Genomic DNA, 60,948 nt, shown 5'->3' with positions numbered 1-60,948 from the left:
AAAAAAAAAATTAAGCTAAATAGAAAACGTTTTCATCACAAACTAACGTTCCTGTTTGACGGTGCTTCCTACAACTTTGAAAAACACTAGGTATCAATATTAAAGTCGTAAACAAGTGTATGTGTGCTGATATATTGCTGGAGTAATTACTCCGTAGTGTGTGGGTGAAAGCGTCAATTTCATCTACAAACAGAAGTGCCCGCGTCCGATAAACTTTGTTGTAATGGAACAATATTGGATCTCTGACGTATTGACTTTTGTACCGTCCAATGCCGGCAGGAATTATGTACATCACACGATGACGTGCAAACAAAACGAGTTTTTTGTCAATAAACTTCGCAATTTTTTCAACTGACATTTTAGACAATTCATATTCGATACTGTCAACTTTTACAGCTTCTACGATTTTTCGAATATTGTCTTAATGGAACAAAATATATTAAAATTGTACGCGACTTTAAAGTGCATTTATTAACTTTTGGGGTGTGGTATAGTTATGTTTTTTTTTGTTATAGTACTTCTACTCGACATTTGAAGGCAGTTGAAGGCAGTTAGTTTAAACTTCTGTGCGCGTCACTCTTGGAGAAATAATATAAACTTCTTACTGTGTACAATTCGTTTTTATTACTTGTTTATGTTTTACAGTTTTCTATGTTAGACTTTGTTGCATCACCATCTGTTCTTTCTTCTTCCTTTCGGTTGTCATACCCTGTTCCTGACAACTAAAAGTTGCCGCTATAAATATTAAAAAATATTTACCTGAGTATGTGGCTATTCGCCACACCTCCATTACATAACTTAGCTCGAGAATTCTCTCGGAAACTTTGACAAACGTCACTACATCACATGCAATATTATCGAATAAGAAGGCAGCTTAGGTCTAAGGTCGCTTAGACGGGCGTTTGGTGCAAGAGCCCCAGTCCCTCAATACACGTTTAACATTCCAACCTAACAGCATTCGAGAGGGTCGTGCCTCGAGGTAGTCGTTTTGCTACTGCCTGACTAGCATTACTACCGCTTCGGAAAGCGCTAGAACTAGAATCTAATGAAAAATTATAAAAAATGAAAAAGTATATTAATAAAACAGATAAGATAGATAAAAAGAACAAAAAAAAATACAATGATAAAACTGTACTGTGATAAAAAGGAGTAATTTACTGTAGTATTTTAGGAGCGAAAAAAAAAGGAAGAAAGGTGGAGTGTATAAGAAAACAAGGAAGCCAAGAGAGTGTAAGATATTATGAAGAAGAATAGACGAAGAGTGAAAGAAATTATGAAGAGTGTATGGAGAGAAAGAAAATGATAGCAGAAACGTAAAAAAAATTATTTAACAAAATGTAAAGACCCTCTTTCGTCTTTCCCTAGATAGGGTCAAGCGAATAAATGTAATAAAGCATTAGCACTGACAGAAATTGTTGAAAAACACCTACCATATTTCTTTATAGGACGATCGAGGGATGTCTTCCATATACGTTCTTCGACGCCCTCACTAGCTAGGATAGTTTGTTTTATAATGTAGCCTGAACTTTTAAAAGATTCACATTGCTGCTTGCTAACCGTGAGATTCTCAACTAGGGCTAAATAACGTCTTATTGAGATACAATGAACTTTAAGCAACGGATAAAGTGCAATAGAATTATAACTTATAGGCCGCGTGACTGGAAATTTTCCACGATATTATTCCTGCAGATGTGTAAAAAGCCATTTATCTTTGATAAATACAAGAATTCCATAATAGAGTTACGTAAAGAACATTCATGCCGTTAACTTGACATATTAGTATTTCATTTTATTTATTTATATAGATAAAAAATATCTTTCCGTACCTAATGCTCTTTATATATAAATAGACTAGCCTTATTGTTATCGCGTCGTCGAAATAGGAGAGTGTCTCTCGGAAGGCGTTACGGCGTGAGGTTGAATGTAACTAACCTACACTTGTAATAGATACTCAGCTGTGAGCAATGAGAATCGCTCGGAACATGAATGTATCTATAGTATTCTTGTAAAAAATTATTACATTGAACATGAATTAATAAGTAAAGTAACGTCATATTACACGTCGAATAAAAATAAATATAAAATCACCCCCGAGTGATAAGGAAAACAGAAGCAATAAACATAAGTGTAAACGCATCTTTAACTCTTATAGCACGTAAATCATATATTTTTACGTCATCGACAAAAGATGTTTCACAATAAGCATTAATAGCTTCGTCGCATTTGAAGTGGCACACAGAATGTGCCTATTCTAATTCTCTTTACAATAATGAAACTAGATGGCTATCTTGGGAACCTACCTGTAAACCCCTAAATCAGTAAAGCAATAAATTGTTAGAGGAAGTATACATTCTCTCTGATGTCGACTATAGTGTTACTGAAACCGCTGTACCGCGCCGTAGGTATGCGCGGCGAGACGGAGGGGAACATCGGCCCATTCGTAACGTCCGTTCACCTTCAAGGATTGCGGCAAAGCACATATTTTTTTTGTTTTCACACTTTTCTGAGGCGCGAAACAGCGATATTTTACTGGTTCCAGTGAACCTTATGCAGCTACATTTCTACCATATTCCCAAAAAATACAAGGAGTGGCTGAGCTTCTGAAAACATCTGCAATTTAGTCTTCCATACCGACAGCAGATTATTTTTGCATACCAACGGAGACCTTTCTCGACACTCCGTGGTCCTAGTGGACCACTTTGAGAGCTAGGGCACTATAATACATTGTGTCTTATATACAATTTTCGTAACACATTCTCAAGTAAAGGTAGGTTGGTTGTTTTAAAAAGAAAAAAATATATAAATCGCCGTTTATTCGTCTTATAAATTGAACAATAGTATACAATAATTTGACTACTAAGCGACATAATTATCAATACATTCCTGTACGCAATATGAAAAGATCTACAAAAATATTTTATCGTTCTTGTATACATTTATGGTACCACTTCCATCTCTGTACAGACTTCCAAACAACACTGTGAACCTGGAAAACAAAATTTCTTTAATTATTAAACTAAACAGAAATGCCTTGCATTCCTTCTTATAGAATTAACAAATCCTTAATGGGTCTTTTTGTAAGTATATATAATAAAGTCCAAAAAAATATCCTAGACCTTTCTTTTCTTAGATTAAATCTTAAAATAAAAGTATATTGTTAAATAAATTTTATTACAGCATCCGAGAGTTTTTAGTTGTGTCGAACTTGGTTTGTTGACTTATTCACATGATTGATATTATAATGTATACATCGAGTGTTGTCAAATTGTTAAAAAAGCAACTGTTTAGTTTCTGTCAGCCAATCAGCATTCTAAGCCAGTGCTAGATTAACAATGATGCTAAAATAATTGACGGTTCAAAAGAGCGTGCAAATGCCTATTTGAATAACGATATTTTTTATTTTGAATTTCAGCCGTAGAATGTCCACAGCTGGACATAAGCAAGGTGGATTTTCTACGCTACACTTATAGGTCCACAGTCTCTACTCCACAACCTTAAAACCCAGCTGCCCTATGTGGTTTTACCACTGCCACTTCAACATTCCAGTCCACATGGTCATATCGATTATTTTCGCTCGTTTACGGATCTCCTAGTCCCTGATTCAATCTCGTAGAGAAATCCCAAACATAGTTTTCTCTAAGGCTTATTGATCGACAGTGTCACTTAAAAGCTTTCCAATGAGGTTCACCGGTGATAGAGACAACATTTCAGTGTTATAAGACATCACTTGTAACACAGAGGTAGACATCTTGGGACACAGCAATATTTTCGAGTTGAGATTCGTAGTTTCCCGGACGCTGCCCAATTAAGCAACTCATCACGAATTGGATTTGATGATTGACGTCTTTCTCAAAATTGATGTTACCTAGTTACAACTATTTTTTTTCTGAGATATACGTATGAATAACTTCAGTATCGAACATACAACTAATATCGGTGCTGCTGGATATCATCTAATGATATAATAATACTGTGATAAAAAAGTAATGTAATTTAATTTTAAAAAACATAAATTCTATACTTATTCTACCAAATCAATTGCATCCCTTTCAAAGTAATACCAGTCAGATAGAACGGACTTTTGTCAATGCTTTTCCAGTCTTCGAAACAGTTGGAATAATCTTTTTTCGGTATAAACCCTTTTTCGATTCGGTTTTTATCTTCTCAATCGTATCGAAACGGCGTCCCCGCATTGGCCTTTTATAATAGCTAAAGTATAAGTCGCTCGGTGTCAAATCAGGCGAATATGGTGATTACGGAAACGCAAAAAAAGAAAAATATAAAATACCCTATAAAATGGTTTGGGCTGTGCCAAATGATATCCCAACACTATTATAGAGGTCTCTATTTGTCAATCGACGATTCTCAAGCACCAATTATTTGATTTGTTGGACGTGGCCCTCGTTTGTTTCAAATGACAACAAATTTCAAATGACAATTGTACCTTACTTTTTAATTACAGTAGCATGTTGTGTAACTTTAAATGTACCTCTACATATTCAACAGGTTATATCTATGAATTAAAATCTTTAATAAAAATTAGTCATATATGTGTAACATGTAAGTGATGGTATACCAATATTAGCTGGCTGCCGTAGAAGCGCTCTTGCTCATAAGCTTGGCCACCATCTCCTGGACTCTCTTCATTTCCTCTAATTGCGTGGTCAGCTGGTACAGACGGTTTTCGCGCTCCACCACCGTCTTTTCTAGCTGCTTTATCATCTAAAATAAATAAGATAAAATATACTTTTAACTTCATATATTTGAAAATAGAAGATAGATATTGTTAAATCACACAGTATAAAACTAATATTAAGATAAATGGATGAATATGAATGGAATATAACGTATTGTGGTGATCAAATAAATAAGCAGAGAAAAACAATCCGTCATCGTCGTTTTAGCCCATAGGTGCCCACTGCAAGGCATAGGCCTCCGCTAAAGATATCTATGTGAGTACATAACATAATCGTCATGCCCAACAGGCGGGTTGGTGTTCACAGTGTGGTCTAATTGTACGCAGAGGACACTGCTACCCGTCCTCATCAGTCTTGATTGTTAGCAGAGGCTATCCTATATAATTAATGCACAACAACCTACAATCACAAGTCTCGGTTCTCTACCACTGGACTACCGCTACTCAAGACATATTCTCTGTACAAATATATATAATTGAATTACTTGTACAAGCTACATGTATGCAATAAAGTGATAAAAAGCGAAAGGAAAATACGAGTACTTTAAAAATATGTATTAACTTGTAATCATATCATTATTAATAATTAATATTTCCAATAAATAACATCTGATTTATGAACGTGAAAAAGATATAGTCACAAATCAGCCAGCCTGTCTTCGATGTTACTATTTTATTCTTATAAAATTGTTATTTAAATTTATTATAAATATATATATCCGTTTAACATGTTATGTGGTCATATACACATAGCTTATGGTGTAAGGTGATAAAATTGAAAAACTTGACAGTGATGAAGGCAATAAAATTTAAGGTAACTATTGGAAATTACAACTGTGGGTGCAACATCGTAAAAGAAAATGTAATGAAGGTAAAGGTTGATATTAGCTTATGGCGCTAACGATGAAAGTAACAAAAGAAGAAAAGACGATGGTGACAACTATAAAAGCGATGAAGAAAAAGTTAATGAAGATGTTGATGAGAGGTAAGAGAGTGTCGATACTCACATTGTCTTTCTGATCGATTTCCTTTCGCAGCGCGCCCTCCGCCGCGGCTGCCTCCTCCAGTCTCTTGTCGCGCTGCTTCACACGCTCTTCGAACTTTATCAGGACACCCGCCAGCTCGCTGTTCTTATTAGCCTGGAGACAAATAATCATCATCACCATGTTAGTTGATAGACGCACGCTGCAAGACATTGGCCTCCCCTAAGATCATCACGGCAACGATCTTATGCTGTCCGCATCCAGTGACTTTCCATGATCTTAACTATGTTCGAGGTAACCTGGTGGGGAGCCTGCCCACGCCGCGTCTACTGGCTCGTGATCATTACAGAATTGCCATAACTGAGTTTAACTGCAGGGCTGTCCTATTATTTTTTAATATATAGCAAGTACAGGTGATTGTATTGAATATATAGGTTTTTCGACAAAAAGCTTTAAAGCTTATACACCTAATTCCAATGAATAAACACTTTAAAATATAATACATTAATCAATTTATTTCTTTTAGAAAGCGACAAGCCAATATCTTCTAGTAATGCAAAATCTGTATAGACAAATATACACAATAATTAATTTTAGTAGTGATACAAATAATGATGACTTTTACATCCGTAACCAATCACCCTGTATATTAATACCAGTCTCTTGTATTAGAGACTGAAGTTAAGAAATTACGATTATTTATTTTAAGATTTTTTAAAGCTTAATAATCTTATCTTATATCCTAAATTCATTTTGCCAATATTTAAACATTTTGATTTTTTGGAGCAAGTATAAGAACTCAATACAAACATAAATTTAATTTATTTAATTTTATTACGTTCGACATTTTGTTTAAATCTATATTTACCTGCTGTTCGAGTTTTTTCTGCAAAGCTTTGTACTCGCCTTCCGCTTGCTTTATCCTTTCTTCTGCTTCGCGCTCCCGCCGTCTCATTTCCGCTTCCATGTTCTAAAAACAAAGTACAAAAAATGTTAATCTATTTGTAATATAAAATTAAAAAATATTTTGCATTGCTACTGCTATTAAATAGTTCAGTAATCGTAAAGAAACCTGCAAAGGTGACATACAAGAAGTCACTGGACTAGCGTGGTAGAGTATAGCGTGTATACTTCACATACGAATTTTTTCTCGAAAGCTGTTCCAAAACCAACAGTCCACACAGAAGTCGGATTATATATCACAGAGGATGGACAACCCCCGATCATACTAGAGAGAAGCGGAGTTTTTCCGTCACTTTTTCTCCCAGTACTAACGCTTTCCGAAGTGGTATTAGCCAGGCAATAGCGACCGACCAAGCCGAAGTTCGGTACTCCCAGGCGACCTTGACTCATAGAGCGATCTAAGAACAATGCGGTGTTCCAGTCTCGTATAATAATATTATGCTCGTGCCGAGGCTCCCTCGGCACCCCGAGAACTTCACTTCTATAAAAAAGGTCTTATATTAGGCGCCCTCTGCGCCCTGCCACTTCAAACTCGCAAAAACTACTAATGCCATTCGAGCAGTAGTCACAGTTTGATTCTTCCATCGTTAACTTTCATCGCTAAGCTTTCCAAATTAGCAATAATATTAGCAAGGTGATAGCAACCGACCAACTCGAGGTTCAGCGCTGTTGGGTGCCATAGAGTCTGAATGCTAAACTGGTATTATCGACAAGTGACACCTCAAGCCAAAGTCCCTTCATGGGGACCTTTGAGCATAGTCGCTTCATGGAATGCAATGTGCCATATGGAACGCTTATTTTAGTTGCATTCTATGCTTTATGAATTTGCTATACTGAAACAACAGTTTCATGATATATTTTCTGTTGTATCTCTATGCATGGGCACAATTTATATGATAATTAATTTATATACACTTTTATTTTCTAAGACATTGTAACCAGAAATCACATCTAAAGTTACGAAATAAGTATAAACTACAAGAATAAAAATAAACATTAAGTTCACAGTTTTAGTTCTTATCTTTAATACAATGTTTATTTTTATTCGAGTTCTACCACTAGCTAGTAATCCTGGTGATAATGGTGTACCGCTCGCTTGGCAGTCGGGTGGGCGATCGCAATGTCTCATATGGTACGCAAAGGGCACTGCTGTATATATATATATATGTGTGTGTGTATATATATATATGTATATACATATATATGTATATATATAAAAAAGATTTTATATCGAGAATCGAACCAACAACCTACAATCCCTGGTTACAGACCTCTACCGCTGAGTTACCACTAATCATTAATACTGGTTAATAATTTTGCATAAAACATTGGTAGAGGTGTGTGATTAAATAAATAAAAAATATTTAATAAATAAATATAGCTTACATTCATCTCTGTTCTACATTCCTTCCTCAAGATCTCTTTCTGATTCTCTTTGTCAAGCCGCTCTGCAGCCAACTTGGCACGGAAGCCCCTGAGTGTGGTCTCCGCATCTTCCAACTGCTTGTGAAGTTCTTCTATTGTCTTTTTAAGTCTAGAAAGTTATAACGGCTGCGTGACAATTTCAGAGAAAAATAAAACGTGAAAAACTGTCAATTATTAACAAAATATTTGTCGCATCATATCAGTTTTACATTCAAATAAATGTTATTTATTATTCAGTGTGACATGCATTTCTCTTAATTTAAAAAAAAAACTAATTTGTAGTATTCTTAGATAATTTACTTAAAAATGTAGCAAAAATGCTATTTTTTGTATACCACGTGTTAACACACTTGTTTATTCAAACATACAGACTTGTTTTAATATTTTGAGGACAATTTTTAATTTAGATTAGGCAATCAGTTATAATATATTATAGGTATAAAAGTTTTAAAGAGGTGAAAGTATAGCGCATTTTCCACCAATTAATATATGGTACACTCTATCAAAAAGCAATACTTTTAGAAATAAAATATTACGTAATAATAATAACGCATGAAAAAGCATTTTAAAAGTTCAGGTAATACAAATTACAAATTAAAATTAATAATTTTTTACGACATACTTCTGCACTTTGTACCGTCAAAAGTAATTGGCCTGTAGCAGTCCGATAAAAAAATAAACTAACACCCAGAGGACAGAGACTCGCGATCGTAAGTAGCTGGTTCGATTTCCAGGACTTAATCTTATATAATTCACACAATATTACTTATATAGGGTTGCCACTGCCCACAAACAAGTTCGTAGGGGTTGGGCATCAGCGTCTTCTGCGTATCATAATACCACATTGCGATCTGCAACCAGCCTGCCAAGTATGGCGATTATGATATATCCCTTCATAGATATTTCGGGGGAAGGAAATACGTGTAAAATTTTTTTGCTGACTAATGAGTTATTCACCCCTTTAAAGCTTTTACACTTATAACTAATCACCATTTATATTTATGCAACTACTGTCTAAATATATATATATATATATATATATATATATATATACACACACAAAAATAATACTAGATATGACAAGAAATTGCACATAAATATATACAAAAAGAAATATGCATCGGCCGGGAATCGAACCCGGGCCGCCCGCGTGGCAGGCGAGCATTCTACCACTGAACCACCGATGCTTGATAGATAGCTATCAATATTGTAATCTATTCAGAGAATTCTTAGTATAAGCATTATATATATTTTTTACTTACTTTTCATTTTGCATCTGTGTCGTATACAAAACATCTTGTTGCGATGAGTTTGTCGCTTGTAACAACGCAAGCGCGTGCTGAAGTGAGGCCATGTGATCTGTAGCGCCCTTAAACATAAAAATAATTCTTATAAAAAAGATAATTGATTATATAAAATAATTAACTTATATAACTCATTTTAGTAAAACTAGCGCCATCTGTTAGCCTTAATTTGAAAAATGTTTTGAAGATGTAATACCATTATTATCCTATAGATGGCTCTGATTCTTATTAGGCAAATATTTAGACATTTGAATTCAATTTATATAAAAATGTTTATATATCGACTTACCTGCAAAGCAACAGAATGGGAGTGCAACCTCTGTTCTAGACAGGACATTTTATACCCGTACAACTCCATAACGCTAGAGGTCGCTATATCCGTTATCTAAAGTAAAAGAAATATAGATATTTTAATAACAATTTATTAATTTTTATTTTATAATATTTATATTAACAATAGTTTCATTAAATAATGTAATTTATTATTATAAGAATATATAACCTAACCAAAACATGAAAAAATACTATAGAACCTATTGGACTACAAATTACACTTTGTATGTCTGAGGACCAAGGTACTGTAAGGTTAGAAATATAATATTTTCAATATTATGTGCGGACTTCAGCCATATTTTAAAAAAATAGTAAGTTTATCGAAAACACATTCAAATATAAGTAAAGTAAGGTAAATATAAGTTAAAACATTCATTTTCTACCTTAGAGCAAGTAAATGTATAATATAAAATGGGCCTGTGTTTCACTTCGGGCTTCATTGGCAAACCCAATCAATACGCCACAGAGATTGCTGGGACGATTTCACTACCAGAGCAGTTTAGGAGTGAGGATTCATAGACATACTAAAGTATTAAGGCAGCCAAAAGGATTGGCAAGTTGAAGTGGCAGTGGTCAGACCACATAGCCCGCTGGGGCTTCAAGATTTTGGAACGTCCACTTCTGTACCGTAACAGCATTACGATCGTCGAAAGATGTAATCTGTGAGAAAAGCCTATTGCTGAAAAAAATATTATATTACGCTACCTTATCGCTGTGTAGTGCTTCATTCAATTTCGCTATTAACATATCTATAGCATGCTCTTGCACGGGCGTGAGTCTTTGCGCAGCCCAAGATACCTCGGCCTCCGCCTCGGCCCGTGGCGACGGGCTTTCTGTGCTGACTTCCGATACATTGTGCAAACTCTCACCAAAGACCTGAAAAAATAACACGATGATTATATTTTAATTCAAGTAAAAGGATTCACCTTCATCATCAACATTTCAAACTTGGGTTGTCCACGGCTGGACATCGGCCTCTGTGATATATTTCCAACAAGACCTTTACCTCAACATGGTAATCTGTCCTGTGAGTGGACCGGCGATGCGCTTGTTGGTCCGTGGTCTCCACTTCAGAACTTTAGGACCTGGGTGGCCATTCGTTATTCGCACCGTGTGTAATGAGTGTAATGAGATTTTAGTTAAGAAATGAAAAAAAAACACTCATCATTATCAGCCAGTCCACTCCTGGACATATGCCTCCCTCATATTAGGTAGAATGCTGCCTGCATCCAGCGTTTCCCAACTACCTTGACGAGGTCATCTGTCCACCTTGAGGTACATGTGTTGGACATTGCGCTACGTTTGCTGGTCCGTTATGCACTCTAAAACCTTGAGATCCCAACAACCATCAGTCCTCCGTGCTGGGCTATGTCATTCTGTTTCGTTCGTCTACAGATCTCATTCTTGATTCGATCCTGGAGAGCTACTATGGAACTTGCCAATGAAGTCCAAAGTGAGAAACCACTCGTCACTGCCGTAATTCATCACAGATAACACACATTGGTTAGACCTTCGTCTTTGTGTACCGCGGTATATTGGACAACCCATTTTACTTCTCTATAAGGTATGTACCTGGTTCATCTGATCAGAGGGAAAGTAGTGATGCTTAATCAATTGTAGTACTTGCTTTCTTCTCAGTCCATTATTGCTCGTAAGGCCGGCACACAGCAATTTACGGACCTGGAAATTAAAAACCAATTTTTTTTTTCATATTTCCTTTTAAACTGTTTATTAATCTATTACTTATATTAATAAAAAATAGATAGATAGAAAGATAGAGAGGTAGATATAGGTATATAAATTTGATTCACTTATATATATATCTCTTTGACAAAGTTTTCATTTTTCAATGAGTAAATATTGAATTAAATTTGAATTAAACATGAAAACTTTTATTACTTCCTTTTTCCATCCTAATTCGTTTTAAATATTTATTAATATATAGAAGCTTTTATATTTTGTTCTAATGTTACTGGAATACCATTTATAAAATTCAAAACACATATTAAAAGTAATTCGTCGGTAAAAGGTATATTATTAAACGAATATTTGAATGATTAAAGTCCTTTGGAATGATATCGTTAATTTTATATACATTCAGGCTTTATCTAACAGTTAGTGTATATGTACATGTATGTGTCAATATTTTTTTTAAATTTTAGTTGTAGAGTTTCTTCCTTCTTCTTTCTTACATCTATAACAGCTTGCGAAGCAGAGTAGAGCCAAAAAAAAAGAGATTTTAAACGGTTGACGATTAATATGAGTCCTGTTAAATGAATTTATTTTATGTTTATCTTTTATAATCAATACCTAACACATCTAATACTTAATGCCTAGAATGCGAATGGTGGATTTTAGATTCATTTTTGTAGTTCGTTAGATGATTTTATAATAGTACACAAATAAGAAAATACCTCATGCCAAACTAAGAGTATACAGAATCTTTCATGATAAACTTCGAAAGTTTAAATTTATTTTACTGAAATAAATTTTGAGCAATTGTAATCTTGCTAATAGTAATGTAAAGAAACTAGTTTATTAAATAATTCTATTTTGTTTTGCCGCGCTTATTTAATATCTGTAAATCAGTAGCTGTTCAACCTTGACTCTTCATAGATGGCGCTGATAATAATGGTATTATAATGGAGTCCACTGGGGTCGTCAGTCGGTAAAGCAGTTAGTATTAGAAATGTTAGAGTGATAATTAAAATATTGCAGAATAAATTTTTGAAAGGAATTAACAATTAAAATAATAAACTTTTAATGTCGTTTCTCTGTTTTGAGGTACGTTAATGGTATAAAACATTAAATATGTGATTATTGTTACCGTTACCTACCGTTTTTAAAAATAAATCTGTTTTCAGAACAACACATTGTTATTTATTTGAAACATATACTTACATGGTCGAGAGAATTTACCGTATATTAATATTTAATGGAAGTAATGTTAAGTTTGATGGATTTTAAATTTTAAGTTTTATGTTATTTATTGATTTATTCCCCTAAAACGGTTTTTCGAGATATTTATATATATGATGATTCCACTGGAATCACTTATTTACACTGCACTTACAATATATTTGCGATAACCACATTATATATTAACATAAAAATCTTTGTATATTTAAGACCAATTAAAGTTTATCTTTTTCAATATAATCTAAGGCATTAAAACAAAATTACTGTACCTGTTATTAGGGTCCATAGAGTGTTCTAAATATTCACAGATATATAACAAACTACCAGAAAGCGATAATTAATCTCTTAGTAAATTCATTAAGCAAAATCACTTTCACAAGGCATATTACTTTTATATTATTTCTAAGTATGTTCAAAATAAAGATAATTAAAATTAAATAAAATCAAAAAAACAAAACATTTTTCGTTAATTCAATTAACAAAAAAGCTAAAAACCTTTCTAAGTGTCTCAATTGTAATTAAACCACAATTTAATTTTAAGCTTACTATTACAGTAATGATCTTATATAATAAAGCCATTTTGACTTTGAATAATAGAAGAAAAAATTAAACCAGAAAGGTTATGCAATGAGCTGAAGTCATGCCTCTTCTTACCTGATGGTGAACTAATAGCCTATTTAACGCCGCTTCCCAATCCCTGGACAGTGGGGCCAGAACCAGCGCGGTGCGACAACCCACGATCACCGCCTGCTGAGAGGCCTCAATACCAATGGGCCCATTCTGAAAACATATTGTTCTATGTGTTTGTGCTGTCACTATAATTCACAGATTGGGTACTGAATTAATAGCAAACAAGATTCAAATATCAAATTTTAAATATTTAGAGGTACTAAACATTTTATAGTCCTAAAAAACTAAGGGAAAACAGTTAAAACAGACAGGTACGTCTGACCATATGCATGACCTGTGTGTATTTAACCGGCTTTTGCACAATTGTTTTGTGTCTGTCTCTTAGGTTCTCAAATTAAAATTAATAGCATTTATATGTCAAACTTGATAAATTAAGTGGTACTAAACTTTTAATTATATTATTAGGATATTAATGGTTTGTGACCAGAGGTAGCACAGCGGTAGATGTCTGAGACTTGCGATCGTAGGTCGCGGGTTCGAATCTCAGGATACAGTCTTATATTATGAAATGGGACTATTTTTTAACGGATTATGTCACCAGCCAGGTGGTAGAATTAAGGTGGATGTTCATATGTCATAGGTATTCAGATATACGATGATCTAGATATCGAAGTGTGTTGAGGACCTAAAAAAATGTACGCTTAAATATAAAAAGTCATATAGTTTATAATAACTTTTTATTTGGACCGTAACAGGCCATTCACAGAAATATTCGATTTAATAATTATATATTACTATAAATAATATAGTAATGCTTCGTCCAGGTTTGAATAATTTATACATTGTGCATTAATCACATAGGATTGCCACTGCTCACAAACAAGTATACAGAGCATTGGCAGCAGCGTCCTGTGCGTACCATAATACTACATTGTGATCACCAAACCGCCTACCAAACGAGGTGTTTATAGTATATCCCAAATAGATATCTTTGGGGGAAGCTTATGCCTCGCAGTGGGCGTCTATAGGTTGCAGACTAAACATTTTAATTTGTGAACACTGCATAATATTTGTAGACATTTGGAAGTTACATAGCACATATTTCGCCTGTTTTTTCCACTTTGTTTTTGTACGTATGTTTCTCTTTAAGCCACATTTCATGTACATATATAAATAGGCTTATCAATATTTGTTGCTATTGACAAATTAATAACACATTTTTAGCCTGTTTTTTCCACCATGTTTTTCTTCAAGCCATATTCATCTAAATACGTAAATAGGCTTATGAATATTTATCTATTGATATATTAAAGGATTTATTAAAATAATGATACCTGTGACGTGTATTGCAAGACACTGTATAACGTATCTTCGAAAGAGTCAGGCGTCACCTCTTGCATTACACATTCCTGAGTTTCAGTGGACTCGCAGAGCGCTCCAACAACTTGTAACTGTAAATAAGAGACAATTTAAATAATTATCATCACCGCCTCCTTATAGACTTCCAGCAAGACCAGTAGTAAGCGACCCGTGTCCAGCCTATTCCCGAGACTTTAACAAGGTCTGAGCCACTCTGTGCTCGTTTCAATGTTCATATTTATTTAAAAAATTAAAAACTTATGAAAGTTTACTTTTTAGATTTTTTTATTTTAAACCAACGCCATCTGCTAACCTTCATTAGAAACATTTTCAAAAATGTAATGCCACTGTTCTTCGATAGATACCTTTTATTCCTTTAATATGTTATTTATGTAAATGTATAGACATTTGGATTCAATTTATGTAACAATACCATTGATTTATCGACTTACTGGCAGAGAAACTGAATGAGTAAACCTCTGTTCTAGATAGAACAATTTGTGTTCATGCAACAAGTTTGATATGTCAAATTTGGAATATTTAGAGGTAGTAAAAATTTTATCTTTTTGTATTTGAAAGTTCTACTTCAATGATTATCTTACATATGTCATTACAGTGATTTCAGAGCGTTCCTTGGTTCATTTTATCAATCATTGTTATGACCATTTTGTTTTGGTAGATTGATTGATGATGACATTTTAAATCTAATGGCTATCTCTTAACACACACAAATAATCTTATTTGCCAATTGGCATTAACACTTTTGGGTGGTGGCAGAGACCTATAGAGGCTTTGCTTAACCCTTTTTATAATAACCTAGAGAAGGGGTTCCCTCAAAAACCTCCTTCCTATATGCTTTATTAGTTGTTTCTCTTTAGACGGACGCTTTGTAGAGTAACTAGGCGTATAGGTCCTCCCCTATAGCGCCGTACCCCAGCGCTAATAGTTGGTACAGACTCCATTTACACTAATAAAAACTTACCCATTGCAGACCAGCTCTTCCCGGCTCCAAGGCTGGTGGAACAAGCAAAGCTGGCAAGCCGTCACTTATCACAGCAATCAGTTCTTGTGGTAACCGACCTTCATCTAGTCCCAAAACACTTCAAGTCAATTAAACAGGATAAACAGGAACAATCAACATCAAATTTAAAGTTTAAACTATAGATGGATTGTAAACACATCCTTACTATGTTGTCAGTAACCGTTTATTAATTTCATTCTCACCATTTTAGTCGCAGGACGTCATAGACAAAACTTCGCCCATAGATTTCCAAAAGCCTTTTTCCTAGGACTTTAACGAGGTCCACCTTGTAAATGAACGTCTTAAACGTTTTTCATATATTTTTCATTGTCATTCACTTTGGATAGTTTATAGTAACCACTTGTGTATGTCATAAGAATAATAAGCTAAATTTGATAAAAACTACAATCGAACTGAGCTTCCTTATAAGAAAATCCTTCAACTTAAAGCTATGAGAATTTTAAATGGTCTGAAACAAACCCTACCTTAAACTACAAACTTATGAAGACTATAATACAATACTAGAAAAATCTATTCCCAAGCTCTATTTATTACTTTAGAAATCCATTGCAATGTAATTAGATATTTGTACATATTTTTTAAATAAACTTTTTCCAATGTTTTACATAACATAATTTAGAGCCATTATTCTGAAGTGGTATGTAATTTTGTAAACATTTGCCAGCACAAGCTATTAATTTTATAAAGCATAGAAAACGGTGTAGCATGCCGATCTTTATTTCACTTGTAAAACTTTTTTCACATCACTATTTATCTTATACTTGTGAATGTTTTTATGCATATAGGTGTATTTTATTGTAATATTCCAGCAGGTGAATACATCATTAAGAAGTCTTTATAAAGAATAATCTTCTTAATAAATACCTAATCTCTATTAAATTTTTTAAGAACGCACATCAAAACAGATATATGAATATTCCAGTAGTTTTTATGTAAAAGTAAAGTTTTCCCAAAATGTTTTTCATAATACGAAAAACATTTTGGGAATGAACGAGTAAGACAGATAATTATTATAGCATGTGCGAGTGAGACAACAAACTGCAGAAACTATTTGGTGCCTATAAGTAGGCACCAAATAGTTCCTTTTATTAGTTTATTAATTAGTAATTTATTAAATCCACCTCCATAATTTATTAACCAGAAATCTTTAGGTCACAATATCTGCTAATAGAAGTCCACTAACTACTAAGCTACATGAACTTACTTGTTCTAATAAAAAATCTCTTTTAAAATTAAAGAATGTACCTTTGTATTGTGTTACAATCGCAGCAAACAATTCCAGCGACTCGGACAAACATATTCTACTCGCTTTCATACACAGACATATCAGCTGAGGATGGTGACATCTTAATGAATATAAATCTGAAATAAACATTACTGTTTTAATAACCAGCTAGAGTACTTCGTATTTCATCACAGATTTCAAATATCGAACAACGCTTTATTCACCAGAATAATATGGTTGCCCGTTAATATAGCGCTCTTTAACTGCGCTTTTGTATACGAGTGAAAAAGACAGATAGATGAGAGATAGTTGGTGGCCGCCAAAAGTTACAAGGAAATTAAAGGATGCGTTCACATGCAGCTAATTTTTAAAACGTTCACACAACTGTCAGCTTGTTTCTTTCTTAGTTATAGTTCATTGATTTTATTCTTTAATTCCATGGTATTCAGTTTTAACAAAAAATTTTAACTTGCCACTAATGATTTTTTAAACATGTTCATTCAGTGATTGTTTTTTATAATATTTAATATAGGGTTCCACTTATATTTGGACATGTCAACCTTATTAACACCGTCATAAATATTAGACATTACAACATTTAATAATCATTATAAAGTCAAGACGCCCATCTGCAAAATCGTCTAGGCGCTTCCAAAATTATTTTTTGACGATATAGACTTTGACAGAAATTGATGTGTGCCATCATCATACGGAGTAAATTCCAGTTGCCTCAGTGATTGTTTACTTCAGTTATTTTATTTTAGACTAGTTTTGTCTCATGTAACCGCATCCTTACAATTTACTACTGAGTAAAAAGGTAGATATCGCTTTTTTTAATATTTACTCTGTTGGGCGAATCACATTATCATCATGTCAGCAAATAGACACTACAAAGCAATAGCGATATCAGCTACCTGCCAGTATAAGTTACTTCAAAACTTTTCCAGCCATTTAAGAGAATCGCCATTTTGTCAGTCTGTCTGTACAACAGAAAGACAGACAAAATTTTTAAAAAATGTGATTTTCTTATATGTACCATATATAGATATTCATATGCATGTAGTAAAAAGCAGTAATTTTAATATAACAAACAGACACTCTTATGTTATTTAAGTGTCTAGATTTACTCTTTTAACCTAATTGTAATGGCAGACTGCCCTATATTTTTTAGCAGTCAACCTAGGTATTTTCTTCTTTTTTACCTATACGAGATGATAGAACTAAATAAATGATTTACCTAAATTAACCAAAACAGTGAGGAACTTCAATGTATTCTGCAAGCAACTTGCCGAGTTCTCCGGTTCGCCTGTGTCATCTGCAGCTGAGAGGCACAATTCATCTGTGTCCTGGAAGACAATATGAATAACAAATATAGAACCATCACCTTGTACTACTGAATCATTCACAAAAATATAAAAGATAATATTTTAAAATAATACTAACTTCAAAAATTTATTGACGAACATATTACTAAAATAATTTGAAATATAAAATAATGTAAGGAATTAGAGAGGAAGTTAAAACCTTAGGAATATCAAGGTTTATAACAAAAACAGCAAAAATTTTTATACAAAAGCTGTTTGCTCATTGGCACTTACACCTTCACAAAGCTTAAGGTGGCAGAGCTGAGCTAGAGCAGTGGTAGTCCATCGGTAGACAGAGACTTGCATACACAGGTCGCAGGTTCGTATCTCTTGATACAGTCTGATATAATTCACACATTGTCCATTAATTATATAAGATTGCCACTGCTTACAAACAAGTTTCCCGAGAATGAGCAGCAGCATCCAGTGCATTCCATACTATCACACTAAGACGGCTAAGCCACATGTCAACTGTGGTGATTATGGTATATCACCCCATAGATATTTTTGGGGGAGGTGTATGCCTTGTAGTGGCCGTCTATAGACTAAAATTGCAGCGGACTGTCTCTTTTAAATTTAGCTTTGGCATCAAAAATAACATCATATTATAGTGCTACCGAAACTGCTAGCAAAATCGAGGCGAGGAACAAAATGTTAAGACTGACGGAACGAAGCGGTCGCTACTCCCCCCGTCTCGCTGCCCGCATACCTAAGGCGAAGTCCAGCAGTTTCGGTAACATCATAAGACCATTTTGTAAACCAATTTATCATTGTTTTTAAATTTTCTGATCTTTACTTGTACTTTAAAATAAAATAAAGGTAATTCATGTTACTAATTGAGAGTAAAAACCTAAGTAATTTTAAAGCAAAATAACTTATACAAGTATATTCACATAGAGAATCATTATTATTTAGTTTAATTAGGATAAATTAACAATTTTAATGTAGTCTTATGGATTACGCTTTATGTTCATGTCTTTTTTTTAATTGTTTTGAATGTATAAATGTGTGTGTCATTGTGGTCTGAAACATATGTTTATCTATATATCAATTAGATGTAAAAGTCTCACCTTCAAAGAATCATTGAGAGCAGCATCAAAATTAGGATAAGTCAATACATAGCTCTGCAGATTGTTATCTGAACATAAATCATTAATAAAGGTGTATGCATGAAGTAATTGCGTTGCATCCCTGTCACTGTAAACAATAACATGAAATTATTAATTTATATATATAATAATAGAAATATTCTTACACTAGTTAATAGTCAATCTCACAAAATAGATAACATGTACAACATTATATATACCAGAGGTGACAAAACTGTGGCTCTTTGAATGATTATTTTTGGCTTCAATTGATTGTCAATTATTTCAATATTTAAATCTATATTATCTATGTCTGCTCCTGGGAAATCGAAACAAATTACTGGGGTGAATAATAATAATTATTATTATTATTCCAACATAAAATTAAAGAAATCTGAACACGGATGATAATTAACTAACCAGCATCTTAAAAGTATTATTGGAGTGCTGTCATACATGTGTGCCATAATATCTAAATTCAATACGCATATTTTGTACTTTTGTCATATAATTTCAATAGATATAATTTTTGGAAAAAAACATTCGCTTGAGTATTTTAATGCGTATTAAATTGCGGCTCGCGAAAATTTTCAAATTTCGAATAATGGCTCAAACTATCAGGAAGCTTGGCAACCCCTGACATACATTCAAGTAGTAGTAGCCCAGTGGTTGAGGACTTAGACTTGCAATCATAGGCATATCCAAATCCCTGAATTCAATACATAATTCACACTTTGTGCATTAATTATATAGAATTGCTCATAAACAAGTTTCCAGAGGGTGAACAGCAGTATCCTCTGCATACTATAAGACATATACTATTAAGTGAAATGATGATATATACATATAAAAAACATTCAACAAAGTTTATTTATTTAAAGTACTTTATATGCTATTATGTCCAGCAGTAGGGATTGAATTAATAGATAAACATGCACCTAACATTTCAGTATTACCTATGGTATGTGCCAAGCTGGGGTTCAGCCCTCTTGGGTGTCCTTGTGTCAGCCTAAATAAATAAACAAACAATGCCTACCGCCAATTCCAACTGGAACTGGAAATCTGTGAAGGAGTAGCAGAGCCAAATGCAATATAGCTAACATAACAATTATTAATACTTACACAATTGCTTTCTTAAATGTCTTCATAGTACAGCATAAATAACTGTGAACATCTGTCTGACGTGTAGCCGCGGCGCCTCGAGTTGCTCCAGACAAACAGAGTAAAAGCCTACACACTTCCACTCCTCCATAGCCTCCATCCTGGAAAAAAGATAACGTTATATATAGATTTTCAAAAGATACATTTAACAATTTTCACTAATTTTTAACAAAATCCATATGCATGAATTTTTATTATGCAACATAAATGACACCGCAGGTAGATCTGGCCAGATAAGTTTGTTTTAAAAAAAAATTAAGTATTTAGATTTTAAACACATTGTTTTGAGGATTCTAAAGTCATCCTCAACTATCCCATCTCAGGGTTTTCCAAACCTAGGATCACACAACACATGCAGCAAACACTCATCAACCGCCAATCCCGCTGCATTAGCATCAAATCCACCTGCTACACATTGCACACCAAACACGTGTGATCCAACAAAATCAGGCACCACACAACAGATAGACTAATATGTTTTTGGAGGTGGCTGTCCCGGCGCTCCAAGGTAGGACCAGTATCCTACCTTAGATTGCCAAGTGGTCTTCACTGCCCTCCAAACCACACACTCAAATACAAAACACTAAACAATAACACACATAGGACTGGGATTTGCATGCAAATGTCATTGTGCATAATGGAATATGTCTGTCTAGTTTTTATTTTTAAAAGTTCAAGGATTCTTCCATTCCGTGGATTCATATCTAATGAGGCTATAAAAGCACACAGGACTAACAGCACTCAAATCTTCAAAAATAATAGTAATGTTTTCAAAAATTTAAAGTACTAGTGGCACTTGTTAATACACCAAATAAATAAATTCCAGTGTAGTTTTAAAAAAGCTATATTTTGAAAACATCCATTTTTAACGTATATTCCATCAACACCCATGCAGTTAAAATTTTGTTTATTATGATACTATGATGAGTTAGTACATTTGTGGAAATATTATGTACATTTATATAGATAATGTATAGTAACCAACTGTACCTTTAGGCTTATTAAGTGTACAACAAATTCCTTGGCATCTACTGTTCTCATAAGTGCATAAATTGCTGGTAAATTTCCATAACATATATTAACAAGGACTGTCAATGACTTGTGGCCAATAGCCTGATGCTGAGGCTCTATCATAGGTTGTACAATCCAGTCTGTGAGTTGTTTCATAAGTCCAGAGAGGTAGGATTCCTGCCAACTGATTTTGATACCATAGGAGATGTCCTGAAAACTCAGACAGATTATTTATAGCTCAAAATCACTACTTTTTTATATGTACAATATATAGTTGTATTACCTGCATAACCGCAAGCAATTTTATTTTTTTATCATTTGATATAACATTGGATAAGAGACGAGCAAGAATTGGCATAAATCTGAAAGAATCAATAAATCATTAAATAATTATTAACACAATGGTACATGAGTGTGTATTAATTATATCCATAAATGTATAACATATATAATACATAGCATGATTATTTACAGATATAATAGTATTTTTTATCTATATTTATAATTTCTGAAGCAGATTTTTGGATAGGGTGTACAAGACACTAATTGATAGCAAATGAGGTATTTGTTCACCCGATAAAAACTTTTACACCGTAACCAATCACCCTCTAGAGAGTTAATGTAACATACTAACTTATATGTATGAGTAAGAGCATATCTAGCATTTGGTTCAATAGCAGCCCGTGCCAGTACAGCCACTCCAGCCCAATGAGGACCTCTACTGTCGCTCATTACCCTCCAAAGGGAACTGAAGAAAGCACAAACTTCCGACCGTCCAGGTGAAAATATTGAGAGGTCACATGACGATGCTATCAGCTGAAAAGGAAACAACAAAAAAGTTTCAAACACGAAAGATAAGCTGGATTACGACTAAAAAAATTCTGAGTACTTTGAAAATATTATGCACGAATTTTCTTCAGTACGTATATGTAACCCTAGATATTGCGTCTTTATATGAAAGAAATATAAACATTTTAAACGTTGGCAATGATATTGAATATTATTACTTACACCTAAATACCGAGTCATTAAATTAATTGCGGATTCGCTGTGCGTTGCTTCAAATTCACGAGCAGCCGTAATAAATGCTTTTAAATTAGCAAATTTAGCAACCTCGGGTGCATTGCAACTCCAATTGTCTACTCCGTCCACTTCCATGATTATATTACTCAGTCAGGATTACTATACAATTAAATATGATTGTCTGTAAATTTACATAAATAAAGAAATAACATCCAAACGGCAAAATATTTATAAAACCGACAAATACATAATCTCACAATACAGTATAAAATTTTAATTTCAACTGTTTCTTTGTTATTATGTTTACGATTGGTTGTATTCCGTGTTATATGTCAAAAAACGTCTCGTATTTTATTGGTTTCAACAATCTGTTTACAAAATCAACGGCCAACCATTGGTCTCACTTAACCATAAACATTTTCTTTAACATTTTTGCAAAAGACAATTCGAACATAACTTTCAATAATTAATTTTATAAACTTTAAAATTTTTATTTCTTAACGCACAACGACGAATACAAAAGTTTTAAATGTGTTGAATAATGTAGAATAATAAGGAAAAGTGTAACTAACGAATTTTAATTGGCATTTTACTAAAACAAATTTATTAAACACAAATTCCGCTTTTCAAGTATTTTGTTATGTTGACTTCCTTCACATGTTTTTTTTATAATTTAATGGCCCGATCTGATAAACAAGATCCATATCATCTAACCTTAGCTTTAAAGGCTGTAAAGGTTGTCATGCCCAACGCGAATATAGACTAAATTTGTAACCTATAGTTTGTTATGTTTGTCTATTACACATAAATTGTAATCTTAATGTCATAAGTTAATAACTTTACATTGCTAAATATATAAATCTTAGTTATAAAAATGGCATTGCCAAAAGCACAACCAGCCGAAGTTTTACGAGCCTGGCAAAAAGATGATTTCTATGAAAAACAATTCGCTGGACAATTGGCACGAATAATACCATCTCACCATGCTCCAAAAACAATTCCAATTTCTTCGTTACTTTATAAATCTTTTACCACGCTCAAAGATCTCCAAACACTAGGCGAAGAATATTCTGGAATAGTACAAGTTGATGAAAGTTATCACAAATTACCAACATACGGCAATCGGCTGCTCAGTATATTGCTGTCAGCGTTTGGCGAAACTGTAACCCGAAAGTTGCTTAGTCAAGTTGAAAAGAAAATAGAAGTGAATGGAACTTTACGTCCTGAAGTACAAAACGTTCTTTTGATTGTTGTTAAAGCCTTAGGTAATATAGTTCCTCAAATCGAAAGTATACATAGGGCACTATCATATATAAATGGAGGTCCTTTACAAATAGGCAAGTTCGTGTCGGGAATTGATTATGTACACGTAAGACCCGCAGCTGCAGCGTATTATGCCCATCTAAGGTTATTAGGTCTTGTTACTCTATTACATGCATTTGTGTCCAGTGGGAAGTCTCTGTATGAGGCTAAAAAGAATATAGAACAACTATCCAATTTTCCTAATGAAGTTGACAGCAATAAAACATGTGTAGCATGTTTAGAAGAGCTATTGCACCCATGTGTTCTTCATTGTGGACATCTTTTTTGTATGCAGTGTTGTTATGGGGCATTGGACAATTGTCCGTTATGCAGAACACCTTTTACTAAGAACACAGTTGTCCCTATTATGAATTATTATCCTGGTGAATTATAATACACTAGAATGGACATAATTTTTGTACTACTAAAAAGATGTCCAAATCTTAAAATTTTAAGTATATATTGATACATCAGATAATATACAGTTAATAGAGACTAATGGTAATGTTAAAAAAACTAAGTATGATTAGTTGTTTATATAAATGAAGTAACTTAAATTTACCTAGAAAAAAAAAGATTAAGCTTAAAGGGTATTAATTAATATTTCCAAGTGACAAATGTATGTTTACCTTCTCATATTGCTTCTTTAAACAGTAAAAATTACACCGTTATGGACAGGCCATGTATCTTGTATGAAGAAATCCTTCACAGTTATCTTCAAGCAATAATAAAGTATAACCTGAATATACCATTATATACTTGTGAAAGCTCAGTTAAATATATATTGGCCTTCGGAGCTGATAATGTAATTGTGAAATTTTATATTAAAATTTTATGTAGTTCCTATAGTAATATATAAATAAATCACCATCATGTCAGCAGATAGAAGCCCACTGCAAGGATTAGGCCTCCCCAGGCTGCCAGTGAGTTCCTGCAACCTTGACTTTCTTGTTGGTTCACCTGATGAGGGCTTACCCATGCCTCACTCATCTGTACTTTAAAAAAAAAAGTTATTTTTTGTTATGTTGTAACTTTTTGTAACAGAAGCTTGATTCTGAATGGGCAAAAGCAGGTTTGTTATATTTTTATATCTTTGGTGGCTGTGATAATAAAACAATGTTATATTTTACCAAAAACCTTTAATTTATTAACTTTCAAACAAATATAATTTATTAAGATAACAATTAAGTATTTAAAGGAACAGAAACAACTCCTATATTCTACTTACACTAAGTTATGAGAGATTCAGCAAGAAATATTAAGTGTAAATGCTTTAAACAAAAAAAAAGCTAAATTTTTTACATGCCCATTTTTGAATTGCATCACCTGAATTATTTTTGTTTTTTTGACAATAACATTTATGAAGTATTTACAAAAGTTAATCTCAATAAAAGTTGAAGCATTCACAGCATAACAAACATAGTTAAAAGTAATATTTTTAATTTTCACACTAAAACGTTAAAATTAAAGAGAAAAAAGTCTAGCTTGACTAAAGTTTAATTGAAGGCATAATACAAAGTAAAAAAATACTCAATTGTTCAGACACAAAAATATGCCATACTTTTTAGCACATTATAACATTTATAAATACAGAATTCACATAAGTCACAAACCATGAAATACTGTTTAGTAACATATAACAATTATCCATTTAAAAATCAGTGTTCATTAATTTGTAATGTAGAGTATTTGATGTTTACTCTACACGCAATAGTTCAACATCAAAAATCAAAGTCGCATTAGGTGGAATGATCCCTGGGTGGCCTCGTGATCCATATGCAAAATCTGGAGAACAGGTAAGTCTAGCTCTCTCGCCAACTGACATCTGTAAGAAATATTAAGTAATTTTTTATATTTAAGATCTGATATTTACAACTAAACAGCCTGCAACAGAAACCTTGAAGAGGAATTCTAAACAGCCATCCATAAAATATGTCATATATCACACTTTGTGTAATAATCCCCTTGAAAATATTACTAATTTACAAGACAAGGGAAGGGAGGCTTATGATGTGTTGATTTATGAATTATTACAAAATTTATATTGATAAATTTCAACTACAAATAAAATACAAAACAAATATTTTTTTTATTTTTTAAATATTAAAGCCACAACAACCCAAGCTGGTGGTCAAGCAGGTCCCTCCTCTGAGCTGTGCACCATCACAATGAAATAATCACCTACTAAGAGCTAGAGATTGGGACTCATTGGTGAAATAAACATCTGTTGACACAAATTAAATCACTGCATAGATCTTCTAGACTTACAGGCTTATGTAGGCAAACAGCATTTGTACTAACATTCTTATAAAACCAACTTTTATAGGAATGTTAGACCTTAAGCTTTTGTGCAGTTTGTTAGGTACTTATTTTCAATATTAGCATAAAGTTTGTCAGTTCCTCCTTATTTTTCTTGCAGCTTATTGGCATGCATATACAACGCACATATTTTTTAATTTGATCAATTCTCAGTGTGCACCTCAAGAGGAAGAAACTTGTATCTTAGGAATTAAAGAGATAGTTCTTAATCCCTAGGCTGTTGCATTTTCATCTATTATTTAAATAAAACTTTGAATTAAAGGTTGATATTTGTTTTGAAACTTACTTTGGCTAGGCCTTGATCCCAGCCTTTTATAACGTCCCCTTTCCCTAGCGTAAATTTAAAAGGTTGACCTCGGTCTCTAGATGAATCAAACTTCTTCCCATTTTGCAGTGTTCCTGTATAATGAACAACTACTACTTGACCGGCTTTTGGGTAACTGGTGCCTAGAAAAATAAAAACGTATGTGTTTATAAAATTAACAGGCATAGCATAAAATTATTAATTAACGACATTCTTAAAACAAATTACGAACCGTTTCCAGGCGAAATAGTCTCCACATCGACACCCATCTCAAGAAAGGATTAAATAAAAATTACACAAAAAATTAAAATTGTATCTTCCACGAAAAAGTGCAAAGAAAACTCGCACGACAGATTATATATTTGACAGCAACAAATACTTTATTGTATAACCAGTTAGTACTTATTAAGTAACCACTAACTTAAATAAAAATTTCGAAGTATTTGGATAACGTCCGAAATTTTGTACAAAATGTAACGAATTAAATTTTATCTCGTATTTAAATACTTACTTTAATCTTATTAGGCTTTTGCCTTTTAGAATTTGTACTAAAATACGCCTCGATTTCAATGTCCGCGTACTAATTACAAATTTAGAGTGTTTACAGTTTTAGGCGACTTAAATAATACCTTAATTAAAGTAGAAATTATCCATATTACGTTACAATGTGGATACTAAGTGTTAATACGCGTACTTGAAATTCATATGCGTAGTTATAAGACTTAATTGAATAAATATGGCAACTCTCTACCTAATTGTCAATTACAACTTTTGTTGATGAAGTTTCCCCCTATGCTGTTTTGTTTATAAAAAATACAATATTCTTAAAAATGGTTTCTAGTGAAGAAGAATCCGATGTAAAAGCAGGAGACACTTTAGAATGGGACGTAGAAATGGAAATCCAACTATTTTATGCAATGGCAAATCATAAGCCGGTTGGAATAAATAAACACTTTCACATGGCATGTATATGGGAAAAACTCTCTAATTCTATAACGAAAGAAATATCCACTCATGATATTTGGAAACATCTTGAGAAGCTTTATGATATGTCTATGCTAGAAGATACAGAACCAATACCTTTTCCTAACAGCGAGGTCAATTTTAGTTTACCAGAAAATGAGTTTGGACCTTTGATCAAGCAAAAATGTAAAGAAACTTTATTAGCAGACGATAGTGACGGAGGTATAATGATACTACATTTATCGAAACACTAAAACATTTAATCATAATTGATAAGAGAATAATTAGGATAACTTCTAATTTCTAAATGAATGTTAGTGTTTATATAATATTTATTTAATGCTGTTAAGAGGTATATAATAGTGTTGACTATATTTATTCTTTAAAAATATCTCTATAAAAATAGTAAGAATAACATAAAATAAAATTATTTTTATTTAATGTTTAATTTAATTCTGCTAACTGATTCAATAGGCCCTTTGTTATAAGTTTCAATTAACTAATTTTTTTTTGTGTTTAATGATTTTAGATGCAAGAAGTCCATCTCCTAAAGCATCAACACCAAGAAGTAATTCCAGAGGCACTGCATCAAAAGATGGAACTCCTAAAGGTAAATGTTACTAAAAGATATAATATAAAATATAAAACCAATAACATATTTTAAAATATATCTCGATTATGTGTAAGATCAAGTTAAAATGGCTAAGAATAGTTATAACAGAATGTTTTATTGCTATTGAAACTTCTATGAAGTCTAATTATTAAAAAAAAAAACTATATCAAAACATTACCACACGCTTAAGAATATGTTACTATGTACTTAAAATGTAATGAAATCATTATTATTTAACAATTTCACTATGTTAACGCTTGCTATCTTAAGGAGAGGTGGTAAAAAAGTATTTTAATGATCAAGTTCTTCTGTTTAATTATAAGATTTTTTGGTAGAATATTAAATTTCATTTATTTGTTGGAGAATGATGAGCTCTGCCTTGGTATGGCCACACCATTGGTTTTTTATTAGATAGTGTATTTTAAATGGTAATTTCAAGATTTGAATAACTTTCGATTTGAATCGATCGATAGATCAATTTTGAAAACAATCCAATTTCAGATAATAAGTCTTTTACTATTATCACAAATTATATTTTGGGTATGGAATTATTTCTTTGATTTTCAACATTAATATTAAATTAAAATGGGTAAAGACATACCATCATCATCATATCAGTCAACAGGCACCCACTGCAAGACTTAGGCCTTGTCCAAAAACTTGTTTTATGCAGCCCATATACGACAACTCCCCACAATCTTATTTAAGTTGTTGGTCCACTTGGTGGGGGCCTATCCACGCCATGTCAACCGGCTTGTGGTGGCCACTCGAGAACCTCTCGGTACCAACAGCTATCTATTACATGAGCAATTTGCCCCACCCACTGCTACTTCAGATTAACAATACCAAGCTTCTGTAACCTAGGTTCTTCTATGGATCTTTTTATTGCTAATTTGATCATGCAGTGAAGCTCTAAGCATAACTGTATTTATTGTCTCTTTAAACATTCTTAATCCTTCTTAAAAGACCTATATAATCATAGGGATAATACATAGTTAATGACCACATTAAAGTTTAGTTATTGATGGATGTTATAGTAATTCTATTGTCCTGGTTATACACAAGATTATATTGATATAGTTTACTTAATTATACATACTTTAGATGTATAGATAGTTAGTTTATGTAATAACTTCTTTACAAAATTCTAAATTATTCAGGTCGTAAAGACAGTATTAGTGCACTAGCAACTAAAACAAGGAAAGAGAGTGGCAGCTCCCATGCCTCAACCGACACCCCTAGCATCAAGTCAGAAAAAGATTATGGTATGTGTATTTAATTAACCCTTTCTCTATGGCAGTGTGCTTCCTAAGAGTATGATGTGCCGTGACTGATGTACACTGTGCATGAAAATAAATGCATTGTGGGGCTCATTGAGAACTGGTTGACTGTTACACTGACTTCTACAGGCGATACTTGTATGCTCATAGCGAAAGGGTTAAAAAAATATGTCTTTATATATTGAATAATTTGAGCAAAAAATAAAACAAATAATTATTCAATTTTTGAAAGTAAATTTTATTAACATTATATATTAGAAGCATTGTGCTATAATCAATTGTTACGTATTTTCTTATATATATTACTAACAATTACATTTACTAGACAGAATATAGCAGCATTCTTTTAAATTCTTTCATGCACAAGTGAAAAAGACAGAAATAGGAACAGTTAACGTAAGATAGTGAGTATGCATCCGGACTGTGAAAACAACAGATATCCACAGATATTTTTCTGCTATGTAAACACATCCTAAAATCACTATTACCTACCAGATACATAATTCGTGCATGGAATCTGTCTGATGAATACATTACAGGGTGTTGTGGCCTAAATGAATAAAAATTACAAGATAATCATTTAATAATTTTATTTGTTATTTTGGTCTTGAAAACTATAGGTAGTAGTAATCGGTGTACAGTGATTCTGACCTAATAAAGGCATTTCTTTTTTAATTATATACCTCAATTTTTTACGTGAATTTTGAAATTACATTATAACTAGCACAATCTGTATTTATATACAGGATGATTGGCTTTAAGTATAAACGGTGAATGTATAGGTCATTTAACAGCAAAAAGCTTAAAAGCTTTTAATAAATTACAAAATGATGAAATGTTACATGAAATGATTTTATCGCCAACGAAAGGCCAACGTCTCCTTGTAGTAAAAGATCTACAGAGACAGATAGTAAACAATTGTTGAAAAAGCAATTGGACAGCTGAAAGTTTAGGGTTAGTAAAAATGGAGCTTTGCACTGTAAAAAAACGTGTCTTCATTATTGAACAATATTTCAAAAATAATGGAAGCTTGGCGGCAATGATTAGTTTGTACTAAATATAGTTGGAGTAGTGTTTTAACTTCCTCAGCTGTGAGATTAATTGAAACATTCAGAGAGACTGAATCCACAATCACACTTGTGGTCCAAAACATGCTGTTTCAATGTCAATATCGAAGAAGTGCGTGACAATCTCGGCAACAATCTAGGAGCCTTCATTTTATGGAGTTATAAATATTTTTTCTTTGTATGCTATATGTTATTATATCTGAAACCATTGATTTTTGAATAGGATGTCGTCGTATTTCAGCACATAGACGCGCACTGCAAGGTTTAGGCCTCCTCCTAAGATATCTGTGGGGGGAAATACCATAATAATACCCTGCTGTTCACCCTCTGGTTACATGTTTGTGAGCAGTGGCAATCTTGTAATTAATGCACAAAATGTGAATCATATAGGATTATATCCCGAGAATCAAACCTGCGACCCATGATCGCAAGTTTCAGTTCTTACTGCTGAGTTACTACACATTAATTGACAGGAAATGAGCTATACATTCACTTCCCTACCACTTACACCTATAACTAACCATTTCGTCGTGTAAAAGATTTTTTAATGATAATAAAGTTTCAGAATGAAAAAAAAATTAGGGATACTACTACTGTATTAGGGATATTGTTAACCTTTAAAGCTTCTGCAATTCTAATCAATAATCCTGTATATAGCAAGTATTCGCTTACTCTTTACAATTTTTTATTTGCCTTTGTTAAAACTAACAAATCTTTAAAAAAAAAGATTAAATAATGAGGTAAGATTTATTTTTATTAACAATATATTGGTCTACCGGAAAGTTCTGTCCGTTTTAGAATGAAACAAAGGAATATATATTTTTATACTTTTGATAAACTTTATTGAATAATATAATTGCCATCATTATTTATGACTTTTTGCCAGCGTGATGGCAATTTGTATACGCCATTTTTAAAAAAATGCTATCTCTAGAGACCAAATATTGAACCAGTGCTATTCTGATATCTTCTTCGTTCTTGAATTGTTTGCCCTGCAAGAAATTTTGTAAAGACAGAAACAAGTGATACTCAGATGGTGCTAGGTCCAGGGAGTATGGTGGATGCGACAGAATTTCCCAGCCTAGCTCTGCGACTTTCTGACGAGTCCTCAAAACAGCATGTGGCCTGGCAATGTCATGAAGCAGTATGATGTCCTTCCTATTGGATATCGCCGGCCTCTTTTCTTGAAGTGCTGTTTTTAATCTATCCAATTGCTGACAGTACCTATCCGAATTTAGCCTTTCGTTTGGTTTCAACAGCTCAAAATGTATTGGTCCTCGAATGTCCCCCCATATACACAACATTCTCTTGTTCAGGCTTAACTTCGATTTAGAGGTAGAGGAGGCAGGTTTTCCGGGTTCACAATATGCCATTTTTCTTATGATGTTTTCATAGGTAATCCACTTTTCATCCCCAGTTATGATCCGGTCCAAGATCGATTTTGTTGCTTGCAAGCAGAGATGTGCATACGATGATTCGATCATTCAAATTCTTCTCACATAACATGTGTGGCACCCATCTCGAATATACACAAACCCTAGTTTCTGAATATGGTTTGTTGAGCTGAAACAAGCCTTTCCGCAATCTCCGATGTTGTCAAAAAAGGATCTCGCTCTAACATGATCTTGACAGTATCGTCGTCTATCAAAGATGTCGCCCAGAGCGTGGCTTATCAGAAAGGTCTAAATCACGTAAATGAAATTTTTTGAACCATCTTCTGCATGTTCTATCAGAAACTGTATCTTCACCACTTTCAATAAATTTCTATACGCTTCTGTAGTATTTCTTCCTTGTTGGAATTCGTACAAAATACAGTGGCGTAAATGAACTTTGTCGGTAGCCATGGATACACGATCGCGTCTCACTTAATACATACATACTCACAAGAATGAACTTCGTTTTAGTTCATCTGCGACGAAAATGTGTATGTATACATTGTTAGCGATCAAAAGAGAGAGCCAAATATGTGTTACAGGAATATGCGCATACTTCTTGAAACTGATTGTAACCGGAGCGGAAAGAACTTTCCAGTAGATCTAATATAAATACATATTTTTTTAGTTATGTCGTTTATTATAAATTTCCTTGTTTACTTTTTTTTCCTAACATGTATTATTGTTTGATTTATATCAGATCGGAGACGAGATTCGAGGGACTCAAATGCTTCAGGTCCCCGTGACAGCTCTACTAGCAGAAAATCTTTGGTACATCGGGAAAAAACTACAAAGTCTAAAATAACATCAGTTGCAGGTAAAAAATGTTTATTATTATTGCAATTTAATTTTAATTTTATAAAGAGATCCGCAAACGAGCCAAGGTCATGGATGTAGCTCGAAGGATTGCTCATTTGAAGTGGCAGTGGGGAAGGCACATCTCTCGTTTAACGGTTAGTGCCGAAAGGTTCTTGAATCGGTACCACGAGCTGGTTAACGCGGCTTTGGTTACGATCTTTGGTTGCTATACTTATCAGTGGATGTCTGTCAGCTAACACGATGAAGATTATTAAATTTTTCCTTTACACATTCCAAATTTAAAACGTAATTTTGTTTTTTTTTTTTATCATAATTTTGACATGGTTTTTATTTTATAAAGATAGACCAATCACATGTGAAGTTGTTGTTTTACTCCAAAAACCAAAAATAAAATATGTAAATTGAATATAAGTTTCAACAAAATATGCACCATGATTCATTTTATCAGAGGTTTAAGTTGGGGTGCAATAAATTTTTTGAAGACGTTTTTGACTTCCTGTGTACGGCACTAAATTGTTTTACTTGAAAGTTAGTTATCTGAATACATAAAAAATTAAAAATCAGCAAAAACTTATTAGGCAATTTATCACAGTTAGGTCTAAAGTGAATTTCCAGTAATTGAATTTTGTAGGTACTTTTCCTAAGCATTACATACTAGACAACTGGGCTTTCCCACCTTTTTGTGCAATTTCTGCAATGATCATGATGGTGTATGGTTAAAAGATAAAGTAGTAGTAGAAAAAAATCAAAATTTACTTTAGAGTTAATTTTCAGTTGGTGTAGGCCTTGGCCCTTGTTTATATAATAAATATTATTGTTTATGGCCGTTGAGTACCTTCCTCTCCTTAGCTCAAGGCGTGTTTATTGATATGTCTCAGTCATATTATGATGAAAGTCCCTTAAATTTTTTCCACTTGAACGTAGCATACAGCTGAGCTTGATATAGTTTGATATGAATCCCCTTTCATCGTCAGTTGTAGTTATTTTTTATCAACCTTCTGCTTCTGGTCAACCACAACCTCTTTGTTTACATCCCAATTAACCTAAACGAAACATTGGATCGAAAACCGTCTCATGTGTCAGCATTAGCTAGCCCCTACAAGTAATTGAATTTTTTTAATCTGTTTTTCACCGATTTCACAATGAGACCCAAATTCAAAAATGTGGCGACATTTTAGTTAACCCATAGTAGTAATAAGAATAATGTTGGAATAAAATCAAATGGCGTTAAAGCAAATGAGAGAATAATCACTTTCGTAAGTGTGTTATTAGTACTAGTTTTAACTCAGTGATGGTATATTTTCTTACAAAATTATTTCATTCTTGCTGGCTATGTATATGTAATATATTTCACAGCTTGGGATTCCCCTCTTATAGACGAAGACGGTGTTTCTCGTCGTGGGCGACGACGTGCCAATGCTTCAACTCCACCAACTACAACACCAGCTAAAAGACGGAGAACGTGACACGCACACACCCACTCATACTTACATTTCTTCTGACACACAGAACCACGCCCATGGTGGGACCATAGAGTCCTGGGCAAAGGGCGGGGAAGAAGAAATCACGCTATTAATCATTTTTTCTAGAAGAAGTATGCATCAGCATAAGTTACAAGGGTTTTTTATTATTTTTTAATTGCGCTATGTATATGTGCTTCCTTCATAGTACAATATGATAATAGCAACTAGTCCTGTGACAAATGAGAGCCCAGTCATCTCATTAATTTGAAATTTATGAACGATCTAGCTCACGGACTTTCTTATCTGGTGAAATAACATAAGGGCCCCAGCCGTAGACAGTCTCTTCAGCAGTACACCACCAAAAAACCCGAAAAATTGCTGAGGTGAAAATAGTATATGCTAAGGACAAAAATAAAACTTATGTAATAAGTGTATTGATAATATTAGTTTAGCTATAGAATGATGAAGATTTGTATGTATCAAAATTATTCCTACTTGATTTGTACTTGTTTGCTTTTTCAGTCCCTTATGTGTAGCGCCACAAATTTACTTGTAAAATAAATTGTTTTCATACTTATATTGTTGTTTTAATATCTGTCTTTATACAGTATACCTATAGTTATTTAAAACATCGGAAACGTTAATTTACATTAAAATTACGGTTAAAAACATTGAAAATTGCATGTTTTATAATTATTAATTACACTTAATATTCACCTCATGTGGTTAATATTAACCACGTAAAGTTAAAGAATTTGTAATTTTTACTAAAAATAACGAGTTGTGTATGTCTTCTTTTTAATATTTTATTTGTTAAGTGTTAATAAATTTTTAAGAGATAATCATCTTAAATTTTAGTCATGAAATTAATAAATGTAGTAATATGCAATTTCTTATGAACGTATATCAACATTGGAATTTTTATCTGTGGATTGTTATATCAATTGTCAAAGTGACAGCGTACGAGCGGCGAAGGTTTCCAAACCAAAAAAATATTCAATAAACGTTAAAATAATGTTTTAATAAAAATTCTTGTTACTGTACTAAATATTGTTATTGTAATTATTATGGCAAATCATTATGAAGTGCCCAGTTGGTGAGATTTTACTTAATTTTCTTAAGTTGAAACAAACATGCCGCCATTCTGTATTTGCGTTTTCTTGAGTGTTTTACTACTTAATATTATTTGTTAGTATTGATTAAAATTATGGAAAAGGCTTAACGTACCATCTGAATTAAATATTATGACATGGGATCATTAATTTAGTGAAATTGGAGTATGCATTGACCCAACATGTTTATGATTCTATCAGTTTTATGAAATCTTAATAATTCTATTTTCAAATGTTAAATGAACATTATACGGTAACGGTACAATAAATTTATTATTAACATAATATGTCATAAGATGGTTAAATTTTCAAAGATTATATGTAAATTTATTCTCATTACGGACTGGTGATAACTCCCTAAAACTTTTTCACAATTTTTTTACATATTATTGTAATATATTTTCTATACAGGGCTGGAAAACCACCAACAGGTTTACACTTGGACGTCTTAAAGGGTGACAAGTTAATTCAAAAACTAATGATTGATGAGAAGAAATGTTATTTATTTGGTCGTAATCCACAAATGAATGATTTTTGCATTGACCATGCCAGCTGTTCAAGGGTGCATGCAGCTTTTGTTTACCATAAAGACTTGAATAGAGCATTCTTAGTTGATTTGGGCAGCAGTGAGTATTACATATATATTTAATTGTAAAGAAGTTCTTTAAAATTTGTCAACACTAATATGTCAATATATTTAAAACTACATTAGCAACCTATTGAACAGTGTTCTGTGTACAACAATTTCTAGGTGAGGCAATAGTTCAATACAGATTTCAGATGTCTGGAGTTATGAAATAAAATATATATAAAAGTATCATTATGATGAAAAAATGAGTTTAATCCAAGAATTGTTCCACTTGAAACAAATATTTTGTTCCATGATGTGGATATTTATTAGTAATCCTCAGACATTTTTAACATTTTTGCTCAAAACTTTGATAAACACTGCTAAAATAAATACCATTCTCATAATAAAGAATTTAGTCCTAAAAAGTTAAATAGCAATATTAATAATGTTAATAAATAATAAAAAAAACTATGTAATGCCTGCTATTTTACAAATTAAGACACATCATCATTGTTAACCAAAACTTATAGTAAATGTCAAAATTTGTAAGTTATGAATATCCCTATTAAATGATTTCTTCAATCGATTAGTCTCCGGAAAATTAAATCTGTGATCATATATCACAGTTCTAACCATGAAACTCTGCCTCCTCATTATCTAGTTTCCCCAATGTATCAGCATTGGCCTCGATTCCCAGCATCCTGGCCTGAATAATGCCATGATTTTGTCCTTAAGGGGGTTCATAAATTGGTTTTGGTTTTCTATGATGTGTATGGCCTCAGAAATATTAATGTTGAGATTGTTGCAAATTTGGTGAGACCAGTTACTAGGACTATGGTTCAAATTCTTATCATCAGTTTTGCCAGTGACAATAAGTTTTGAAGGTTGTTGCTAGGTATTTGGGCAATGTTTCCAAACAACTGAAAAACACTCTGAATCATACAGCTATTAGTTCCTTTCATATATGAATTTTCATAAGAAAATTATTATTGATAAATATATTGCAGCACATGGAACATTTATTGGAAAAATGAGATTGGAATCGAATAAACCTACACAACTACCAATTGACTCAACTTTTCATTTTGGTGCATCAACTAGAAATTATATAATAAGGTAAATTTCTGATAGCTATATAATTATAATATTATATTGAAAAATTAACATATATAATGAATAGACTTTTATGTCAAGACCATCCAAATTAGGGAAACATGAGGGCCATTTGTACTGTTTTTTTCACCATTTTTCACATACATTTGACTTGTCTTGCCTGATGTTAAGTAATGATCAGGTCTGTAATGATACATGCTTATCTGGAAGAAACCTATTCATTGCTTGAAGACAGCTTAAAATTAATTGTAAGTAGAATAATTTAAAAAATGCTATGACAGAACTTCAAAGATTTAAAAATTAGATGAAATAAGTGGATAAAACCTTGTTATTCTATATATAACTATATAACATTGTGTGCATATTGAAGAGATTGTTCATGTAATTTAAGTTTGCAATTTTTATGTATCATTTACTTGCTATTAACAAACTATGATAAATGCCCATGTTTGCCTATTTTCAAATCACTGCACCCACATAAAGTCTATTAATGAACAAGAAGCCACTAGAAACAGTAACTATATAGCTGAATCATGTTAAAAATTCTTTCTAATGTTATATTTGTTATTGTGATATAATATATCATAATATACTGATACCGATCAGTGTACCGCACCGAGATTTCGTTAATGTACTTATACATTCCGTGATAAGTGAACCCTTAAACTATAGGTAAATATGCATTAAAATTTTTTAACAATCTACTTTTAGATAATAGATTTTATGCATTTCTACATATTTTTTATACAAATTAAGGATAAGGTTCAAGATAGACCACAGACTGTCAAATGGAGCAAGGGACGTCCAACTATAAAATAGACAGATGTCTGTTAAAGTCACCTGAAGACACTAGATGCAGGCCGATTCTTCACATTCCTTTTGGAAATCTATGAGAGAAGCCAATGTGGATGTCTTATGACTTGAATTATGATAGTACAAATTAAAATTTTGCAGAGAACGTCCAACTGGTAATTCCCGGGGCATAATGGAGGATTTGCCGAATACAGAGACTGAAGGAGCTTTACTGGGTCTTCCCGAAACACAGACAGAATTAGATGTAAGTTTAATTTTTTTTCTTAATCAGTATGATAATAGTTGAATTAAACGTAAACGTAACGTAACATATAGTATTATAGGTAATTGTATAATTTGATGGTTTTATTGGCGACGTAGCTAGGAACAATAATTACGAACCGGCTAATATAGTCAAGGTTGCACTTGACTATATTAACCGAAGAGTTGCTGGATTCAGGCAGCGCAAAACCGGTCATCTTGGTGATCTCTAAGGAAAAGCCTTTGCCTTGCAGTGGGCGCTAGCTAATGATGGCTGATGATGATGATTATAGTATTATTGTTGTAATTACTGACAATATTTATTCAATTAAGCTAGATGTACACAGTGGAATTAAATTTTGGTCGTCAATATGTTCCTGGCTTTGGTCCTATAATATTGACACACAAAAAGGTAAAAAGATTTTAAATGTTAACTTTGTAATCAGTAAGTAAACCAAACCAAAATAATTATTGTCAAACCATAAGTCATGATCAAGGGTTACACCTTGTTGCCTCCACATCCCACTAAGACCTGCTTTCCTGTGTGCTTCTTTAGAATAAATTTCAGTTATATGTAAAGAAAATTTGCTTAACAAACAACCAATGCGTAATATTTAAATAAACAGGCGTAAACTTTAAAATTGAGTTTTATAATGTTGGAGTTTTATATTGTAAAATGTAATAATTGTGATTACATGTACATTTCTCATTTTGTGGATATCTTGCACAGAATTAAATTAGTATTATCTTAGGATATTGTGCAATTATTTTAGGATCATCAACGCAATATATACAATCATAATAAAATATAATAAACATTACAATTACAGATGACCATAGCAAGCAATGAATTTATATATACTGTCTTCAGTCCATCAGAACGCTTCACTGATTAATAATCGTTTATACTTGAAATTAATATAAAATTTATTATTTTGATATATAATACTTAATAAATACTGTTGGTACAGGAAAATATGAAAAAAATCACGCTTTTTAATCACGCATGGTGTAAGACGGTAGAGACTGTTTTCTGTCAAAAATTTTATTGTTTATTCATTAAAAATACTTATGTAATATAAATATGAAAATACTCATATGATATTACTGTTTAAGTATTTTTTTAATATTGTCATAAAGTAAAAGTGGTGGTTAAAGTCAAAATAGCGTTAGTACATAAAATCATCTATAATCGTCAAATTAAAAATAAGTTTAAATTAGATTGCATTTCCAAAAAAATGTTTCTTCTTAAAATTAGAACAATTATTTTCCTAACATATTTATCGTGAACATAGTCCGAAATAGAGTAAAATGTTTTTTGGCAGAGCCTGTGCTTAACGAATTTCTTAAGTCACGTGTTAGTTTATTATTATTATATATATATATATATATGTGTGTATATATATGTATATATATACACATATACATATGTATATATATATATGTATGTATATTTTAAGCCTACAAGTAAACGTTAACCGTGGGAGGAAGGGAAATAGTGATAAAGGAAGTGACAGTTATTTTATATTCCAATCTCCACATAGAATTATTTCAGTTATTATCATTCTAGAATTTAACAGAGTTCAACACGGCTCACAACCGCAGGATTTCGATGTTGGGCATATCGACGGACGACGGTAGTGACGTCATGAAGGTAAGACCTTTTTATATATGTCTATATTATACAGTGTATTAGGGTAACCGAAAACTATTGTAGCTTTCTTAAGTTAAATTCACACGACTAAATTTTTAACAAGTTTTTATTTCTAATCATAATATATTTACCTTCGTTATCAATAACCTTTTGCCATTTAGTATACAATTTTTTTTTGTAAAATATCGTGACAGAACTACATTACTTTTCAGTCCTCCTATAAGTAAGAAAAATTGTCAAAATTCAAACATTTCAAAATCAATTATTGTTTGCTATATATATACCCCTACAGATTTGTATTGCTAGAAGTTAATGACCTGTCCCGTTTCAATAGTAAAAAAAAATAACATGTTTCAGAGGGATCTTTTTATACAGGTTGATTGCAATTAGATGTAAAAGTTTTAAAAATTTTTGCTGACAAATAAACTATACTTACCCCTAAGGCTTTTATAACTATAACCAATAGCCATGTATGTTTGAGTAATGTCTCAAAATAGTGCCTTTTGTGAAATTATCTGTTAGTTAACTGCCTCTTTAAATATATATGCATTCGATTATCATTCTTCGATTACTGTGCAATATTTATATCTAGGATGAATTCGTTGTTTATTTTGTTATTCTTTTATTGAAATTCAAGGCGCCTACTGGAACAAAACGATCGGCATCAATGCCCGCCGGTGTGACTAAGAAGCAGAAACGTAACGTGTCGTTCAATGAGGAGGTGGACATCATCAACCCGGAGGACATTGACCCAACCATCGGCAGGTTTAGGAACCTCGTCAAGTCGACTATAGTGCCCAACGCTAACACGGCGCCTAGGAAATTAAAGTTGCAGAGCTCAGATGATGGTAAGACAACTGTATTTTTGAATTTCGAACAATGTTTTTTTTTATATATATAACGAAAATGGCGATTTTTTTTTTAATTTTCTAAGAGTGTTAGTAAAAATTTTATTTCATTTTTATTTATCCAAAAATAATTACACAAGTAATAAATTCAAATTGATACTTGAAACTTGTTTTGATTCGATTTTGTTTATTGATATTTAACTATAGCAATATCACGACTAGCGTTAAACTTGCTACTTCAGAGGCTATTTAAGAATAAGCACGACTTGAACAACAGCGCCGTAGCGGCTGACGTAATTTTACTGTATTCTGTCGAATGTCATTGCTAAGTTTTTTCTACTAAAATGGAATTATCATACCACTTCTTATTCGAGGTATTAAATTTGAAAATTGAAAATGTAAAGATACATTATCTAAGTGCTGTGTAAACTGATAAACGTGAACACGGCTTTCTAAATATCCCCGCGCAAAATATTTGAGTATTACGAAAACATAATGCCACTCATAAATGACGTATAAAATCATGTTAGACCAGTATACTTTTTTATTCATAGACCCACTTTTCAAAATTTTCCAAAACTCGTCTAAAAACGTGGAAATTTGGTCTATATTTAGAAGTTTGCATTATACTAAATATAGAATAAGCAAGTTTTTACAAGTAGCAATTGTTGAGCTTCTTGAATCAATTCAATTCAAAACTTCTTGGTTGACGACTGTAGTCTACGCTCGACCGTACATTTATATTACAGGCGTTGACTATAGTCGACTCTCGGCTATGTGTATTGTTTTGTGGCCGACAAGCGCCATGCCGTAATGTTTAAATATCTATATACATTGATAGGTGTAGTCAAGACATTTTAATTCTTCACTATCGAAATCAAATACACTTTCGTGGACCCTATGTTTACGAATTGTGACTCATTTATCATGTCAACGTAGAGCCTCCCAAGGACCCTTGGGGGTCCATCTGGATCACTGTGAACTAAGGATTAAGACATATATGCACGTAGTAAAAACTGTAAATGTATTAATGATTATTTCACAGGCCAACATCATCACTCGCTAAGGTTGCAGGAGATATCCAGAGGGAACAACTTATATTCGGATCTTCCGGCGCCTAGCTCACATTTAAGTCTCATCGGTGCAAGGTTAGATACAATTTCATTTCTAAATCTGTCCTATATACTAGGAGTGGCCAAGTTCTTGAATAGTGCGAGCTATTTTTCTAAATTTGAATTTTTGGCGAACAATTAAATACGCATTTAAAACACGCAAAAAAAAATTTTTTTTACAAAACTCATTTTGAAATTATTTGAACAAAATTTCAAAATAAGTGTATTGAGGTTAGATATAATGGCGCACGTATATGACAGCACTCTTAATAATACTTAAGGTGCCGGTTAATTAATTATGATCGGTGTTTGAATTTATTTAATTTTATGGTTGAATAATAATAATTATTATTCACACCAGTAATTTGTTTCGATTTCCCATGAGCTAACTGGGTTATATAAATTTAACTATTAAAATAATTCGACAGTAAATCTGAGCCAAAAATAATCGTTCATAGCCGCAGTTTGGCTTTATATAAGTAACTTTGAAAATTACAAAAGAGGAAAATTACAAATGCTGTACATAATATTTATTATGTATTGATTTTAATAAAACTTGCAATTCACCGAGCCTCTATATAGGTCTCTCTTACTTATTTTCAATAAGCACATTTGGAAGATGTTTGCATCCACCGTCTTCCGACGACTTTAAGGTAGTCACTCCTCTTTGTGGGTAGGCTTTTTACGCTGCGCTTGCTGATCCGTAATCACTACTCCAGAACTTTAAGGATAGTTGAGAAAAGGAAATAATTGTTAGCCCTTTCGCTGTGGAACGCCTAAAAATTAATTACTCTCTCAGCAGCTTGTACGAACTGTAGTCTGTACGAACAACACGTATTTGGGTATGTGACAAAATATCTGCACAGGAAGCGTATGCAGCTATCGTGTTGGTAACAAACAAATTAATGACCATTATCATGCAATTATTGATACGATAATGTAAAACACATGAAAGGCACCAGAAAGCGCTGTTTGCTCAGACGAAGCGTCTATAGCCGAGCGTCAAGAGGCGCTGTTCGCTTTGAGAAAACGTCTATAGCCAAGCGCCAAAAGGCGCTGTTCGCTGTAAGAAAGCGTCTATAGCTGAGCGCCAAAAGGTGCTGTTCGTAGCGAAAGGGGTTAATAACTGCGTATTGTTTACTTGATAGCAGTATACATATGGTATGCGTACATTACGTCTTTCAATAACCAAGTCAACTGCTGCTCAGTTCAGAGCAGTTATTTGAACTTCCATAGTAGATAATTATAATGTTTGGCAGTAAATATTTGTGTGTGCAACTTTTTACAACTAAAAAAAAACAAGCATTATTCTCGTTTGACCAATGAATGTATAGATGCGAGACTGCAGATTTGCAGTATTCGTTCATAATGACAGCCGATAGACGTCTATCGTGTATCTTCCTAATGCGGAGTTTTAAATGACAATTTTACTTTACTTTGTGATCACAGTATTATTACAAAAAATAAATTAAAAATATATTTAATTTTTGCATCATATTTGGTTCTAAACAAACTTGGAAATTACTGCACTTGTTAACTTAGTCACCTTTCCATATCTTTAAATGATGAATTAATACATTGTGATTCAAAATTGTGTGCAATTGTTTGGTATTTTTTTTATTTTAAACATTTCAGATTGGGACTTTCGTTACCTAATCCGGCGCCGGACGTTGAGCTCGAAGGTCCGGAGCCACACCTCAATGTACACCCGCCTTTGCCGCACGCAGGTGAGTCAATCAACAATATCATTGTACACATTTAATTTAATACAAGGTATTTGGTTACGTTCGGTTTTTTTATCTTTGTCTATTGCAGTTAGTTATAGGAAGGTCCTAGTGTCTCATGATAAGTTAGTCCAACTAAGCTGATCTAAGTTGGTTAATGGTGACGATACTGCAGGAATTTAAGAATCATTTACATCTTCATAAATCAAAACATTATAAGTTAAAACACCAATAGTTGAAGTTTTAAATTGATGTTAAATAATTTAATTTGAGCTCTTGCGCTAATAAGCAATGCTGGAATGTCAACGTCAGAATGTCAGTCTGTGACAAGTCTGATATTGTCACTTGAATTAACGTGGTGGATGAATTAAACCAATTTCTATGCTGTCGTGACTCTTATTAGTTTTCTCAATGTGCCAATTCAACTGCCGGGATTTTCAGAGGTCATGTCATGTCTGCATTCGTTTTGTGACACTGCTGTACTGAGTAGGAAGTCTGACTTGTAAATATATTTAATCAAGTAGGCATTTCCATGCACTTATGAATTTTCAAATAGTCTACCATAAACTGAAATTAAATTTAACAATTTTAGATTTATAAAGAATGTATATAAGTTGTATATAATTATTAAATATTTCGTCCACCTGTTGATATACCAAGACAAATATTGTACGAATGTCTGTCATTTTTTTTCTAATGCACAGGGTACTTAAAAAAACAGAAAAACTTCTAAGCTATTTTTAATAATTAGCATAGAAATTTGGTATAGCCAATGATATTAGTTATATTAGATATCTAACACATGTTGCAGATGTGCCAAATCAAACACCGGACACTCTAATATATATTAATAACATGCGGTTAATATAACAGTAGTTTGATAGTGTTATTAATGTATAGTACATTTATAATGCATCCCATGGTTTTTATTTCCTTTTACAATCACATTTTTGTTTTTACTCTTAATAGTTTCATTTATATTTATATAAATCTTCAAATATATTTCTATCCAAAGACAGGCGTTGCTAACTGTGACACGTTTATTCTAACTAAAGCAGTTAGCAATAATCAACCAAACTTATTTTCATAAAAACAATTTTTATATATACAAGAGCAACAATCAACCTCACCTCTTCTATTATCAGAAGCTTTTTTTATATACACAGGAATAACAATAAACCAAACCTATTTTCACATACATTAATTATTTACACCGTGAGATTAGATCAGGTGTATAAGATTTAAAGCATTAAAAGTGTAGCTCATTTACTATCAACCAACGCATTCCAGCCTACGAAAAAAATAATATCAGAAAAAATAACTTGAAAATGACAATATAGTAATAAATTTGTTCCCAAAATTCAGATGACTTTATATTACAATTAATTATTGTTTACTATTAATCACTACAGACTATTGCCAGATATAATTGGCCTGTCTCATATATATACATGAAATAGTTAATGTAACATAATTCAGAGTGGTCACTTTATATATCGTGATTGGAAAAAAGTGTAAAAGCATAAATAACAAATGACCTATACATTTACTCTTTAGAGCTGTGACATGTATAAACAATCACCCTCTGTATATATTTGGGTTACTGTTTTCCGGGGTTACCCAAGTAACTTAAGAAACACTATAGATAATGATCGCAATACTATCAGATGTTACTTGTCCAGTGGTTTAGCTAGGGGGTGGCGAGCGGGGCGGCCGCACCAGGCACCTCAAGCAGGGGGGGCACCAAAGTTAAAAATAATTTTTTAAACTATTTTTTTTTGAATGATGAATAATGAAATGTTAAAAGAAAAATGAAAACCATAATTTAAAGTAAATAATATAAAAAGAATATCGAATTTTATTATTTTTGTGCTAAAAAAGTTGTTAAATAATATGAACATTAAAAAGAAGTAAACGGTTACAATTTATAATATACACAGTGTTTTAAGCCTTTCACTCGTTAAACACATAAAGTGTTTTTTAAAAGGGCCCTAAATCACAAAAACACATATCTGTGTTTGAAACTAGTCGACACCATTGATTTTGAAAATGTGATTAATGACTTTGCAGGCCAAAAAGCGAGGAATGTTCGTTTTTAAATTTTCCCAATAAATTTTATTAAGATCGAATGTTATTTTATATATATTTATTATTATTTTGAACCAAATATATATATATATATATATTAAATACATTCTGTTCTGAATTTTGAAATTATTTACACCAAGCCCCAATCTGCTCCAGGCCCCAAATACCATAGCTACGCCACTGTACTTGTCCTATAGAGAATATTACTTATTTATACAGAAATACAGAGTTCTAAAGTTATTTTGTATTTTACAGCTCCAGAGGAAGCTGGGCCTTCAAGCGAGCCGCGGAAAAAGAAGTATGCGAAGGAGGCGTGGCCAGGGAGGAAACCTGGCCTCATATCCGGGGTGTAACGTCAGCGCATGCGCATGGCGAGACTATTTCACTGTGCGACGAATACTTTTATTTGTATATCTATTTAAGTTAAGTGCAATCGAAGCTCCGAATTGGAGGCGTGAAACAACTGTGAAAAGTGTTGATTTGTGAGAATAAAATTATACAATGCCATGTATTTTGTTTTTTTTTTCTTTATTATATCTGTAGTGTGACGATCGCTCAAATATCCGACACAAAAGAGACAGTCGGGAACAAAGGTTGTATTCTATGAAAGAGTCAGTCGGGGTTGATGGCGGGATATCAAAAAGGTAGGTATACTAATTAAGACTAAAATAATTTAGGTTCCATTGTGCTTTTCTCGCTTTTTTGAATCTTTCACTGCCGCTGGCAGGCGGTGAGACAAAATAAAGTACGGTAAAGGCTCATCATTCAGGAGGCTTTATTGTTTCTTTATTTCACCTCCCATCGCGTCGAACCGTCTGGAAATTGCCTGCGGTATTTTAAGGAGCGGACTCAAGGAAAGTCAAAAGTTTTTTGTCTGTCTTCTCGTCAGCTACGCCAAGTATCGCATGCTTTATTCCCATCTAGTACATGATTGTTTCTTTTCAATTTCTCTTTTGCATAAAAATTAATATTAGTTACTGGTACATTCGTTAAAAAATGTTGAATTAATCAATAGGCTTCTAAATATTTATAAAAATTTGAATAGCATTATTTAAAAAATGAATCCTATTAGTCGAAAATAAAGCTTAAACCATCATCGTCACTATTGATTTCAATCCAATCATCTGAGTTATCAACTTTTGATTCTGCATTATTTTCTTTTCACTTGAATATTGTTTAGTAACAAGTTTTCTTTCATTTAGGAAATAACCGTCCCTGCTAGACTCATCATTAGAACTGAAATCGCTTTCTGGATTATTTTCAATTAAAAATTAATTCTAACAAGAAAAATTGAAATTTCACTGCTTAAAGTTCTAAAAAACTGAAAAGTCAAACGTATGTGCATTTAATAGGCAGCATGTTTCAACATGATCCAACTTGTCACCTCATGCGTGCCATACGACCACTGCAGAAAACTACTGTAGTCACGTCAGTGATGATTTAAGACCGATAAGGGTTAATTATTACCCCTTCTCCGAAAAGGGAAAGACTTAAATAGCGTAGAGAAGTGTTTATTTATTTAAAAAAAATAAACACCATTTATATATAAGCTGCCTACGTTTTAATAGACAATCGTAACAGTTATTATAAAGAAACTAAAATTACATTGGTCATATAATCTTAAGACTTGAAATAACGAACCCAATCATCATTATAAATAAAGACGCATACAATGGGAAACCGATTGCCACCCAGGAAGATCTGTAACCTTTGGGAATTACGGATGTTGAACATTATAATTGAAATTAGAATTAGAATTTTTCAATGTCTTCTTCACAAATAACTTATTTTTAGATAATATTTAGTAAAAATTAATTTAATAGTAAGTACTACGAGCTAGTCTGTGAAATCTAAAACCTGCTGAACTATTTAGGCGCCTTAAGTCAAAACAGCCTTATTAAATGACAATATTATAATTATTTATAATCGTTAGCTTAAAATTAAGTTTACGTTAGTTCGTAGCACGCCATCTACTAAAAAGAATTAACAATAAAGTGGTGTTTGTAGTGTTATACCTTTTTTTTTCATTTATACGCATAAAAGGAGCACCGCGCTAGAATCAACATCAACCAATAAGACTCGATAGCGACATGACATATACTTAACACAAATGTGATTGTCTCATTGCAATCGAGATGGTCGCAAGTAATAGTTGTTAATCATAAGATTATAACTGCTCGTGTTACAAAGAAAAAGAAGCTGAGCTCTTTAAGCAGATTTTTTCGCACCGGACTCTTATTCTGGGTTGATGTTAGCCCTTTTTGGGCTTTTAAAGCTTCATCGAAACTGAGTTCACGGAGCGGAAAGGTTCGTGAAACTTAATTCCGGAGTCTTACTTCTATCCAAATGGCATTTGTAGATTCCCCATGTTTCCAGCGACAGGGCACAGAGGTCGCTTAGCTTAAAACCTCTTTTAAAGTAGCGAAGCTCGTTCCTGGAGGAACCACTACTCGGGTCGCGACACACTACTATATCACCAGAATAGGAGGCTTCAGAGCTCTTTAATGGCTTTGGCGCACGTTCTATGGAATGTGGGGAACGCTTAGCATTTGGTATTTGGTTGTTATTTCCTCGTTAAATTATGCCATAAAAATCCATGTGAAGCTAACGGCTCCCTGTAAGACTACCAGTATTTGTTTACAAAAATATTTGAATAGTTGTTGTATTAGTACAATAAAACCCTATTCATACAGTCAGGTAATAAGTAATCCCTTGTTATACAAACACTTACCTGAGACAACCAAATCTAACGGGAGTTTGGATTATATTGCGAGCGAATTCAAACAAGGTATTTGGATAGTTATAAGGTACGGGGATTCCAGTTTGTATAAGGATTATATAACTAATGTTTGCGTAACTAGGGAGGTTAGATATTTACCGTAATGTTTTCAAGGACGCCCTACACCCTGTTACGAATTAAACAATAATTGAATGAAATGTTTATTGTAGATTTAGGCGTTGTTAAACATATATAGTCTTATTAAAAATTGCTTATTCTACTATTACTGTAAAGTTACACCGGGTGTAGTTAATTCTAGAATAATTATGGAGTAGCCATGTGTTATAACGGTATTAATAAATACGAAGTTGGTTCGGAATAATAATAAAATTCTTATACTGAGATTAAGGTATATGCTATGGCAGCCCATAATAAAAGTAAAAAGAATTAACCAAATAATCTGGTCGAATAAAAAGACACTGAAAGTTAGGTACATTTTTCATCCTCATGCCTGCCTCTTTATAACACACTGACGTACTCACAAACGTATGGATGGCGACAATTGTTTATCAAAATAAAAACAAACGTTTGAAGAGGTTTAAAGTTTGCAGCAAACGGCAAGCGTGTAGACGAGGCATAACGTCACATTTTGTATTTCACTTGTTGAATTCAGAACTGTAGTTGTAGAATTTGTGCTATTTTTATAAGCAGAACATCTATTATATGAAAATGAAATGCATTCGAATAAGAGTAGGCAAGTATGGGGCAATATTTTAATGTATAAAAAGTACAATTTACAATTTTAGTTTAAAAAATATCTCGTAAATCTTGTTCTGTAAAGGTAAACTAAAATGTGTGCAAAAGTTAAAAACTCTCTTATGATTTCTTGTTATTTATTAGTTATTAACCTAACAAAGTTAAATTGATAACAACTAATTAACTTTTTCAGAACCAATATTTTGAGCAAATGCAAGAATTTTGACATGTTTTTGCGAGTCACAGGAAATAAAGATGTCGGCCATTTATCCACAATAAAAAAAGAACGTTTGAGCGTAATAGAAAATTTTAGTTCGTTTTTTGAAACATGTTTTTGTGCATGATCAATCAAAACAAATAAAAACATTTTTTTTGTTTAAGTTAACAACTCTATAAGAATATTAGCCTGATGTTGGCATCCTTTTTTAAAATATTAAGATAGTAAACGCTTAGCTAATTTATATTCAAACTCTACTTCAGGATCACCTTTTATTTTTTTGACTTTTGACACAGCCTTTTTATTTATTATGTTGGAAATTATTATTATGGTTTCGGTTGGAGGTATGTTCAAACCTTTGCCCGATTATTTTTTATTTACTACTCGTACAAGCCTATCTATGTTTGGATAAGGCTTACATTTTTAATATGCTGTTTATTTCCTTATTTTACATTCGTTATAACATTTTTTCACAGCAATATTTCAAATATTTCTATTTTTAATATGTTTTATTATAATTTTGACATTTTGTTTACGAGTCTTGTTTGACTTATTTTCTTTCCTCCAGTTTTTACTATGCTTACCCAATCTGTTTTATATTTCGGTACCGTTTCTTTTGATCACGGCCTTAACTATGATCCTGTAGTATTTGAGAAAAGTTGTCCTATCTTTACCGTCATTTATTAGTGAGGCTATAATGTCATCACTAATCTTTTTTTCTAGCAGGTGCTCGGAATCGTACTACATTACACTTTTGTAAGAAGTGAAAGGGGCAGGAGACTGTATTTTATGTTTACAAATGCAAAAAGCCGAAGCGTTTAACAGATATAAAAGACCAATATGTCTTCGTGTCAGGTAGCCATTGCAGCACATTTACATTCCCATTGAGATTAAATTGCTATACCTGCGTATAGCACTTATAGCGTGCTTCATTGACTATCGATCGATCGTCGAATGGTTCGAATGAACACACTGTAAACGTATCGCTAACATTCTGTACATTTTCGCCGAGGTATGAACTACGATACCCATAGGAACCATGACACAGGCGGGAAGCGGTTGGCGTAGCGTAAAGTCTAATCGCAATTACAAACAAATTCGTCACGTCTACCGCGAACACATACAAGGTGATGGCTGTAACAAATCACACTGTATATGCAAATATTAAACAACTCTTACACACAGCACTGAAATATACAATCTGGCCATTAATACAGTATAATTAAAAAAAAAATTTGGAATCTGTCATTTTTATATGATTGTTTAATGTGTTTTCTTACTTTCGCGTCAATATTTTTTTTTATAATATTAAAATTAGGTGGGGTGATAAAGAAAACGGAATTGCTGTGATTGCATTACATAAAGTAGTTATGAAGTCAAATGATATTTTTTAACACCTCAGTACGCTTGGTATTAGTCAATTTCTGTACAGAGCTATTGACAGGTACAAAGAAACCTCCTCTGTTTGTAAGAAAAGGTCCAATATTTAGCCACTTCCGTACATGTGCGGAAGTGGCTAAATATTGGTCCTTTTCTTACTTAGGATGGACTTCCGCAAGGTAACGCCCTTCTATTAAAAATCCTCTGTTTGTGACAGAAAAAGAATGGTTCACGTCTTTCGAACGAAAAAGGCGACCAAAGTATCAAGGGAAAGAATTTGAAGAACCCTGTTCGTCAGCAAAAGATTTTATTTCGGGAGATGAAGATAGTATCTAAAAGCAAGATGCGTATTTAGAAAGAACTTGTAGACTTTCAAAGACGCACTGGTAATTTCCTATTAGATAACTAAACAAAATAATACGGCGTTAAAAAGACAGAAAAATTTTGTTAAACTATGAAAACATTTTTACAATTGAGCGATATTTTTACAAAAAAATTAAAAGAATTTATACTGGAAGCTATAGAAAAGCTGCTCAATTGGTCAACAAAGTACAATGTGGACATTATTCGACTTCAGTGATGGTTTGGTGAAGTGTTTGCTAAAAGGAGTGACTGAGCCATATTTTTGTGAAAAGGATATCAAAACACAGACACAAGTTTATAAAGACCATTTTTGAGGAGGTAGTTAAGTCTCTTAACCCTTAATTTGGTAGAGGTTCAATGTGTTATATATATGTAAAATTTATGTATATTTATAAGTTTAGGGTAGTAAGGAATCCAGAAAAAATAAAAAAAAATGTTGCGACCTTCAGGTTTCCAGGAAACCAATGTTCATCAGAGTGAACATTGCCAAATCTGTCGAGAAATACCACTTTATTGTAATGTTTACTGTGATGAACATAATCAAATTAGGGTACACATTCAAACAGGTAGTGCGGTTTACAAAATAATTTTATTTATATAAAAAACAAAACAAAGACATAACAAAATATCTTTTATAACATAATAGAGCCTCTTCTAGCATTTCACAAAAAACTTAGTATTATTTTATATGAAAATTGAGAAAACAATTACGAGATTTTTTTCCGGTAACAAAACAGAGTCTTATATTACATTTCATGCAGTACACAGTAGTATTTTTTAGGCAATATTTGCACCTCCCCATGTCTTCTTTTGTATTAGGAAAGTGGCAAATATTGTCGAAACGTATGGGGCTAATGGGCCTGGGTAACTTAGGGTTCTTTATTGTTGAATTTTCAACGATAGAGTGAGAACGTACAGACCGGTTCTTTTTTGTTAAATTTAGATATAGATCTTGCCGAAATATTTTCAAAGACATTTTTTTTCTGTCGTTAGTATTTTTTTTATATAAAATCCATGAATTATTTATACTTATATCTAACAACTGGCAAAATATACCCATATACCATCTTCTAGACTTGAACAGTATTTTATAAAGAGATACTAACATATCACCCAGGTCTACACCCCCCATATGTTTATTGTACTCCCTTACTATTTGAGGACAGTCAACATCTAACTTTCGCTTTTCTACCTTACAATATCTCTTTATTTTATGCACAGGTGTGCATCCAACAAATGAACTTATCAGGGTGACAGGCTTATTGTCGTTCCAGCGAACGAGAGCCAGCTTGGTTTTGTCACATACGACCTGTAAATAAGCTCCTCTCTTTTTCTTTTTCATTGCCTTTTCACTAGGCAAAATAGATCCAGCTCCCCTGGTTCTATTGTTACGAATCGTACCTAAACCAAATACGCCATAATTTTCTTTTAAAATATAAAATAACTCAGGCGATGAAAAAAAATTGTCACAAAATATGGTGGCTGGCTTTCTTTGAATAGATTGACTCAGAGCTATTACAATTTGTGCCCCAAACCCAATTGAAATTTCTTGTTCAGTGAATTTATGAAAACGGAATGTATCTTCTCCTCCATATAGGATAAAGTCATAAATCATGCCACTTACTCCAGCTCGCACGTAATTTTTGAATCCCCACTTGTTGGGTTTATCTTTCATGTACTGCTTTCTGTTGCCTGCCTTTCTTTCTTTATAAGCAATCATCATCTCATCTATACTAAATTTGTTTTCATTTTCTTGCAGCAAACAATTTTTTCTTATTTTTTCTGCTATTGGTCTTACTTTGTAATATCTATCAGTATCTTCTAAGCTATTATAAGCAAAGTGTAGAAATCTACGAATCTGTTGATAGCGTTTTAAACTCATTAGATCTGCTATCGGAGCATACCGGAATCTACTGCTCCAATAGTCTAGGTAACTAGGCATTGAGACAATACCCATAAGTATATGGATAGCTATAAAATCACGCATTTCGTCTTCTGTCACTTGAATAGATTTGCCAGTTTTTTGAACAGAGTATAGATTTGACTGTACGGTAATATCGGTCACAATGTCTGAAGAAAAAAATAAATTAAAATATTCTAGGGAATCTGCAGTGGGCAGGAAAGAGGCATTCATTATATTATGGTCTTGGTTTTCTTCAATTGTAGCTTGGTGATCACTGGTATCTGAGGGAGCATGCTGTATAGGCACAAGCGCCAATATTTTTGCCGTGCGTCCATGCAAAGTATTCTGTTGGCAACAGAAAATACCGAAATAAGCAAAATAAAACCCATAACTTCAAAATGTTAAAAAAAAAGACATAACTATTTTGGATTAATTTATCATTAGGTATTTGGCATCGTTCACCGTGATGAACATAACAAATTGTAGGTACTTTATAGGTTATTTGGCAATGTTCATCACAATAAACATAAGCTTTTAGCGGGTCATAAAACTTGAGGATTCACATAAAGGCACATAATTCACACACCAAAATATAACAAATAGTCTAGATAAGTTAGTGAAAGCATTAAAATACTTGAAACAATAGAAAATCAAGTAAAATCTTTATATTTACCTTGCGGAACATAGACGACCCGCGAGGCGCCGACATTTTGCTTTAACAATGACAAGTAAAAGTGTTGCCAGGTGCGTAGACTATTTTTTTACTATTAAAAAATATTATATACGGTATGATAATATTACAAAAAATACGAATTTGGTGTAAAAATATAACGAAATTATTTTTTTTCTCATATGTTTCTCACAGTGAACAAAATCAAATTAAGGGTTAACAACACCATGTATATTTCAGCAAGACTCGGTTCACGATCATACAGGTCCATCAACTCAACTTGGTGAGAAACGAATGTCCCAGGCTTCATCAGAGCTGAAAACTGACCGTCATCTGGTCCTGAACTTAATCCGCTGGATTATTGATTTATGTTTATTTTAGAAAGTAATGCTTGCTCTGAATGCCATGATAATTTGGAGTACCTAAAACAATCCATACGATTGGTACTAAAGAATTTTCACATTGAAAGAGTGCGTACTGCTATTGATAACTGGCTTCAACGCTTAAATTACCGTATTGTAGATAGTGGACACCACTTCAAATAAGCTTTATATACTTCAAATTATTTTAAATTAATGTATTAAACTAATACAATGTAATAGAAATTAATATTATGTACAGAAATGTTGTTTTTTTTTTGTAATATTTAAAACAAGACTAAATATAATTCATGTGTAGTAAATAGTTAAGAAATCATATTGATATATGATTATTAGCTAATATTACATCATAAAATAAATCTGCTCTTTAAATTTGAGTGTCCCCGCCATATTAAAAAAAAGTTTAATCTTCTATGAGAACGTCTTGCGAATGTTTGTTACGCTTAGCACTTACAATATGTATTTATGTGTCGGCTGTCATCTGAAAACTGAGTTACAGAACTATAAGGCTCAATTGCGTGCTGTAAAAAGAGTACAAGCGCCGCCACCACGAACATTTACGGTGGACTGAAGGAGCGGAGCGGTTAATATTTTCACGAGTTTCGCCATGTGCATACCTAAGGTACGGTACAGCAGTTTCGGTAGTACTATAGTTAAACAATTTTTTTAATTTATTGGTGAAATAAATACATTTTTCTGTTATATACAGCTTCCTAGTCTTTTAGGCGGTAGAACACTGTAGCCGCTGAGCATATAACTTTACAATATAATAATAAGCACCAAACACAAATATTTTCTTCTAAAACCTGAGTATATTTAGGTCGATAAGACTATCGTTCTATTTATAGACTATATGCCAACTACTAACATTACTGCCACTTCTAGTTAGCACAAGACGAAGCATTGGCGAACGGAATCAAAACATAGCTTCTAGCTTTAACAGATGAAAACCTGTCTAATACTTGGTGGATCTACATAATAAACCGTCGTACACTTCACTGTTTTAATTATTTTGATTTACCTATCATGTGTATATTGAAAAGTTAAATAAATGAAATAGATATATGATTTTTGCATTTGCGTGATAATTATTCTGTATGCATATGCTCTCAGAATTAATCGGTATTTTAAATTTTAACCGGAAACCTACGCTTAAAATTAAATATAAAACATTTCTTTATCGCCCCTCGATGCTGTAAATTTGCCGTAAATTGTATTTGTATTTTTGGAATTCCCGAAGGACAAAAGACTTTCTATTATCAAAGTGGTATTAGGATCGTTGATAATTTGGTTAGGTAGAAACAGGAATCTGGTCTTTGAAGAACGCCAATGCGTTGCAATGATTCCTCATTAAACCTGCTAAGCGGGTCGTCAACCCCTAGCACCGTACCCGTTTTATATATATAGGTATCCCTACAATGCGATAAACCCAGCATCCGCATGATAAATCCAAGGAATGCTGTGATATAACGTTTCCGATTTTGTAATTTTATGTGCGTGTTATATTAAATACTAATTATGTGCAGACAACGGAATGGGCTTAAATATCTTTGATACTTTAATCAGCCTACTTTCAGTGTTTAACTACCTTAACAAGGCTGTTTACTTCATTGGTGGACGTCATACTTGTAAATATCAAAGATAATGTTAAGTACTATGGGTTCTAACTCGAAATGAAACACCACTGGTACACAAGGAGTCTTTTATTCACAAATCAGATGGTTACCCTACTTTAACATAAAGTATACGTTCGCTTAGTTCAAACTAAAACAAATCAAATCGCTCAAGAAATCACTGTTCAAATAACTTGTCAAACATTTACTTTGTATCACTGAACTTTATATTATAACTCGAAAAAACACAACGATCGTCATGGGGAGTACACTTATTTATACTACGGACAAGGTTCTAGTAAGTTCGAGATAGTACTCGGTTAGAATTTCCGAGTACCGTACACAATAAATTATAAATAACTTCAAGGTCACGCGTTCTTGATCCCAGGGTTGTGTTTATTGTTTAAAGGGTTCTGTAACTCGTGCTTTGTAACAATAAGACCATTCCGATTACTGTTCATAACTACTAGTATAATATTTATTGTCATACGAACATTTACTTATAGTTTACGAATACAATATAAAACAATAGAATTAAAGTTCTTTTTAAACAGGGAACGTTGTACAAAAGGGTAGAAAATATGCCACTTGCACGCCCACCACGGGCGTGCAAGTGGCATATTTGCGGTAACGTAATTAGCTAATAGTTTCTACACAGTCGACCACCGCTTGCCCGGGGGCTACTTGTTGCGTTCGAGAAAATTCTTTTTACCTGCCTATATAAATATTACATCAGTTTTAATGTCATATTTTCAATTAACCTTATGACAGTGATTTTTGAACAAGAATTTTGATTTTGAACTCAATGTCCTTTGTATTCGCGAGTTTAACAGATGACTTTGTTAAGGTCGTCGAACAACGCAGAATGCAGCAGCTTTTCACCGGTTCTGTTGGAAATTTACAGGAAGAGGCCTATATCTAGTAGTAGAGATCCTACGGAATAAATGAGAAACAATAAACTTGTTTCAAACCAAATTAGGCGATTTCCAATTTCAAACATCATAAATTCATCCAAATTTGTTTGTTCACATTATGAAAATTTATTGTATTATATATTCAGTACGTATCACCAACTCGGAATTCTTATCTACTTGGAGGAGTCGACTAAAAACTCGACGCTTACCCTATAATTAAATTTAATAACGATTGATGAAAATAAAAAATAATATCAACATATAATGTCCTGAAAATTTAATAAAAAGTTGATGAATTTTGTAAAAATGAGTAATGTAAAGTAAAAAAGTTAAAAAAACACAAATAAATCTTTTGTTTTCATAATCACAAATTGAATCTTTTCATGCGTTTACTCTTATTTCCTTTAGTGGCACGAAAGTGTATTTTGAAGCAATCAAATTAATAAATTCTTTTCTTGACAGAAACAACGAGATATTTCTTTTAAGGAGCCACTGGAGCAGCTGAAGGGAGCGTTGCTTAAAGTGTGCCCATAAAATTTACGATTGCCCTTTGAACGTGAAGTAAACAGAGGCAAAGTAACGTTGATTCCTTTGAGCAATTGTACGGAAAATGTATTTATTATCCGACAGTATGCTAAAAATGTCGACGTCCAAATGAAATTAAAAAAAAAAAGTGATCGCGTTTATTCCAGAGAGATCACTGTCTCAAAAATATAAAAAAGTTTGCTTACAAAGGCTACTTTTCTATATCGCAAACTGTAAGATTTTGGCTATAATGATTAACGGTACACGACATTAATTGTTTAATAGTATCCTGAAGACCGTCGCCTGGGGCCTTTATTCCGAATGTTGACTTTGATGTTAGTAGTGCAAGGCTGTTACAACTTCGTCGAATCCAAGGCCACCACGCTGTCTCGCGTCCGCATCGATACAGTCGCAAAGCGGTCGTTAGCTGTGTACCTCCGCATATATTTCAGTTGCGATACAAACGCGATATTCTGTCCGCTGAAATTCAGTATCACGCTGAAAATACGAGTAACACGCGTTAGAAACAATGCTACAATAGTCTCCGTTTCCGCTGCCTAGTACGTCAAATGTTTGATAGCTAACGATATATATTTATCTCACATTTCTGCTGTTTACAGAAGGTTATATTACTCACATCTACTAGGAAGCGAGAACACACAGTGTACATTATTCCCATATAAAAAGTATGTGTGAGCTTTCGGGTCTTTGTTGTCTCAATTCCAGAAACCTAACACCATAGTCATCAGTTTTGCGCGCTATGTGGCCTGCGTTGGGTCATTACTTGTCGATCTATTCGTTTATGTCAGTTATTTGTGGTGAAATTTTAAAAAAGACCAGGACCAAGCAATAACACTGGTTGTTTGCGGGCTAATAATATTTTTCACGGTATAAGTGGACTGTATTTTCGAGGCGGTTGTGTAAATTACGTGGTATGAAATAGTATGTAGCTTCAGTTTGTTACTACTGGAAATTTGCATGTGAAATATAAATGCGAAAAAGTAAATGTATTTACAATTAGAAAAAATGTAAATATGATATCTATCATGGCGTAAACAAATACTCTGTGGACATTATGATGTTGCTCTGTTTGCTTGTCGCTACGATATTCTGCTCTATCATCAAAACACGCCTGCAAGGCATGGGCATTTCCGAAAGATTTCCACGATAACTACTCTTGCGCTGCCTCCGATTTTCCGTGTCCTCGATTATTATAGTATACTCATTTACCTCATTTATCTCTAATGTTATATCATTTTTCTGTTTTTATTATATTCTATTGCAAAAACGGAAGATTTTTTTTTCTTTTGCTCAGAATCCAAGAGTGTCGACGTGTCCAATAAAAACAAAGTGTAAAAGTATTTATTTAATATCTCTTGACTAGCGGTAGTAATAAAATAAATGTAATGTTATTTTAGCTGTAAAATAGATAGAGCGAACTTGTACTGCTATATACACCTACACATTTGACACAATTGCTTAGAAATGCGGGCAGCTGAAGTTGCGTCCAAGTTCTCGGACCGAATTGAATTAAGCGAGATGACGTCGGTGTTTACTTACTTACACTTACTACCAACAACTTGGCGTTTACATAGACAAAATTAAATGGAAATAGGGAAAGTAATACGTATGCTATTTTCATATCATGAATTTGATTCGTAGAAATATACGTAAAAATATAAAATTAAATCTGAAATTCGCAGAATATCAGAACAAAACAGTTTATATAATAATAAAATTTGTATTAAATGAGGAGATCCGTAGAAGCACGAACAAATTTATAATATAAAATTATTAATATTAAATTTATAATTAGTTACTTTGGTTATTAAATCGACATAGCCCAGCGGATTGATAAGTTAAAGGGGCAATGCGTAAGCCACATAGTTCGAGGATGTGGTGTCCGGTGGGGCTTTGACAAACACATCTCAACCCTTAACGTGAACAGAAGATCTTTGTTAAAATTATCGGTAGACACAGCTTAGGACGTTAACCCTTGACGTGAACAGAATAACTTTGTTAAAATAATCGGAAGACGCTGCATGCAGGCCGTAACCTACCGATCCTCTTGCAAATCTTTGGGGAGACCTGTATCTATCTGTGGATGTCTTACAGCTGTTATTTAATTGAAAAAAAAAAAAACATTTTGAAATACTTTCTGATATTTAACATTAAAAGTTCTCTTACTAACATAGTAATGTCAAAAAGTAAGGTGAATTTGCTGTAAAATGTATATTCTCTATTTATTCTTCCAAATTTATTTCGTTCCCTTCAAAGTTATCCCCGTCCAATAAAACTTACTTTTACCAATGCATTTTCCGGTTTTCGAAAAAGTTAGAACATTTCCGGTACAGTCTTCAAGACCTTTGACTGTCGTATCCGCATTGACCTTTTGGGTTTGCTGTATAACCAAAAGTCGCACGGAATTTATCAGGCGAATACGGTGGTTGTGGTTAGATACCGGTGGAGTTATTGGCGCTTTTTTTCTAAAAACTTGTGCTATTTTGGTACCAATCGAGACTTGACGCGTTTACGACAAAACGAACTCAAAAATGGTGTGAGCCGTGCCAAATGATATTTCAACTTTTGACAAACGGACGCTTAGCAAATGATATAAACAGTCTTACCAATCTAGGAAAAAAATACCTGCCTTCGTAATACTCGAGAATTTCCCTATTCTTGTTGTGAATACTTGAAGAGACTTTCATATAGGATCGTTTGGAAAAAACCTGCATGCAGCGGCGTTTTCCCAATGTTGATCTTATTGGTGGACGTCGCATACCTCTTTCACCGATTCGTGATATCTATTTCAGAACCTACCCAGCGTCAATCTGTTTCAATTATTTATTTATTTTTTATTGCAATATTTTATCCGTACCAGCTATCTGTTTTTTTACTAGTAACAAATCAAATAGACCATAATTTATACAAGTTTTTAATGTCTTAAAAATGCAAAATTTATGTCATTTTTTATTTATAATTCTGTAAAGTTCCAATAATAATTATTTACATTTTCAAAAGTCGATAGACGGTAAGAATGATAATATCGTTAATGAATTTAATAGGAACGTAACAATAAACAAATGCAGTCGACTCGACTCCGGGTTCTATGCTTGTAACACAATTACTGGAGTGCTCCGGAACTCCCGCGATCTAATTTGTACTCAAGTACAGCGAACATAAACTTGTTCACTGCCAGCCATCTTGTCTCTTACTATATCGTCGCAATCTTATTCTATTAGAACCTTCGAGAAATATTAAACTGATTAAAATTATTTTTGTTCATAATAATAAAATTTATTTTAAATTTATCCGCGAAATATTCATAGTTTTTGTTAAGTATAGCATATTATTGTAATAAAGATTATATAGGAGTTCAACATGCCTAAACATTAGTGTAATGCTGAATTTAAAGTGAAAAATAAATAATTTATAACTGTCCAAAAAAAAAGTAAAATTGGTGTTAAAAGAGTTACTATCGTTTTTGGCGAGTTATTCTCGATCAAATCAAAATTTCGAATATATATATATATATATATGTGTATTTATAAACAGACCACTGTCGTATACTACTGATATATGTATGAACTGAACGTGCTTAGCAAAGCTTGTTCTCGAGGCTAAATATTTGTTTCATTGAAATAAAATTTGTAATATCACGTTGCTATTCGCGCACAAAGATTTTTTTGTAATTTAATAATACGGACAAACTTGATTAAATTCCAGTGAACGGCAAATCCCTAGTAATATGATTATACAAAAACGAGATGAAGTCGTATGAGTTATGAGGATAATTAATTATTATGTAAGCACACACTCAGTTTCACACAAATTTGGTAATAAAATAAAGACGGAAAGGATATAATGAGAAAAAATACTAGTTTTACACGTCTTAAATGTCTTATATTACATGCACGAAACGACAACCCCGAAGAACTGCCTACATCAGAGTTTCTCATTCACTTTTCTCATCTCACTTTTTTTGTCGTCTTTGAACCATTTGCTGAATTTAGCTAGTACCAGTGCAGCTACCCGGCCCCCTGCAGGACAGGAATCTGTTAATAAATTGATAATTCACGAAAACATTTACTTAATTATTATATATTGTACACCGTTGTTAAGATTTTTTTAAAAGTAATGTTTC

At 32.8% G+C, this 60,948-nt stretch overlaps 5 protein-coding genes and 1 non-coding gene across 8 annotated transcripts; 3 read left to right on the top strand and 3 right to left on the bottom strand.

Annotated features, from left to right (window-relative positions):
* Positions 1-2,811: 2,811 nt before the first annotated feature.
* On the bottom strand, positions 2,812-22,827 carry LOC137925475 (protein CIP2A homolog L). Its single transcript, XM_068768922.1, has 20 exons — positions 22,515-22,827; positions 22,138-22,319; positions 21,787-21,865; positions 21,483-21,713; positions 20,454-20,593; positions 19,314-19,440; positions 18,117-18,225; positions 16,900-17,016; positions 15,595-15,698; positions 14,588-14,704; positions 13,278-13,403; positions 11,277-11,384; positions 10,410-10,580; positions 9,661-9,756; positions 9,330-9,436; positions 8,029-8,176; positions 6,548-6,649; positions 5,704-5,835; positions 4,577-4,722; positions 2,812-2,986 (listed from the first exon to the last, which is right to left on the bottom strand). The coding sequence occupies exons 1-19, from the start codon at positions 22,659-22,661 to the stop codon at positions 4,582-4,584; spliced, it is 2,484 nt and encodes an 827-aa protein (XP_068625023.1). The 5' UTR covers positions 22,662-22,827; the 3' UTR covers positions 2,812-2,986; positions 4,577-4,581.
* TRNAG-GCC (transfer RNA glycine (anticodon GCC)) lies at positions 9,184-9,254 on the bottom strand. The gene has a single exon. It is a non-coding gene; the product is annotated as a tRNA-Gly (tRNA).
* A 523-nt stretch (positions 22,828-23,350) lies between the features above and the next one.
* Positions 23,351-24,921, top strand: Pex10 (peroxin 10). The gene has a single exon (XM_068768832.1). It carries the CDS (start codon positions 23,401-23,403, stop codon positions 24,220-24,222), a length of 822 nt encoding a protein of 273 aa, XP_068624933.1. The 5' UTR covers positions 23,351-23,400; the 3' UTR covers positions 24,223-24,921.
* Positions 24,922-25,124: 203 nt separating this feature from the next.
* Positions 25,125-26,805, bottom strand: LOC137925400 (peptidyl-prolyl cis-trans isomerase Fkbp12-like). Its single transcript, XM_068768831.1, has 3 exons — positions 26,684-26,805; positions 26,434-26,594; positions 25,125-25,653 (listed from the first exon to the last, which is right to left on the bottom strand). The coding sequence occupies exons 1-3, from the start codon at positions 26,718-26,720 to the stop codon at positions 25,525-25,527; spliced, it is 327 nt and encodes a 108-aa protein (XP_068624932.1). The 5' UTR covers positions 26,721-26,805; the 3' UTR covers positions 25,125-25,524.
* A 417-nt stretch (positions 26,806-27,222) lies between these two features.
* On the top strand, positions 27,223-34,666 carry MrgBP (MRG/MORF4L binding protein). 3 transcript variants are annotated; one of them, XM_068768958.1, is made up of 5 exons: positions 27,223-27,636; positions 27,944-28,024; positions 29,188-29,292; positions 32,508-32,624; positions 34,004-34,666. In XM_068768958.1, exons 1-5 carry the CDS (start codon positions 27,282-27,284, stop codon positions 34,090-34,092), a joined length of 747 nt encoding a protein of 248 aa, XP_068625059.1. In that variant the 5' UTR covers positions 27,223-27,281; the 3' UTR covers positions 34,093-34,666. The 3 variants fall into 3 exon arrangements, with proteins under 3 accessions (XP_068625059.1, XP_068625058.1, XP_068625060.1); XM_068768957.1 differs by having other exon boundaries at positions 33,983-34,666; XM_068768959.1 differs by lacking the exon at positions 29,188-29,292 and having other exon boundaries at positions 33,983-34,666.
* A 375-nt stretch (positions 34,667-35,041) lies between these two features.
* NiPp1 (nuclear inhibitor of protein phosphatase 1) lies at positions 35,042-45,865 on the top strand. Its single transcript, XM_068768980.1, has 9 exons — positions 35,042-35,185; positions 35,613-35,827; positions 36,780-36,888; positions 37,840-37,942; positions 39,509-39,592; positions 40,230-40,440; positions 41,486-41,588; positions 43,188-43,279; positions 45,620-45,865. The coding sequence occupies exons 1-9, from the start codon at positions 35,157-35,159 to the stop codon at positions 45,715-45,717; spliced, it is 1,044 nt and encodes a 347-aa protein (XP_068625081.1). The 5' UTR covers positions 35,042-35,156; the 3' UTR covers positions 45,718-45,865.
* The last annotated feature ends 15,083 nt before the right edge of the window (positions 45,866-60,948 follow it).

This window comes from Battus philenor, unplaced genomic scaffold (genome assembly GCF_028537555.1).
Source record: "Battus philenor isolate CCGP_79_NKW_IND1 unplaced genomic scaffold, ilBatPhil1.0.hap1 SCAF_27, whole genome shotgun sequence".
Lineage (NCBI taxonomy): Eukaryota > Metazoa > Arthropoda > Insecta > Lepidoptera > Papilionidae > Battus > Battus philenor.
The sequence above is the reverse complement of the archived record's forward strand: the minus strand, read 5'-3'. Positions and strand labels throughout refer to the sequence as shown.

Bases quoted from the DNA above. Each gene is read 5' to 3' on its own strand.
- LOC137925400 (XM_068768831.1), bottom strand. From the start codon at position 26,720: ATGGGTGTCGATGTGGAGACTATTTCGCCTGGAAACG. The intron at 26,595-26,683 runs GTTCGTAATTTG...TTATTTTTCTAG, and splicing joins GACTATTTCGCCTGGAAACG to GCACCAGTTACCCAAAAGCC. The intron at 25,654-26,433 runs GTAAGTTTCAAA...TATTTCTTACAG, and splicing joins GGGATCAAGGCCTAGCCAAA to ATGTCAGTTGGCGAGAGAGC.
- MrgBP (XM_068768957.1), top strand. From the start codon at position 27,282: ATGGTTTCTAGTGAAGAAGAATCCGATGTAAAAGCAGGAGACACTTTA. The intron at 27,637-27,943 runs GTATAATGATAC...TAATGATTTTAG, and splicing joins AGCAGACGATAGTGACGGAG to ATGCAAGAAGTCCATCTCCT. The intron at 28,025-29,187 runs GTAAATGTTACT...TAAATTATTCAG, and splicing joins AAAAGATGGAACTCCTAAAG to GTCGTAAAGACAGTATTAGT.
- LOC137925475 (XM_068768922.1), bottom strand. From the start codon at position 22,661: ATGGAAGTGGACGGAGTAGACAATTGGAGTTGCAATGCACCCGAGGTT. The intron at 11,385-13,277 runs GTAAGAAGAGGC...TTTAATTTCCAG, and splicing joins GGCTATTAGTTCACCATCAG to GTCCGTAAATTGCTGTGTGC. The intron at 5,836-6,547 runs GTAAATATAGAT...ATTTGTCTCCAG, and splicing joins AGAAAAAACTCGAACAGCAG to GCTAATAAGAACAGCGAGCT.
- NiPp1 (XM_068768980.1), top strand. From the start codon at position 35,157: ATGGCAAATCATTATGAAGTGCCCAGTTG. The intron at 37,943-39,508 runs GTAAGTTTAATT...TTATCATTCTAG, and splicing joins AAACACAGACAGAATTAGAT to AATTTAACAGAGTTCAACAC. The intron at 41,589-43,187 runs GTTAGATACAAT...TAAACATTTCAG, and splicing joins TTAAGTCTCATCGGTGCAAG to ATTGGGACTTTCGTTACCTA.
- Pex10 (XM_068768832.1), top strand. From the start codon at position 23,401: ATGGCATTGCCAAAAGCACAACCAGCCGAAGTTTTACGAGCCTGGCAA.